General features: G+C 40.3%; 1 protein-coding gene across 2 annotated transcripts; it reads right to left on the bottom strand.

Moving 5' to 3' along the window:
* Positions 1–7,711: 7,711 nt before the first annotated feature.
* lrrn3b (leucine rich repeat neuronal 3b) lies at positions 7,712–23,295 on the bottom strand. 2 transcript variants are annotated; one of them, XM_030720510.1, is made up of 3 exons: positions 22,938–23,295; positions 8,966–11,416; positions 8,841–8,861 (listed from the first exon to the last, which is right to left on the bottom strand). In XM_030720510.1, the coding sequence occupies exons 2-3, from the start codon at positions 10,998–11,000 to the stop codon at positions 8,854–8,856; spliced, it is 2,043 nt and encodes a 680-aa protein (XP_030576370.1). In that variant the 5' UTR covers positions 11,001–11,416; positions 22,938–23,295; the 3' UTR covers positions 8,841–8,853. The 2 variants fall into 2 exon arrangements, with proteins under 2 accessions (XP_030576369.1, XP_030576370.1); XM_030720509.1 differs by having other exon boundaries at positions 7,712–11,416.
* Positions 23,296–72,089: the final 48,794 nt, after the last annotated feature.

Consider the following 72,089-nt stretch of genomic DNA (forward strand, 5'->3'; position numbering starts at 1 on the left):
CATCATTACATCAAAGAATGAGGCCACCCGTTAGGATGAAAGACACACACGGAGCCATTTTATTTAGGCCATATGCACATACAGCATAAAATGTATCTGGAGCTTGGCAAAGGCCTGTGGCGCGGTGGTTAAATCAATTTTAGATTACAGCGAAATTAAAGATATATAAAAAAATATAAGTAATACAAGTGTAATTACACCGTGAGAGTAAAGTGTTTTCCCCTTATGGGTTACCTGAAATGTAAGCAATTTATTAAACTTTTTAAAGCCTGATTTGGTTGATTCATTTATTATTTTCAGAGATTAAGACAATGGTCCCATTCTAACCAGCTCAATTTGATTGTTGAGATTTTTCTGTTCTCTAAATATTGCTTGTAATTTCTCCAGCGTATGGAAAGTAACACCTCCTACAGTATGTTCAAGTTTATGTTCAAGTTAGGCAGATCAGAAGTCCTAGAGCCAATAGTGTAGGGTAGGGTCTGACAATGGGTCAAGGATTTTATTCTGATACCTAATGGCAGTCAGGGTGCTGTTACCTAGCCTGTAGAGGTCTGTGCCTCCCCAGACCATCACTAACCCACCACCAAAATGGTCATGCTGAACAGTGTTACAAGCAGCATAACGTTCTCCACGGCATCTCCAGACCCTTTTACATCTGTCACATGTGCTCAGGTTAAACCTGCTGTTATCTGTGAAAAGCACAAGGCGCCAGTAGTGCCAGTGGTATTTGACATAGGACACCAGTTCTGGTATTCAATACGAAGTACCAATCGGGCAGGGAGCACAGGACCCACTACGGGACGTTGGGCCCACCCCCATGAAGTCTGTTCCTAATTGTTTGGTCAGAGACATTCAATTCGATTCGATTTTTTTATATAGCACCAAATCACAACTAACAGTCACCTCAAGGCTCTTTATAATAATTACAGAGAAAACCCAACAGTCACAACAACCCCCTATGAGCAAACATTTGGCAACAGTGGGAAGAAAAATCTCCCTTTTAACAGGAAGAAACCTCTGGCAGAACCAGGCTCAGGGAGGGGCAGTCATCCACCACGACCGATTGGGGCTGAGGGGAGAGCGACAGCACAAAAGACATGACATTCACACCAGTGACCTGCTGGAGGTCATTTTGTAGTTCTGGCAGTGCTCATCCTGTTCCTCCTTGCACAAAGAAGCAGATAGTGGTCCTGCTGATGGGTTAAGGACCTTCTTTGGCCCTGTCCAGCTCTCCTAGAGTAATTGCCTGTCTCCTGGAATCTCTTCCGTGCTCTTGAGACTTTGCTGGAGACACAACAACCCTTCTGGCAATGGTATATGTTGATGTGCCATGCTGGAGGACTTGTGCAACCTCTGTGGGGTCCCAATATTGCCTCTTGCTACCAGTACTGACAGTGACTCTAGCCAAATGCAAAACTAGTGACAAAGCATTCAGAAACAATGAGGAGGGGAAAATGTGAGTGTCCTCCACCTGTAAAACCATTCCTGTTTTGTGGGTTGTCTCATTGTTGTCCCTCTAGTGCACCCGCTGCTACTTAACTGACCAGATAAATATTCCAGTCTTTTAACTGACTTGATGCTACACTCTGATTAAAAATTGTTCCTTTCTTTTCTTTTTTTTGTTTTTTTGGAGCAGTATATAATGACACCATCAGGCTGCACCACCCAGCCAAAGGCTAAAATTACCTGTTTTTTTTTTGCCCACATGCACCTACAGCACCTATCATTTTAATTTAAAAAAAAAAAAAAGCATCTCACTTATATCCACAAAATCTGATTTACACATGATATATAATAATGTCATCATATTGTCTAGCAACCACCTTGCAATGCATTTTTTTTCTTTTTGCATTTATGCTCCCACATGAGCAAAAGCATCACATCATTTTAATTTTAAGGCTAATAACACAAACAGGCCAAATAACACTATAGCATGGGCATGTATTAGTGACTGATGAGCTACCCTGTCTGCATTTCAAAATAAGAGTTGACACTGAAAACAATCATTAATCCATGTAATATTAAACCTCGGTCTGCACCAAGAAGCCATGTCTGAGGCCATTAAAGCTGAATGCAGCCCAAGCACAGCAGATTTAATATGCTTTTTTTAAAATCTCGACTTCATTTCGCTCTGTCTCCCTCTTATTTTTGTATTTGTTGCTGCCAGCCTGTGCTGACACCTCACAAGTCAACAGAAGCGCAACATCACAAAGCCAGCAATCTAAAAACAAAACTGTGCTTTTATGCCATTACTGTGTCTATGCATCACTGATGCTTGCATTTTTTTTTTTTTTTTTTGCTTTTTTTTTACCTGTTAAGCTTTCTATCACTCTTGTATTGTTTTCCCTAGATTTTCAGAAGGCTTCATGACGCTGTCTGCGTCCAAGAAGCTGGTGGTGTTTGCAGTATTTGAAATTAATGTTCATGTTGTTTTGGACCATTATACTTGCTGTATTTGCGAACTGACCAGACAAGTTAGTCAAAACTCTTTTCATTTAAACAAATAGTCTGATCTGCTCTTGACCTCCCTGGTCCTCCTACCTGACCCCTGACCATGCTCACAATTCATAATTATGTATAAAAAAAACAGTACTGTATTTATTGAGTACATTAGTAGTTGATTGAGTAGTCAGTAGTATGTATACTGCAGGACTCAAGAATTACTTCCTGCACACGTAAAAAATACGCATTCACATTCACAAAAGATTTGTTTCCCTTATCTAACATTATGCTACACATTCCTTCTTATCCATGAACAGCTATTATAAACTGCTCTTTAAGGGAAAGACCGCTGCAGACACTACCAAAAGGAGAGATGTGAAACTTTATGGTGCATTTAGCACTTATTACTCATTTTAACAGGCTGAATTGTGATAGGGTTTGGTGACTGGATGTGAGCGCAGCTGCTGTTGCTCCGCCTGGCTGTGATGACTGAGGCTGTAGCTGAATGTATGGTTATTGTTCCAAATTTGGCTGTTGCTGCACTTCAATTTATGCTGTGTCCAGCACTTTTCTGTTTGAACCCGCAGCGCTTCATTGACAGATGTGTTGCCAGCAGATCGCAGGAGCTCGGAAATACAGTAGCATCAACGCAACACCAACGCTGACACAGCCATGTTTGTAATAACCAAAGCTCAGCTGTGGCTTTATTCACAGAAACGTCCTTTTTTCTTTCATTTCTTTTATTCTTTTAAGTGGATTTTTTTTTCTTTTTTTAAAAAGAACAGCTATATGATGTACAACCAATGAGGTTAAAGTTTCATAATTCCCTATTATTTTCATCCTCCTCTCAAATGCTTCTCTGGTTAAATGCAAAATTGTGACATTCAACTCACATGTTTTATCAGTGTGGTAGGTGCATATTAGCAAAGAATAAACTGGTATTTATGCTTTATTCTGGTATTCATTATCTAAGCTAACAAACTCTGCTGCAGACCTTTCTACAGATGGAAGCGTTACATAAACAGGCTTGCAGTAGAAACACTGCTTTTTTCACAAGGTCTATAACTGTAGGTGGCTTTTCTGCCATTTCACAACTTTATCCTAATGTTGCATAATGATTAATGTGGTCTAACCTGAATATTGATATGTCTGCAGTGCTAATGTAGTGGGGGTGGTGGTGCATCTGTGCCATGAGGCTGACCGCGCTTGTTTAAAACCAATAGAAAAAAAAAAAAAGTAGTGGTCCTGCATGTCCTGACATGTTTGCTTGTTAGGTACTGTGTGCCCCCACCCCCACCCCCCCAAATCCCAATACATCATTAATATGAGCAAATGCATGCAAGTAACTCATTAGTTCCTGTATCGATCCAACAGACACAGGTTGTGTGTCCACTTCATAGAGGAAGCGGTGAGACAAAGAGAGGCAGCAATCAATCAGCAGCCCAGGAAACTAATCAACTGTTTGAAAATGGGTCTTCCAATTAGTGAGAAAGCTCTCTGTGGAGTTGTGTCATTCCGACTGACTGGTTTTTAACAGTGTCCCCAGAAAGAGTTATGGTTGCATATTTATCAATATGACAGGTCACTCGGGCTAAGAAACCTCCCTGACTTCCTCTTTATATGTTCTAGCTGTGAGTCAGCAAACACCTAAAATGGAAATAACAAATAGCTGCTGTGCTTTCTTTTGTTGGACACTTTGCATCTATGTTACTTAGTTGCCACATAAGTAGATATGTGTGGAAGAAAGTGGGGGAAAAAGCATATCATTCTGGGAGTGATGGACGGTTATGGAAGCGTCGACAAGAAGAGGCCAGGCAGAGCTGAAATGCACTCCCACAAATGGCTTGTGACTGCTCGCCCTTCGACAAGTCGTGCCAAATCTGCTTTGACACCGTGTGCCTACTTTTCAGGAAATACACAGCGGTGCATGATCAGAAGGGTGATGTGCTGAACAAATCCTGGCTCACTGAAGATACACGTGTAAACACATCAAAAATACTGTGAGACATTAAACATTTTACTGTTTTTTTGTCCTTTCATTTAATTTTTAATTAACAAAGCCCCCCATCAGAAGCACTTTACCTAACTTCAAAGGCAAATCCCTCTTTCTTCAGACTTGCAAGCAATCAGTGCTTTGTTATTGCAATCCATAGGTCATCTGGTTGTTTCTCCAATGGCTGCCTATAAAGGCTTCTTAAAAGCAAGCGATGGCATTAAATATAGTGTTAGCAGCAGGACTGTAAATGCATGTTGACATTTCACTTTTCATTGGAATGCGGTTGCCTGTAGCTACACCGGCTGACCTATGTGGAAGTTTGTAACTTTAATAAGCTGATAATTCAAACATATAAAAATGCCTGTAGCAGTGTGAACGTTGTTTGCTTTCTGCAGCCTTTGCAGCGTTATAGTCTTTTTTTTAAATCTTATCTCAGATAAGGAGGGACTACATATTTAATTGTAGCTTTCAGTGGAGAAAAAATAACATTTATCCAGGCTATTGTATGAATACAATTGTTATAAATGTAACATATTTGAAGAACTATAGAATAAAAAGTGTTTGAATAGCACCTTCCTACATGCTCTAGGAGTCATTTTGGTATTGTTTCTATATGAACGCTTTTATAGTAGCAGGTCTGGATCAACAGGCTAACACTATCAAATTTAAGCAGGCTTATTTAATCTAATAGCATAAAAGGAAAATTACCTTCTAGCCACTAACTTGATGATTACCTGGTGTTAAAAATAGAATAAATAAATATACTGTTGAACTTGCACCTCCCACTGGTGGTTTGCACCATCAAATCTCAGACCTCTTGACAATGATCCTTACAAAATTAAAATGAATATGTAACCAGTAGGAACACCCATCCATAAGCCTTCACAGAGAATGCTTTAATATCTGCCACGGTGCAGATGGCTTTCTTTGAATAGAACAAGGTGGGTTTTAATATTTGAAATATTTGAAGATTCAGCGAGAAACATAATTTTTCCTTCCTCACTGCGGATTAAACGGTGACAGCTCACTGGTTCTTTTCATGTGGGATTTAAGTTAAATCCACAGTTTTTTTTCTAATATAGCTTGCTTTGAATGTACAAATTCAGACCAAAAAAAAAAAAAAAAAGCTATCTCCCAAACTGTCAGCGGCTAGCGGAGAAGGATAAAACAAAGAGATTGTGGAAATGCATGAAATTGGGACCGACAGCAGGAGAGATGAGTTTCCTGGTAACATTCAGTGTATTCACTCAACTACAACAAATGTAATCACATCAGGAGGTGTTTAAAAAAAAGTGCAATAAGGCTAATATCTATGCACCACTTTAATCTCAAAGAACATGTTTGATGTTTGCTTGATGAACTCCTTTAGTATCGCTGTCGAGACTGAACTGCCACACTTCGGGTCTGAATGATTGGTTGATTTAGACCTTAACTGTGCCTGCAATTGTTTTTGTTTTCTTCTGGAGTCCCTCTGTGCCTACAAGTGACCTTGAATTGTTTTCCTTTTTCTATGTAAGATCATAAGCATGTGGCATGAGGTCTGCCAGGCTTCATTTGTGCATCTGTGTTTGCAAAGAGGCAGACCCGGTCTGACCTGAGCAATACCTGAGGAGCACGGCATGTCATATTTTAACTCCCTTTGTCTTTGACAGATGGCTCAGCTCTAAAAGCCTCTGTCCATGGTGCTGAAGGCTGGCCTGATGTATGAGTGTTAGGCCCTGTTTGATAAATCCACCATGTCACTCTGGCTCTGACAGCCATTCATCATGCTTGGCTTTCTCATGTGAAATGTTCTATGTGCTGGATAATTCAGTAAGACAAATAAAATGTGAAGCTTCGACTCGGCTGTGTGCCACTCTGCATGACTTTTCAGTACTGTACTTTATCTCTGTGTCGTAGGGACGTTGTGTCCCTGTCTAAGCACGAGCAGCAGCAGCTGTAGCTGTAACACAGTGACTATATTCAGACCAGCTGAAGGACGAACGTGTTCTTAATGAGGCGACTAATGAGTTCTGCTCTTTTGTTGCTTTTTTTTTCTCTTCTTTTTCTTCCCAGGGTCAGGACGACCATTCAACCATTCAGCTGAAGTCCCTTGACTCATCCCCTGTGGTCTGACTCAAAAGAGTTTTTTTTTCTTCTGAACCATTTTCTCATTATCAATTCTTCATTTTACATTCTTGCAGTTGAAATGTCATATAAAAGTCAAGACAAATTTGACTGTACATTATGACTAGACGATGACACGTGTATTTATTAAAGAGGAGCTACTATGCTTTTTTATTATTGTCTGTCATATATCTGCTGTTACAATGATGGATGCTTCTTTTACACATGGCCAAAGTTTCAAAAAAGAGTTAGTGTCTGTGGAAGTGATTAGAGCCTGATTAATATAGGATTTTAAGATATATACTAATACCAACATTTGGTGATTTAAAAATTCAATATATCAGCCAATATTTTTTTCTCAGACACATGAAACATAAACAGATTTCCCTAACATTTGCTATGTGTAGTTATGTATGAGTCCTCACTAAGATAATATGCTATTTAAAAATAAACTTTTATTTTATTGTCCAACAAATTGTTGCTTGTTCATTTACACACAGATCAGCTGCTTGTTGTGCCCTGTGCCAATCCAAACACATGTTGCCAACAGGAAAGTTGTGGCGTGCCCTGTGGTGGGAAACTATGCAAAATCAACACTTGTAACATGGTTGATCTGTGCTTCTCCAGTGTCTTTATTTTTTTAATGTTCATTTATGGGCCAATTACAAATGCCGATACCAATAGATCAGCAAATACAGTAGCTAATATCGGCTGATAATATCAGTAAGCTCATAAATCAGTCGGGTTCTAAAAGTAATACCCGTGAGCCAAAAGCTCAGCCATCAGGTTGCTTTTAGACCCTCAGTTTCATATAATATTCTCTGCTTTTGCCTCTGTATGATCTCACTGACAGCGGATATCCTTGATATGGTCGCCGCACCTGTCTGTGTTCAAACCTTCTTTCTACAAGAGGCAGGAAAGTTGACTTAAAGGGAGGGGAAGGGGGATATAAGGTCTTGTTTCAGGCAGTGGATTAACTAAAGGGCTGCTCTAAGGCCCGGTATAAAATAAGGATTAATTTGGTACTGTGATTCAAGCAAAGCTATTCGTAGATCCCCAAATCAAAAGGAGCTGGAAGAACAGGTCCCCTTTACTGTTGTTATGAGAATAAAACGAGAGAAAGTAGGCAATTGTTTGTAAAAGAAACAATGACATTTATTTTTTTTTTCTTAGCGCTTTTCTTAATTAGTCTGTTGTGCCCATTGATCACATATAATACAGGTAATATAAAAATGGCTTTTTAACTTGACACCCAAAGCAACAACAAAATGTTTTCTTAAAATATGTATGCTAAAAATACTGAGAAAGTATTTCCACTAAAAGTACTGGAGAATAGCTTGTGACTCTGCAATGATGACATGACTGTGTTTTGCTGTGGCTGATGAATTTCTTCAGTTTCTTCTCCGTTCACCTCATGTACAGTAGTTCTTGTTGTAGGCACTTACCAGGGCATTAACAAACCACTTCTCGAGGAGACAAAACATCACTCAATTTAGTTTTAAGTAACTTGTTATATTTGTTTGAGTCCAGTGTTTTTGCCAGTCACCATTGCAATGAGAACTACAAAGCATAAACAGCCATTTGGCAAATATCCTCTCGAGATACCCATTTTGTCGCTGAATTTCATTAAGCTTAATGTGAAGTTGTAATCAAAAGTAGTCTGCTCCTTGCCTTCATTTAAAACCCATTTAAACTGTTCACATACAGAGGATTTGTCATTACATCAACATAATAGAATATATAACAATATTTCCATGAAAAATCAAGAATCCGTTTTTAAATAGAAAAAGGGGGGTATATTTCATCAAAAGGCTTACATCATAGTCACTGTAATTTGTCTACTCTAATAAATCTCCCTTCCCATAATAGACAGGTGTTATTACTGTATCTCTAACTCGTCTATGGATGTTTGACAAAGCACAGACGGTATTGCTTGGGACCACACGGACAGTTCCACAACTCTGAACACATTTAACAGTCAATTACAAGAGAGCTGACCTTCAACACGTCCACTTCCTTTTCTCTGCCTTCATTTTTGTATGAATGGTACTGTAATCGAATTTTTTGCAGTAAATACCCCTTCCTGTTGATGTTAGCTTGGTTTGATGTAACGGTTACAAAGCCACCACTTCAACTAGGGTTGAAACTGGGATAGAACGTAGTCTCTTAAACTGTTCCATCCCCTTCCAGTAATAGTTCTGCCAGTGTATCTGAGCTGGGGACCGGCAATGGGTATGCCGTTGAAAACAGTATATCATCATCCACCCCTGCCCTGTGGCCTTGTCCATTCGCTGTAGGTGTGTGGTGCTCTACAAAGCTGTGGTTTTTAAAAGGCATTGTCAGATACATTTATGACTGTGGCTTTCACTTCCACTCCACTTGGCAGTCCCTTACCCGTAAACCACAGCTTTGTAAAGAAAGATGAGTGCATACCGGGAGTGTCCACTGGTATCAGCAAAGCTTTAGAGTCCCATTTCCTTATATCCCCATAAAGGTGGTGGTTCCTCAGAGACACATAAATAAACAGGCAGGCCACTGAAATCACAGCCAGGAGCACACCAAAGACAGTGATTACTGCTGCATCCCATTTTTCTGTGTCCTTGGCTGCCAGCTCTAATCCCTTAGTGGTGACAGTGACACATTTGGTGTCATGGTTGTAGTGGATGTTGCGGATATCCACACAGACTTTGTAGTGAGTAGCGGGACTAAGATGGGTAAGGTTGTAAACCTGGACATCTGAGGGAACTCTGGTGGTAAACACTGTGGTGGGATGGCTAGCATCTGCAACAGTGTACCACTTAATGCTGGGAGCCAAGGTGCCAGGGCCAGCCTTCCAAGAAACCAGAATGGAGTTTGTTTCCACTGATTTGATTTCAACATTCAGAGAACCATTTACAGGTTGGGGAAAATAACCATTTACCTCTACTGAGACAGATTTAAGATCAGCACCGACCAAATTATGGGCAACACAGGTGTAAACGCCTGCTTCATTTTCTGTTATGTCGTAGATGTCAAAAGTACCCTCTGGGTGCATGTAGAACTTGTCAGACACGGTGTTTGGCAAGACCCTGGTGCCAGATGGGGTGATCCAGTAGATGTCCGGCTCAGGTTCAGCAAAAGCCCGACAATGAAGTGACAATGAGCAACCGTTCTGTGCTTTAATGTGCCCCGGCATGCTTTCGGGAGATATTAGTGGCAGGCAAATCTCCATCATCTCCCTGAAGTGCACCTGGCGGACATGCTGGCCTTCATACTCCGGAGGCTCTACGCAGTACAGTGAATCGGGCTCCATGAAGCGAATGTTGGTCTTGTTCATGTTCATCCAGCGGACTACGCAGTCACAGCGGATGGGGTTGCTGTGCATACTAACTTCCCTCAGATTTGGAAGAGATTCGACAGTAATCCTGTGGAGGGCACTGAGAGCATTGCCATTTAGCATAAGGGTTTCCAGCCGTGGTAGCTTGTAGAAAGCATTAGGATGGATATAGGAGAGTTTAGGATTGTTGGTGGCTTCGATTTTGGTCAGCTCAGGGAGGTTATTGAGGGCAAAGCTGTCAATGGAAACTAGCTCTGGCATACTGTTAATCCCTAGTTCTTTCAAATGGAGCATATCCACAAAGTCCCCTCTTTGTATCCTCGTAATGGGATTTTTATTTAGATCCAAAAACTTAAGATTTTTCACATTTCTCAGAGCAGAGTGAGGCACCTCGGGGAAAATATTATCATAGAAAGAGACGCTCTCCAAGTTATCAAGACCAGCCAGTGCATCATCAGGAAGCTGAGACAGGTTCATTCTGGTAAGAACAAGACTGCGGAGGTTAGTGAGAGGTTTGAAGTTCATGTCATCAATAGTAAGAACTGGATTTTCACCAATCATTAGGATCTCCAGATTTGGCAAAGGTTCAAACCACTCTCTTTTAATGACCCTCAGCTTGTTAGAATTGAGATGGAGTCGCACAAGGTTGCTTAGACCCCGGAAAGCCAGTGGAGAAATAGAAGCGATGAGATTGTGATTCATGTAGAGCTCCTGAAGGTTAGCCACCTCTGACAGGCATTGTTCAGTTAGCTCCCGTATCCAGTTCTCTTCCAAGTGAAGGGAGAGCAGCTGAGTAAGATTCCCAAGATGGATGTTGCTGATTGAGGATAAGTTGTTTTGCGATAAATCAATCTCTGTGATATTGGGCATGTAATCCAAGGGCCTGTCAATCCTCTCAACGTTGTTTGTTTGTAGTAACAGTACTTGTGTGCCCACTGGTAATTTTTCTGGCAGGCTAAAGAGTCCCAAGTCGTTGCAGTCAACAGTCTGCGCCTCCATGTACATAGAAGTAGGGGAAAACCAGGGTCTAATCTCACACACACAAAGCTTTGGGCAATCAGGCCTCAGCTCAGTGGCTACAACAAAAGAGGCCATGGCCAAGCCAACAAAGAGACGATCCACAAATGACAAGTCCTTCATATTGGACCGATTCCCTCCAGTCAGAAATTGGTCCTTGTAGATTAACTGGTCTGAGCTGTTAACTTCACAAATAGTGACTCATTTGCTGCAGCTGCTGTGGCAACTGACTCATTGGCCCTGTCACCACTGCCACAGGGCTCCCTAGGGCTTTATTGTCTTCCTGTGTAGATGCTCTTGAATGTAATGACCAATCACTCAATGCTGGTGTCAGGGTTTGGGGCCAAGGGTGCAGTCAGATGGGCCAAAAAAGGTGGGAGGTGGAAAAAAGAAAAAAGCACAGACCAATAATACACCTCAAAAGACTTATATTAAGAACTTTTATAGGTATCCATAAAAATTCCTCTTTCTTTAAAGTTGAATGTCTTCACTGATTGTCTTTACTAGCTTCCAGAATCCACAGCCCAGTCCATTCCTACCTGCGTAAAACAAACAAGACAGAGAGAAATGTGTGAGTATTACAAGATAATGGGCATGGTCAGAGAATGTCATAAGAAAAGGATTTGGACATATTGACATTTGTTATAGGCACACTGATGCATGTTGACATTTATACATGCTCCCTTCAAGACATAGAACAATGGATTTATATCTGCTTGACCTTCTAAACTTCATTCTAAGGATGTACCACTACAATATAGCATTAAATCCTGATGCTAGCAGTATGAGTCTATTATTGGTTAAAGAGAAGGCTTCATTAAGATTCTTAAATGGCAGACATCCTAGGGCTTAAGCATTACCCTTTAGGGCAAGCTGCTCAAAGACACTGGAATATGTCAGTCACTATAGCAACAAGTAAATGGGCAGCCAGTAATACACACCACAGTGAAACGGTTAGGCTATAAATGCAAACTAAACAGCTGACCTAGATGCAGTTTGCACCTGTTTGTTAGAAGCTGCAGCAAGCGACTGCCACGAAAATTAAAATGCATTAATGTGCTGATGTAATTAATCTTTGTGCAATCAGCACATCTGTATGCTAATAGGATTTAGCATTTTTGGAAAACAGGTCATGCAGTTTACCAGTGGACACACATTACTAACAGGTGCCTGAAGGAAAGAAAATATGTGATTATTATGGTATGGTATTGCATTTGGATACATGCATACTGTATTAAAAAATAGTCAAATATCACACGCTGAATGTTTTTTTCTTTTACATTCAAAGACTTCACAATTATGATCACAAATATTTTGGTCAGTCCTGGGTGTCGCAATTAATTAGCGGTTTTACTTAAGGTTGGGGGGGGGGGGGGGGTAATTGAACTTAAAATAATTTTCATTGAAGTTTCATTGTCATTGAGCTGAATGTATAAGTGCATAAATAAATAAGGGTTAAAATAAAGGAAATGGGTGCACCAAAAGATAAAACACCTTTTTTAAACCTGGTGCAGCACAATAATTGTTTTCATTTTTTAAGTATCCCGTCCGAATAATAATCTGAAGCCAATAATGTAAATGAAATTAAAATTCAATTAACTGCCCAGTCCAATTAGCTATGTCTGAATTGTCTCCCTTTGTTCACTGTTTCATTACACACAAAACAGTTTAAGGTCATTTCCTCTCATGGGTGCAGCAGTAACTTTAACATGTACTGCAGTACTGTTAAAAGAAAGTGGTGCACATGCCTCTGACATTTCCATTTTATTTTGGGAATTTTTGAGGGCGGTAAATTATCGATTAATTTCTACACTTTAATAACATGGGAATGGCTGAAACATATTGCACTGATTTGAGCAAAAGCTCAAGGCTATTATGCATATTTTATTTGATTTATAGGTCAACAGGTTTGCGCTCGGTTTGGTTTTTAAGTGTTAAAAATGCATATATTTGTGCCGCTGAATATTGCTAAAGAGTAATATGGTATTTATTGATGTGCCTACTGTGATATTCTGGGAAATCTATGCACATTTCAAAGGGTAAACGCTCAAATAAAAGACACAACATAAGGTACAAGGCAAACAGTTACATCTGTGATCATATTTTGTCTTTGTTTACTATATCAGTTTGTTCAGTTCTCTATTGTAACAAATATTTGTTGCATTGTCCTTACATATCTTAGGAGGAAAAGATCTTGCATGATTATTTCCATAAATAAGCACCATGCATATATAACTATAACTTGGATGAATCCTCTTTTGTGTGAGTCAGACCTCTTTTTTTATGTACTGTCTCTTGTACCATCATATGATTAGTGTCTCCATCACATCCTGATGTGGCAGAAACTCCGCAGTCGAAGTGTACCATGTAATTTGTCATATGTGACTGCCTCTTGCTGAACAGATGGGTTTGATGGTGCTTGTGATATTTCGGAGGGCCTACGAGATCAGGTGCCACGTCACTGGAAAAGTCAGAAGAGACAGCGGATGAAATAGAAAGAATCAAGAGGAGAAGTGTGACGGCGGCTGGAAAGTGAGAACAAGGGAAGAGAAATGATTTCATTTCATCACCCTCGCTGTTTCCACCTCTGTGGCAATGGGGGAGACGGGGGATAAATAAATAAATAAGAATTTCTGAAGAAAGTAGAAATGCTGCAGTTTGCCCACTGTGGAGCTAGGCCAAGGGTTCATTCCTCAACCTGCGTGCCAGCACTGGCTAGAGTGCGGTTTGGTTGGGGCAGGCAGACATGGAGGCTGTGAAAGAGAAAGAAAGAGAGAGAAGGTGGTGGTGGTGGTGGTGGTGGTGGTGGTATGGGGGAGGGGAGGGGTATTATTTTTCAAAAGCACCTGGCACTTTAATAAGCTGCTACACCCAGAGAATTCTGATAAACAGGGCTTAGCCTCTCTCCCTCAGCACTGGCTCTCCATTGTGGGTTATGCAGTTGATCCGTATCCTGGAAGCACAGGACAGACTTTGTAATTCAGCCTACAGCATTTAGGTCTCACCTCTGCTCGCTCTGGCTTTTTCCTCCTTAGTAATCACAATTACCAGCAGTGTAATGTGGTCAGGTTAACTGTTATGGCTTAGCTTTATTGTGCATTCACTGCAGGTGGTTTCAAGGCGTGTACTGTTATTTGTTTTACCAGCTAGCTACGTCAGAGGGGACATTCTTGGACTAATTAATGCTTCAATCAATATTTTCTGTTAAGGGATTGGTGTGCTGTAAGACACAGTGCTGCCCTATTTTCACAACACACTTTCTCTCCATTAGATCCTGGCGAGGATGGATGTGAGGATGACATCATGGACACTAAGGAGGTTTGGAAATAGGGACAGATTGAGAGAGGGATTTCATTTGGTTTGGCGACTGGTAATGCTTGCTTTTTCCATGAAAATCAAGGACTGGATTAGGAAGGCTTTACAGGACAATGTGCAAGATGATGTGGCCAGCAATCACAACATATTTCCCTGCCGATTAATGAGGATGAAATTCTATTAATGATAATCCAACATGTGGTTCATAAAAAAATGCAGATCTTAGATATGGTCATGGCCAATAACGTGTGTCTCGCAGAAAACGGACAGACAGAAGATATCCAACATCACAACAGTAAAACTGAAACGCTTTCAATGACAGATCCTCCATTTGAAATGCTCTTTGAAGAATATCTGAATAGTTCCAAGAGAATACGAGCAGTATTTTTGTTCGAAAAGCCCACCACTAAGAGTTTCAATACACTTACGTTTGGAATATTGTCCCATACTTGCATTATTTTAAGTGCACTATCCTAATCATCTACAGGCAGTTGATCACATAAATTGGTATCATATGACTGCATAATGTGGGCCCCGCTGAACAGGCTGTCTATATTCTAGAGACCTTGCATCATAACTACCACTTATACAAAACTATTAGTAAAAATCTAGTCAAGTTACCGAACCACGTCCCCACACACACACTGCTACTATACAGAGCTAATTCCCACAGTCCACTGCTCAGTTGCTGGTAATTGAGGCAGAGTGTGAGTGGAGGGAGAGGGGAAAGAAGAGATCTGGAGCACAAAGTGACTTGCCAGAGGAGAAACAAGTCTTAGTTTGTTTTGTGGTGTTGTGGTATTAACCTCTGGTGACCCTTACAGTGCTGTCATTGCAGGAAATGTTCATCTTAGCTTTGTCCAGTCAAAATGCAGTCAAAGACTAGGAGAAACCAGGTCTTCATAACAAAAAAAAAACATTATGTAACTCCTGGACATAGAGAAATGTGCTTAATATTGCTTGGGGTAAATTGAATTCAAAGATGGATACTGGTAATCTGCGCACTGAAAAGCTTTACTAAATCCTGAGTAGTGCGATACAAAATCAACACCTTAGAACATAACACAGAAACCTTGTAATGGGATCTCCTGCAACCTGATGTCTACCTACGCTAACACATAAAGCCTAAGCTTTGACATTTGTTGAGGGGGCCTTTTATAGGTCGAGCTAAGGTGTTCACTCACGGAGCACAAGTTCCAAGGTGTCAGAGGAGAAGGGGAGTGGTGGGGGAGCAGCTCCATTACAGTGTGAGGCTGGCAGTCTGGCCCATGGGCTTTCCAGTTTCAGCAAAACAAGCTCCTTGTACCTGCCTCGTTTCAAGACTGTCTTAGCTGGGTGAAATACAGATCTATTTACTCTACTCCTCATCCTCTAAGTATAATCCACTAAAGACAATGCTGACACATTATAATTTTATAACAGTTAAATGAAAAATTTGATAGCACGTAGCTGCCTATTGACAGATTGAGCTCATGTCGTTAAACATTATCACCCAATTTGGGGTTTTGCTTTAATCCGCCTGAGAATTGCAGGTCCAATATTCACTCTTTGTTTAGCTCTTTTGCTTTAAAGCACAAAACTCCAGAGAAGGCTATCTGGCATCTCAGAAACGGAATCGTCCAATATATTCAGCAGGCAGATGCAAACTTGACTGTCTGCTGTTTGATGCTGGGCTGATAACATACTGCAGGAAACAGCTGCCTGCTGCAGCTGAAAAATATGCTATGAACTGAAAGATGCTATACGGCCCTGTGGAGCTGAAGACAGCTGCAGAGTCAGGTGGTTTGTGGGTTTGTCATCGCACGAGATTCTCTTGAAATTTTGCACAGTCCTTCCATCGACACTTTTTAGTACTCAAAAGCTTAAATATATCCTCACATAACTGAATGCAAATTTTAACTGAATTTCCAGAAAACCAGCACAATCTGGCATGAATGACCAGAAATAAAAAATGGTAAAACACAATAACACAATCACACAAATGCAAGTCTATAAAAATTGGTTTTAAGAATCCATTCAAAGGAAGTCAGTGAATCAGCCTCATCTCCTCAGGCAGGTTGTCCCCAAACATGCTTCACGCTTCAAGTATATCACAATTTATTGTGATAGAGATACATATAATTTATCAATGCTTTCCACATCATTTTGCAATGTGCAGTTTTTCACCTCAGCTTCTCTTCTGCGCAAATTGGACAAGTGCACAGGCGCAGGTCAGGTGCTTAAAATGCTTTTTTTTTTTATAGCAGCGCTATTGCATCATCATTTAGAGTAAGGAGCTTCTATAGTTATTGACATATTCCAATAAACACGCTGTTCAGAAATGACAGTGTCATTGCATCACCTCTATGAACTGGTGTGGCTTTAGTCCTTGTTAGTCACACATTTCACTCTTAATTAGAATGACATTTGACACAACTGAAAGCCTTGGAATCTCTCCTCATTAAAATGCTGCACTTTTATGCTGATATGTTGTTGTCCTGGCCATAGAATTAAAAAAATATATATGAATCTGTTTCTGCAGTATCCAGTTTATTTTATACTGGTTAGAGATCATTTCCTGTTATCTGCAAATGGCACTGGACAAACTGGGACAAGGCTTGGTTTAAGAGGTTCACGCGCTGTCAAGGTGAAAAGCTTTTTCATTCACATCTTGGCAACACTTCGCTTACTTTCCCACCGGGCCACCTACATTATCCTAACACTGTGGCTGCTCCGGATAGTAATGGCACAAATACAGTTTGATTAGAGACCAGTGAGATATGACCACTTGAAATTAATGAGTATGCACAGGAGGGGCAAAAAGCGGTGGTCCAAGTGGCTCTGCGGTGCTAATTCAGGAAAGCCTGACTCAAGTCGCCGGGCAGCCAAACGGCCGGGCAGAACTGTTTGTTTTATTCTGTTTATTGAAATGAGTTATAAATCCTCTCGCTCGCTTCACAGGGCTTGGATGGGATTTAGCGAAGCGGGGAAGTAGAGGTGATTGCTTTGTTGCAGGTTGGGTGCTCATCGGCGCCCCGTCTAGAGACAAGTTGACCTAAGAAAACATAAAATCATTTATTATACAAAACACAAGTTCTGTGTGCAACAGCAGGAATAGCGGAGAAAATCTGCGAGATTGAGACGTAGGTTTTTGTGGGGAGCATATTGGACCTTGGGGAGATGATTATGAGGCCTGCACGGTTTAAGTGGTAACAAGGCAGTATTGCATCTGCTGAGAGGTAGACATTAAACTTACTGTGGTAAAACTGGGTGGAAGACATAAAGGTCAGACGTAAGTGGAAAGTAGGGCGCAGTCGAATTGCCTCCTCTTTCAGGAGAATAGCCTGTGTATTGTAGAAATGGTTCACTGGGAATTTTGATCCACTGGTAATAAGCCTTGCAAGGCTTTCTTCACCCGTCACCCTCTCCCCGCTCGGGCTCTTTTCTTTCTCTGTTCACTCTGTCACTCCCTTTTTCTCATGATAATACAACCCAAATATCTCTTTTTATAAACCTAGTCTTTTTCATCCTTCTTTCTCACATTTTTCTCACCCTTATGGAGAACTTTCCTCCTTATGTTCCCTGTTAGCATCATCATCTGCCCAGGCACTGGGCTATAGAGAATAACAACATTTCATCATGTCTCCCTGTATGTTCCTGCATATTTCCATGCCTGTCCTCTATAGTGTTTATTAGTGCTGGCCTAATTGCCTTCCCAAGACTTTTCACCCCTGCCATGCTATGTCTTCTGCATACATGTCTTACCATATGGCGCCTATTTCCTAATTATGAACTGCCACGGCTGAGTCAGTGGTAACACTTTATAATAAAGGTCAGGTGATAGTTAATTAATCTTTAGTTAATGGGCTGAAAAACAAAATCATGACTGTTAATGTTTACTAATTGATTATTTTTTTGGTTTGTAAAGCATCTTTGAGCATTTTGTGGCTGTTTTAGTGTAAAACAGATCTTTGAAAAAAAAATGGTTTTAAAATGATAATAACTATGCAATGTTCCTACAAACCTTATGTGAATGTTTAAACTGATGTCTGTGATACTTGTTCTAAGGATACAGGAGGGGCAGTGGTTGCATAAATCAAAAGACTATCAACACAGAAACGCAGTTCATTTCCTGCTGTGTATCCAAACTACTGGGTTTGGTTTAGGAAAAGATCTCAGTTTGGAATAAAATACGACAAGATGGGAATGAGACCCGTCTCGGGACTGCTGCGTGTAATGTATCGTGGAGCTACCACTAAAAGCACACATCTCTGACATGCCAGCAACTGAACGGCAGCATCTGACACCAGGGGAACGATAAGTGATATAAATGATGATGAATGATGGGAATGATAAGCTTGAATTATAAATTATTGTGCATGGAGTCACGTGTACTTCTATACAGAATTCATGCATTTCTTTTATTGCAGAACTTAATGATGTAAATAATAATTTAGAATGATTATTAAACATATTCATCTTGATTGTAAGATTATTTAATTAACTGAAATTTTATCATTTGCTGACAGCAGTATTTCTCAAGTGTTACCTACACTAGTAAAAATATTATCCATGTGTTAAGATAGCCATTTGCAGTTTTATGTACATAACTAATATCACTGCGGCCACTTTGCATTAATGGAAAGCTATAGATGATCAATCCACCGCTGCTCTACTGTGTAAACAAAACTTTTTTAGATGTGTTTCTTCTCAGAGATGCAGCACTTGGACCTATGGTGAATATATAGTACAGGCATGATGCAGTCAGGCCAAGTGTGATATACATTATAGGTAAGGCTAGGAAGGCTTTACTCTCCCTCCTTCTGCCCTTCACCTCATTGATTTACTATTATACTTTCTCCAAGGTAAGGGAGAGTCCATTAAAGAGAACCTTCTATGCGTGTATGCATAATGAAACCTCTTGTACTTATGCGTGTGTACGTGTGTGCATCCATGTGGGAGCAGATGGAAACCTTTCCCCTTACATCTGCACTTGTATGGCCATGAATCAGAAGCAAGACGACTCTTAATGTAAAATCAATGTTCCAAATTAACCACAAGACCCCTATTTCTTTTTTTTTTTTTTTTCAGCTCTTTTTCTGGACAAGACATGCCCTTGGGCTGAGTGAGGAAGAACACACACACACACACACACACACGCTGGGCTAGTGAATGCTATAACGCACCCACCTGCCTCACGCACACACACAGCAGACAGGAACACATGCAAAATGCACAAAAAGATCTGTGCATTTGCCGACGCGTAACGTAGCAGACTGTGTGCTTGCATAGAGCATCGAAAAACCCAAACATGCACCCGCTCATTCGCATAATGCATGCATAACGCGCCACACAGTGAAAAAGCACAGCTAGGTCCCCTTTTCTAATTCGCATAGTGCTGCATCTATTAAAATTAAGCCAAGGTATCCAGCTTAAGGCTGCCGCTGATAAGGTCAAAGGCGTAGCGAACATTCCAACACTCATTTCTCCCCAAACATAATCGCACTCACTCTTGACAAAAATCTGCATAATGTTCCATGTATAGCTGCTAGCTAGAATGAAAGAGGAAGGTGTGAGGAGGGTTGGGGGGAACAGGCAGGGGAAATGGAGCCAGCGGCATATCCCTCAAAGTCAGAGCCAAATTGAATCTGCAGGTGCAAATGTGGCATGCGCGCTGCCTTTAAGATGCGCACCTATCTATATTTATATGAATAATATATGGCTGGTCAAGGGGCCACAAGCCTGCAGGGAATAGGTTCTCACAGAAGACGGAATCAATCATTATATGCCGCTGAAATGCATTTATGGCTGGCTTGGACCTCTTTATTATGATTTCATGGGGTTTGATATGGGCTTTCTCTTTTCTGTTTTCATTCTCAACTACTCTTCCTTAGCTCAAAGATGAAAGACAGGATTCTTTCAAAATTCACTGTGACTTCGAGTCGATTCAGAGGCTCAACGGCTCCCTGTCTGGCTGATACGAAGAGATATTCTCTGTATACGTGCACATTCTGGCACATATGTTCATGCATCGTGCGTGCTTGTGTTTCTGTGCATCAGTCCAGGCTGCTTATCAATACAGGAAATCTGGGTTTGTCCTCGTGATGCAGCATCAATACCATTTCCGTGCACTGAGGGCCTATATGTATCAGTCTGAAAGCAGACCAGATGGACCGCACAGCAGTGGCTCTTCAGATGTCCTCCTTCGTCTCTGCTTGCGTTTTAAACTGCAATATGGGCATATGTCTCTAACACGCACTGCTCTGATGTGAATCTGCAAAAGAGCAGTTTAATTAGCAGTTAGCAGCTTTGATTTTATTGTGAGCATGAGCCTTAGATTTTCACAGGCCTGACATTTTGCTGTTATACATGGTCTGGTTTTAGTGCACCTTTTGGTAAAGCTGGGCTGCTCCGGCACTCCTAAATCCTTAAATCCACTCCTTCTAGAAATGTGCCCAAGCTAAGTAGCAAAAATCCAAATGCAAAAGTAAATGTCAGTGGATACAAAGGAAGTGTCACATCCCATTCTGACCTTTGATTCGGACTGAAAACGGCAAAATGTCATGGATGTTTCCATCATAGCGTGTTTTGATCCACAGCTCCTTTTCTTTGTTTCTTTCAAGTCCACCCACTAGCTCGAAAACAAACATGCACACCATTCTCTTCCCCACTGTTCTTTTTGCCCTCTGCCTCTGCTTATTTCATTTTAATAGGTGCCTGTGTTTGTTTGGGAATGGGGATGCTACCAGAGAGCCTATGCTTGGCTGCACGGGCTGATCCCCTGCAGCCGTCTTGTGAATATGTTTACATGCATTTCACCGAGGAGCCCCCGATAGATTCTTCGGCATCTTGTTATCGCCATCAAAGTAAAATAAAGATTAATTGGATTTTGATGCTTCTTATTCTTCAGGCTTCCTGAACTCCATTTCAAACCAATAGTAGCATTTGGCACCCACACATATTCTCACCTCGCTGGAACCTGCTGCCCTCTGACTATAGAGAAATTAATATGGAACACCCACACTGTGCTGCCTATCATGCTCTCAAAGCCTCCACAAGGCCACTGCAGGCACAATACCTTTCCCACCCCGCCTCTGCTTCTCACACAGATCAATAGGCAATTCGCAAAAGCGACACACACTTTAAACGTATGACTTGTTGTGGACATGTAGTATTGATTTGTTTTGAACAAATGTGCCTAAATTAATGAATAAACCTAATACTGCTTTGTTTTATTACTTTTGTCACTACTGGGGAAGAAACTGCAAATTGGCTGCCATGTTAGGAGTGCATACTTGACTTTGAGCTTCAGAAAGTTAGGGACTCTATTTTGCATCCCATCAAATCGCAGCTGCCACTGTTTCATGTCACTTGATAAATGCATTGCAGGGATTGCACGTGAAACACTGACGGTTGAAGACTATAATGTAAGCTTTGCAGGTAGCCACATAATTCCAGTATGTAGGCTGAGGTTTTCTCAGCGTGCAATGGTGTCGGATGTGAGGGCACAGTGGTTCTCATGTGCCATTTCATTGTGTGTTTCACATGGAGCAGCTGCTTTGGGTGAGTCATTTGTGCTGTGGAGGACAAAATCTATTGTATCCATCACTGGGAACAAGCAAGAGGAATCACACACACGTGTGCACACACAGAACACGTCTGAACGGAAGATTACAGCAATCAGATTGGATAGCCCCCTTTGGTGAACATCCACATTTGTTATTATCGGCCATTATCTGTTTATCTGAATTATTCACGAGTAATACATCTGCTGAGTGGCATACATTTTGAACAGAGAAGCGAGGCTGTGAGGGGTAAAATTTGAGGGGGGAGAGAGAGAGAGAGAGACGCCCCAATGCAGTTAAGGGATTAGTGAATGCCACCCTCTCTTTCTCCAGCCAGATCCCTGGATGTGTGGGTGTACAGGCACAAGCAGGTGAAGGGATGATGATGATGATGATGGTGGTGGTGGTTTTGGTGATGGTGAATGCGCAAGAAGATGCCTTTCAGCAGATGTGTTAATTACAAAGTAAAGCCCTGGATGCAATGTGTGACACGGCCTCGAAGGAACTAATCAGCACTTTGAGGACTGTGTGTTTGAAAAATAAACCCAGCAGATGTGTACTTTCGTGGCGTGTGTGGGTATCGACTTCTGTGTTTGCAACAGGATGGTTTAAAGGAGAGAGTGACGAGGAGAGAATTGGGGGGGGGGGGGGGGGGGGGGGGGGGGCATTCTGTGGATTTCTTAGAGACGTGTCTGGTGTGTGTGCTCACTAAGCAGCACCCGAGGACATGAAGCTGCCAGCCAATCATTCCCCATACACACACGCTCGCCCGCGCATACATGGGCATTTCAAGTCTTTAATTGGCTTGCCTTCTTATTCCAAACAGACAAAATCCGGTCCGGTTCAGGCGCATCCTGCATAGTTGCGCAAAAGCGCGTCTCCACATCCAGTGAGGGTTCGAACACAGTCACAAGGTTCGTTATCCTGTAGCATTTGTCCCTAATTTCTGCAATCGCGCACGAGTGATTGGCATTTAGGAAACGACCTGATAATCTAATTTTGCTCTATGCGTGCGATAAACACACGAATCTCTGATATATATATATATATATATATATATATATATATATATATATATATTTTTTTTTTTTTTTTTTTTTTTTTTTTTTTTTTTTTAACTTGTGAGAGTTGCGCAGACGCAATCGTGCGATATGGACAAAATGACAAATACAAATTAGAGCAGCAAACAGAGTAAACTTACCAGGTTTCATCACCATCGGATACAAAGCAGTTTGTGTCTATATTCCCATCAAGTGCGCCGCTCCAATGACGGGAGAGAGCCCCAGCGCGCAACATAAAGCCAGTCAACAATGTGTGGTCTTCTTGTTTTCACGCAGTTGATGAGAAATCAGTTCTAGGCTCTCTTCCTCGGGTTTCTGCATGAGGGGAAAAGCAAAACGGCAAAGTCCAAAAGCAGGGTGGCGAAAGAATGAAGATAGATTCGTGTGATCCTTGTGCCCTTCCCTTCCTTCCCTTCGTCTTCACAGCGGCTGTTATGAACGCATCTCTCTCCTCGATCAAGTGTCAGGCGGACCACATAGATGCGCCGCCGTCTCCTCGGCAGTCATTAATATTAGAACAACCCCCCCCCCGACTCTCCAGAGAACAGCCAATAGCGTTAGAGAAGCAGGCGAGGTGCGCGCAGCATCCCTGCTCTGGTTGGCTGAGAGAAGCCGTCAGTCATATCCCAGAAGCCTGTTCTCATCTGTGTCTTTTTCTGGTAGAGGTGAAGCACGCTGCAAAAAATATCCAAATTAACAAGTCACGCAGGCCAGTGATGAGTACCGAGATGTTGTTTAAAATAACAAAGGCATATATAACTGGGTATGAGATTAAACGTTTACAGTGTGGAAAGGAGGCGATTTAAAAAAATAAATAAGGCCACTTATTTTTCATTCAAGATAGTTTGTTGTCTTTGCAAAGACCTTTCAAGCCAGAAACAATATCTGAGGTAAGTGCGGTAAACCGAGGTGAACTATCTTTTTGCACTACAATCATAATAATCCTCCAATGAGAACTCAACTTTAACGGACACTGTTAGTAACTATTAGTAAACACCACTAAAGGTCCTGGCATGGTGCAGCCTTGGTAGCTCATAGGTGTCAACATGTTATAGCTGTGTGAAAAAAAAATCTGTGGAACAGCTGCTGTTGAACAGGAACGCAGGACCATGTTTACATCTTAAATCTTAAGGAATGTTTGATTAAATTGGTAATATTCAGAAACATAAATGTGCAACCCAATCAGAAAGGATTCAGCAGTATAAAACAAAATAACTGCAGTGAGAAACTTGTCACTGAATTGCAGTACAGTTGATCTATAGAGTACCAAGAACAGAAATTACTCCAGTCTTTGTACTTCAAACACAGAATGTATATATGTTGGCTCCATTTCTTTTCAGACTTACTAAACTATAAAAGGTAGCTTTCAAAGAAATTCATTAACTGATAACTGCTAACAGACATTTTTGGGCCCTTTTAATGTAAGATTTATACATGTGAGTTATTTTGTGTGGTAACAAAAAAAAAATGAAAGACAGTAATTCACACTGATCACCCAAATGTACTATCTTTGGCAGGCAAACTAATTCTGTCACTCTATGAGCACTGATAGTATATGTTTTCAGTTATATAAAAGAAAAATCATCCATTCATTTTCTTCTGCTTATCCAATTAAAGGTCACAGGGAGGCTGGAGCCTATCCCACCTGCCACAGGGTGAAAGGCGGGGTGCATGTATATATAGGTCTAAGATAACCATCAAACCAAAGTAAAATGAAAATGCACACATTGTTTCTCCCTCACTGAAGAATGTAGAATCCAGAAATATTCCTATGAATTTCAACATATTGTTGATGTGTTCTTGCATTAAGCCCAGCCAAACTGTGAAGCCTGTCGTCGCTACAACTCACCGAATTTCACTGGCATTCCGCAACTGATCATCACAGGCTGGTCTCTATTTGTGTGCGCACCTTTAAAGTCACATATTACAGTGAAACAAAAAAAAAAAGAGTCCCAGGTATCTAAACCCCAGTGGGGTTGTCCCCTGGAGGTGTTCGTTAGCTCATTATTGTTCATGTGCATACTCACATGTGCCAAGTTGTGAAATAAGGCCTGGGTCATTACAATGACTGGTTTTGGCTGAAACCACTGTAAGACTTTGCCCCATTTTATCAAGTGGCCTATTGAAGTCACCTGAAAAAACGGTGTGAGTAGAGGTTGAGACACCTGGGAAGGGAGCTCAGGACTGCATTGTAAATGGGGGACAGTTGGTGTTGTAATCTACCTTTTCTGTTCAGTGGACACAGTGGACTTGGATGGCTTCTTTATCTCCTCTTTCAAATCTGTTGTGGTCTACATACACAGGAATTCACATTATTTACTTACATTCAGAGTCCAGCCAGAACCTCATAGATTTGAAACAGAAATTACCCCACAAATAGTGACATATTTGCTGCAGGGCAGCAATTTAACTGCAAAATGGCAATTGGCAATCGTACTTTTATACAGGAGTAGCGCAGGCTGACTCAATGTGTTGATTGTAATGTGTTGGACAATGTGCCTAAATTAATGTGTTTACAAATTAGATGACAATTATTTGCAAATCTTCGGCAATCTGCCTGAGACTGATTGCAGTCAGTCTGCATCAGACTGCAATTGTTGTTGGCTCCCACCGGGCAACTTGTGCAGTTGCCGTGTGATGGTTGGAGGTTAAAGATGCAACACCTTCAACCTCTGGATGATCAGCTACCCCAACAACTTGCAATCAGTCTCCAACAGCAAAAAAAAAAAAAAAAAAAAAAAAATCAATGCAATCACTGGGCAACCACTAATTTTTCCCAGTTGCAAGGAGGTTGCTGTTCTATTTTTACTCTAGTGTGACTGAGCCTTTAAACAGTCTCTTTCTTTTTTTTTCTTTTTTTTTTTTGCTGCAGTGGTTGGAGTTCAGTTCATTGTAAACCATTTCAGCCCCAGCCTGCAGCTGCCGCTTTATGTGTGCAAGTACATTTGAGTTGGACATTTTTTGCAGTGCAGCCGAATGAAGAAGAAAGTGCAGGCAGGGAAGAAAATGGATATCTGTACCTATTAGCTCCAGAGCTCCCCGACTCACATCCCAGGAGGATTTCTAACACAATGTTCTACAAACTGATGTTCCTGGAGGTCAGGCAGGGTTATCCACAGTCTCTGAGAAAGAGACACACTTCATCTGTCAGCAGAAAGGGTTCTGATCCAAATACTGTACTACTGGAGACTCTTTTCTCAACAGCTGTCTGATTTCACTGGCCCTAGAACCTAATATATACAACTGTGCTGCACCTTATGGCATTCTTTTATCTGCTGTGGTGTCAATTACATTTCTGTAAAGCCTCAGGGAATTTGCGTGGAGGAAGTTTTGCTGGGTCAATATCCCCTTTTAAATATTCAGAAGAAAAAATTAAATATTCAAATTTAATACAAATTGCACAAAACAATTTATAATGAAAGTTTACTTACAAATGCATGACCTTTATGAATAAATATTATGCCATGGGACTATTTAGATGGTTTTTATTTTAACTGAATGAAAAACATTCCATCATGCCCAGGGTGCTGCATACTCAAACTTGAGTAATTATGCAATTTTTTTTTTATTTCATATTTCCTCCTTTTAGTGCTACTTCAGCGTTTTTAATGATACTAGTTGAGAATTCTGCACATTAAAAACTTGAAAACTACCTCCACCTGTGATAATGGTACAAATGCCCTTTTAACAGACTTTAGCATGTATAATGATAAGAAGAAAAAAAAAACACCAGCAGGCTGCTTTTAATTTGGAACAAGTAACAATGGTGAGCCTCGAGAGAAGCTACAGTTTGTATGTTATTATTTTCCTCATGTTCACTGATGGGATCAGACATTGTTTTGTTAACATATTGATATCTAGTTTTATGAAGCATAAAGGTGTTAGTGAAGTGAAGTCAAGATTCCTGAATTTCTTATTCAAAATGTGGTCTGATCTTCATCTAAGTCAAAATTATCAACAAAAACTGTCTAAATAAACAAATAAGACACATACAGTCATGCTTATGAATTATTTCCTCACAGTGCAGGTTGAAAAATGTAACCTCTGAATTCTCCAAAAATTACCAAAAGAGTCAGGCGTGCAGAGTGTGATTTGTGTTTTGCCCCTCATAAATAAAAATAAAAGCATACAAAGTCTGGTAACTGGCAAAGTAACTGTTAGTGCCTTGATCACAAGTTTGACTTTAGAGGAAATGCTGCAGAGATTCGCAATGCAGGAAATGGCTACAAAAGCATTTCTCAAGGCCTGGATCTTCATCAATCCACAACAAGGCAAACCATCTACAAATTGAAAGAAATTTAGGACTGTTGCTGCTCTCGTCAGGAGTGGACATCCTACAGATCCAAAACATGCAATCCTGAAAGATGTGAAAAATAGCCCAAGGGTAACAGCAAAACGCCTGCAGATGTCTAACAACTTGTAAAATCCTTCTTCAATGCAAAAGCTGTCCCATATAACAAAAACACTGAATAAGTATTGTGTTAACAGAAGGAAAATAAAGCATTGCAGCACCACTCAGGTTTGCAGAGAACACCTGGATTTTCTATGTTGAGGTGAGAAAACAGGGAAGAAAAAAATTCTAAAAATGCACAACATTATGGTTTGAGAAAAGCAAAAAGTACTGCCTCAAAACCAAATTCTGAAGCATGGTGGAGGGAGCGTCATGTTTGGGAGTGCGCTGGGTCCAGACGTTGCAGATGTTGAAGAAGTGATAAATTGAAAATTGCATCAAGACATTTTACTGGAATGTCAGACTGGCAGTCCATGAACTGAAGCAAAACTAGACAGTGACTTAAAGCAAACAAGCACATCAATAATGGAATGATTGGGAGAAAAAAAAAAACAAAAAGCATGTTTTGGAATGGCCAAGTCAAAATCCTGACCTAAACCCAGCTCAGATACTATGGAAGAACATACTGTTCAACTGACACGACAGAAATTTCAACAAGAGAGCTCATTAGGAGGAACTGAATATGATTTATTGATAAGAAATACAATTAGCTGTTTGGCGATTAGACTCCGATGACCCACTGAAGCAGAACAGAATCCCAGTGAAGAAAGGAATTAGGGCAGGATCCCCCAGAGTCTAGACGCTGGCAGTGGTGGATACCAAGATGGAAGCTTGGAAGGAGCTCTAAGAGACTTGGGTGGCGGAGAAGGGGAGGAGGTGGGTTGCGCGAATTAGTCTGAAAGGGAGAATGACAGCAGGGCGGAGGCTGATTGGCTCAAAAAAGGCAGGCAGGAAGATGATTGGACTAGAAATGAGGAAGTCAGCACTGAGTTTGACAGCATGGGAAAGTGGAAGTGATGTAAAACAAAGAAGCAGCCAAACACCTGGGAAAGTAGGCAGATGAGTGGTTATAGATCCGCATTACTGAACTTATGCCTAAGATTCATATTGATGAAATTAGTTTTCTTGTGTTGTTATTCACAAATCTCCCTTCATGCAGCTTGCACTTATAGTGATTATTCAGTGTTACATCAAGATGTAAAAACACAACTGCATGAGTGTTCTTAGTTTGTCAGATTGGGTTTGTCTGTAATTATGTTTTAAAGACGGATCAGACCACTTTTCTTGGCTAATAATAAGTGTCCACATTTAATAACTGCTCACTCTGCCAAGACAGAATGAAACGTTTATTATTTTCAATAATTTATATTAGAGATAAAAAAAAAAAAAAAATCACACACACACAGTGACAAAATTAGACAGTTATCCATTTTGTTCTTCAAGCCTTCTTCTGGGTTTCAGCACATTTAATTGCAAATAAGCTGAAACTACATTAAAATGCAAGGTCTCGGCTTTAATTTGAGAAGGCTTATACCAATATTTAAAGAACTGTGTGTGAGATAGAGCCCTCTTAACACAGAGTACCCAGATTACAAGGGTTCAAAAGTAATTGAACACTGGCTACTAAATGTTACTTGGGCAGCTGTGTGCCATTTCCACTTTAAAAAAATGAAAAAATAAAAATGTGCACATCCTACTGTTCAGTAGGATGAGTGATGTATCAAAAAAGTCTAGCAGATAGGAGAACACACATCCATACACCAAACAACTCCTATAGGGATCTTATTGGATGTGTAGAGTTTTTGAGCACAAGCCTCAAAACCTCTAACAAACAGTAAACAACCATTAACATGTAGTGCAATGGTTTGTGCCCAAGGCATACCCAAGGGCAAACCAAAAATTTAAGGCATGTGTGTATTCATATCTGTGTGAAACAGCCTCTTTATCATCTGACGGGTCATCAGTTCTTTTAGATTGATTTTTTTTTTTTTTTTTTAGACATGACATGTTTGATTTGACTTTGTATGACACCTGCATTTTCTTCTTTTCAATAATCTCCACAAATACCTCGCTTCCATAACCTTATTTGACACTTTCACACAGTCCAACAAACAGCCCTGCTCCCTTCAGCTGAGATGCAGTGCTCTTTTGAAGTAGGCCTAGATTCTCTCAGAAGGGATGTTTGATTTTCTAGTGCCTTCTTAGCTTGCTTGCCATCATGTTAGCATTAGCCAACATCTCCTGACAGATGGCGCACTCACGCTGAGGGCTGTGGACATCCCCAGTCTAGCTGAAGCCATAAGACGGGGAGCTTTCCCAATACTTTCTGCTGACAGTTTTTCCTCTTTTGCTTGGGTGGTGGGTCACGTTGCTGATTAGTTGTTGTTTACACCACATGAAAAAGTGATCCACCCTTTATAAATTTTGTTATCCTCCTCGCTATCAATCAGGGCTTTTGATGTATCACACTGTAATAATTTCCACCATCTGGCAACTATGAAAACAGACTTGGGTTCTTTTTGACAGAACAGGTTTTTTTTTTCTTTTTTTTTTTTCTTTTTAATTTAGCATATGTGCCTCTGTACTGGTAAATGAGTGCCTTTAACATTCTGATACAGTGAATTAAAAATGAAGTAACTACTTTGTGAATTTGCATCACAATAATGTCTGATTAACAGAAAATCCCAAGGCATGCCTGTACTCGCCTCATAGCACAGCCTGATATAGCGTATATGTTCAGTATGTACAGTAAAAGTCTTGAGTGACCCCTCACAGTTTGACAGGCATAAAATATTATTTTTGCACCAGCAAGGTGATTCTCAAAGAGCTATTAGCTGGAAACCTGGCATATCTCAGCATGATGTGCAATGTGTCCTTAAAAAAAATCGGATGGAAACCAAACAAGTGGAGGACAAAGAAGAAGTGGCAGACCTAGAAAAATCTATCTACAGCAGATGAACATTTTCTGAAAGTCATCTGGTCCTTCAGTAGATCCATCTGCTGTTCACTGAAGCCTCATCAGACATCGTCTCAGTGGAAGGGCGGCTGTCAAGAAGCCATTCTTAAGGAAGTGAAACAGAGAGGAAAGACTGAGGTATGCCACATTACACAAGAACTGGACTGAAAATCAATGGCAACAGGTCTTATGGAGTGATGAAAATTTTACATTTTTGACCCCCATCGTTGTCAGTATGCAAGGAGGAGGTCAGGAGAGTGGTACAACAGTGAGCATCTACAGCCATCAGTAAAACATGGTGGGGGCTCTGTCATGGTTTGGTGCTGCATTTCAGCCAGTGGTGTTGGGGATCTTGTCAAAATTGATGGAATTATAATGCAGAAAAGTACCATCAGATTTTGATCCACCATTCAACACCATCTGGAAACAGCTTCATTTTTCAGTATTACAATGACCCCAAACCAACTGCCAACACAGTAAAAGCATACCTAGATAGAAAAACACAGTGAAACACTATCAGTCATGGATTGGCCTCCCCAGAGCCTGGACCTCAATGCTATTGAAGCAGTGTGGGATCATCTTAACAGAGAACAGAACAAAAGGCAGGCAACATCCAAAGAAGAGCTTTGGATGTCCTTAAAGAAGTCTGGAGAAATATTCCTGAAGACTCCTTAAAGAAATAACAAGAAAGCTGTCTCAGAGAGTTCAGACTGTGCTGAAGAATAAAGGTGGTCACACCAAATATTGACCTTCAAGCTAAAAACTTTGTTTTTGCTGCTTTTGCCTTATATACTGTATTTTCATTTGTGGTTATTTAAGATGACAACTGTATTTTTGCAACACCTTAGTTGCACTCAAAACATTACACATATAAAATCTTTACATGCTGGATGGCACTTAACCTCCTGCAGCTAAATATGGATAAGACAGAAGTGATCGTTATTGGCCCTGATGCATCTAGCATGCTCACTGTGACACACCTGAGCTTCGTATCTATAAAGTTGGGCCACTATTGTAAAAACCTCTTTGTTGTCACTTTTGACAGCCGAGGTGTTTTTGACAGCCGCCTCAGCTTAAATGAGCGTGTCTGTTCATCTGTCCATTCTTGCTTTATGCAGCTTAGGAGACTCAGTGCGGTCAGCTCAATCTAGAGATGGTTGCACATGCTAGCTCCACTATTTTTCACTATTGCAGTTCATTATACATGTTTGACCCAACAATGTTTACACAAAATGCAGCTGGTCCAAAATTCAGCAGCTAGACTAACTTACTTAAAAAAAAGAGACAGAGAGAACACTTCCCTCCTATTTTAGCTTCCCTTCATTAGTTACCTATTCATTTTATAATTGATTTTAAGATTTTATTGTTGACTTTTAAGGCGCACTCTGGGCTCGCACCAAAGTATATTTCACATCATCTGTCATCGTGAGACTCCGGTCGTAACCTGAGGTCCTCAGCCAAGGCTCTGCTGGCCGTTTCACAATCTCGGCCGAGGACCAAGGGTGATCTGGCTTTTTCTGTCTGGGCACCCACTCTTTGGAGCAATCTCTCTGAGGAGATCCGACTGGCTCACTATCATCTTTTAAATCTCTCTTAAAGGCATATTTTTATAGGCAGGCTTTTTCTGTGTCTATATTCTCCTTCATAATTGTTTCATCATTTTCTCCTAGTGATCATTTTTAATTTATTTACATTTTTTATAGCCCTGCGACAGGCTGGTGACCTGTTCGGGGTGTACCCTGCCTCTGGCCCTATGACAGCTGGGATAGGCTCCAGCCCCCCCGCGACCCTGAACAGGATGAGCGGAAGTGGATGGATGGATGGACATTCTTTATATTTGCTTTTACCTTTTTCTAAATTTTTATGATTTATTTTTTGTCTCCTTGTGCTGACAGTATTCCTATACCTTATATTGTTTCACTTTTATCTCTTCTTGAAAGTTTTATTTGTCCCATGAAGCACTTTGTAACTTTGATTTGAAAAGTGCCGTATAAATAAATGTATTACTAAGTTATTATTATTACTTATTTGTGTGCAGATCAATTTGTACTCAAATCATTTCCACATGCAAAGAAAGAGCTCACACATGGCTAAACATCTACTGTGAGGTGCTGAAAGGTTTAGTTCAAGTCTGTGGTTAATATCAGGAATCAAGAGGCGAATGTGTAATTGATGAAGATAATAATCTAACAGGTACATCAATGATAGCTGATTTGCCAGTATCAAAAGTTGATTTTATTCTAAAAGAAGTTGAAGCACACAGGAAAACAGGAAAATGATGAGCTGGGAGACTGACAAGCCTTGTTGAGGAGTGAAAGATAATTTGCATGAATGAAGGGATCCGGCCCTTTATGTCTGCACCGTCAGGAATGCATTCCAGGATGTAAGCATGTTTTGCTGTCAACAATCAAGAGAAGCTTTTATAAGCAAAACCTGCAAGAAGTTCTATGAACTGTGGAGATAAAAATCAAGTTCAAAAAATAGTTCAGCAAAAAAATGGAAAGAAGAAAAAAAGGAACAGCTCATCACCCAAAGCACCATCTCGTCTGCCAAACACAGTAGTGCTTTTGTTATGGCTCAGGTATGTGTGGCTGCCAGTGGAACTGGGACACTGGTATTTATTAATAATTTTATTGCAGAAGCAACAGAATGAATGAAGAACTGTACAGACAGGAGCTTTTTTTATTTTTTTTTATTTATTTTTACTCAGATGCAATCAAAACAGAGAGATGGTATATCCTCCAAGATTTCATGATAATTAAATGAAGAAATTACTGATAGATCAAGCCTTTTGCAGAGTACTGCAGTTATTGTTTTTTGTTGTATTAATTTAATATTAAAAACTTTTAATAAAATGTAATCTTTTTGAATAGTCTAAGATTTACTATTAGTTGTCAATGATGACCGGTGGAGGAATTTTTGGAACCATTATTTTAGCAAAAGTAGTAATAAAATACTATGAAAACACCTCACTACATATAAAACTGCATTACTGGAAAGTTCAACATAGAGTTAAAATAATAAAAGTATCTATTTTGCAAAAAACATTTCCCATCAAACTTTGTACATTTAGTTAAAATGTAGATGTTAATCTGACCTGCACCTCTTCAACTTACCTGCTTCGTTAAACTGGACATAGCAGGAGTTTCCCTCACCATCATTAAATTTTTCATTGCTAACATGCTAAATGAGTCATTAAAAGTTTCATTTATCACACACGTTGGTCGTGGTGGTTACTGAGTGCTCGTTTACTTGCTAATCAGAATCTTTATTGCCATTATGCATTCAGTCCCAGTCCCATTCAGTGCAATGAAAGCAATCTAACTATCTTAAACTTTTAGTCAGTGTATAAACATTTTAAAAATAGACTTTCTAATAATAAATACAGCATACAAAAGTATACATATATAAATAAATATACGTGTGTATATATATATATGCGTGTGAGGCTTGCTTGAGTTATTGACTGCACAAATTGGATATTGCACAGTTTAGTGAAGAGGGGCATACCCTTCAGTGTTCATTTATTGTTTGTTATTTATTATTGCAACATCCCTGGGATATGTACTATTTTTCAGCTTGTTTTAGCTTTTATTGTCCAGTACCACTTTCCAGAGATTAGCAGTTGGAACAGGTGATGTGCTGGGTGGGATGTGTCCTTCAGCATGCTGCAGGCTTTACTGTGGCAGCAGGGCTTGCACAGGTTCTCTAAGGAGAGGACAGCACAGCCGATGATGTTCTGTGCTGTCCTGATGACCCTCCGGAGTGCTGGCTTTTCCTGAGCAGTGCAGCTGGCAAACCACAGGGAGATGCAGTACAGCAGTACACTTTCAACAGAGCATCTGTAGAAGGACACCAGCAGCTCCTTGGCTAAGGTGTTGGGTTTCAGGACCCTCAGGAAGTGGAGCTGCTGCAGTGCCTTCTTGATCAGCACAGAGGTGTCGGCTTTCCAGGTTAGATCATCGTCCAGGTGCAGGGCCAGAAATTAGAGTCTGAGACCCTCTCCACTCAGTCCCTGTTGATGTATATGATCTTAAGATCAGATCTGCTTCTCCCGCTGAACTCTAGCTGTTCATGTTGCATCGCTTTAAATATTCTTTTGTCTTTAGTGAACTTGAAATATGGATTCTAACTCTAACAAAGCCACTGCTATGTACTCTAAAAAAAAAAAACTGGAAAAAGTCACATAAATTGAAAACAATCCTATGAATGTATCTATATTTAGATGCAAACTAATCACTGAGAGAAAATAAAAGCAACAGAATTTCTCACTTAGATTTGTACTGACTGCCTCTCTTTGTCACTCACAGACCTGGAAAAAATAAAAAGCAGCTGGTTTCCAAAATAGCTAAAATCATGGGTATATGGAGGCATGACATGTGAAAGGCACATCCTGTGAACAGTAATGTGTTAATAAAAGGGGTATAATGTGGAATATCAAAAACCTTGGTTACTTTTTAATATAACTGTGGATTTGTCATTTATTGTCTTTAATGACAAAATGCAGCTGCAGTAAAAAAAACTGCAAATAACTGAAAATTTCTAAAACATACAATTGTTCCTAAACAAATTGAGCATACCCTCTAAATCAAACTATACTTTCTTGGTTGTGCATGATGAAAAGGGCCCACATGGTACTACACCTTGAGCTGATTCTGCATTTTTTGGCTTCTATTACCACCTTATGCTGGACCTTTCTTCTATAAGCTGACCGAGGTGACTTCACACCTCATGAAACCAGTCAAGAGTGCACTCAGCATATCATAAACCCCCATCCAAAAGTGTTTGGCAGCGTCAAGGAGGAGCCAGGAATTTTCATAGGCAAGAAACAGAATATCACGCCCCTGTGAAAAATGCACATCAAATTTAATACTGTAAAACATTATTTTGAGAAGGAGAGCAGCTTCCTGCAAAAAAAATAAAAAAAACAAAAAAACAAAAAAGCCTGAGGTGTTTACAATGTGAGTAATGCTCTGGCTCATTCTTGTTTATTGCAGAGTTTGGGGAACATTCCGAAGGCGTTTTGCGGTGACATTTTGTGATGTGTTCCACAGAGGAAGAAAAGGCTGCAGAGGGCAGTAGAATTTATTGACTGAATTTCACAGTTATAAATGGGTCTTTTACAAGTGACATAAAGAAAATGATCTGTTCTCTGCTGAGGCGGTAGAGATCTGTAAACTTGTTCTGTGTACTGCCAATAGTTGTGGCAGCAGTCACTTGTACTGGACGAAGTTTTATTGAATAGACTTTACTTTTGATACAAGTAAATATTGCGCATGTAACCAAAAATGAAGGTGGAGTGTTGAAAACACCTGAAAAAGTTCTTGCACAGAAAACCTAAGCAGTTACTTACGATCTGTCTCCAAGCAAAATGTTAAATCTCCTTAGGCACGGTTTGAACAACCTATATTTGCATAACTGTATATTGTAGAGTTGTGCTTACTATCATTGTTTTATATGTTTTGCAAAAACCTTGAATTTCATTCACAAATGAAGACACTCTATGGGGAGCCATCCAGAAGAATAATCGTCTCTGGAGAAAAGCCTCATACAAAGAGTTCGCTGTCTTTGCTGCAAACAATCATATCCCTCACAAAACCACCCCAAGGCATTAATGTCTTTGCAGTTTGAAAAATACAGTTTAGTTGTATGCTGCTAAAAGTGAATTGTATAGAACAGAAGCAATTTCTTCTAAAGTTCAGTTTTAAAATGTTACTTTTCTACAGACTTTGAAAGCGTTTTAAACAGCTCGAGAGCCTAAAGTGGCTTTGTATTTCAGTGAGACTTTGATGTTGAGGTCAGACTGCATGATATTTTTGTATGCAATAATAGGCAATTCAGATTAGGTGATTATATAGAATTATGAAATAATACCTTTTTGTCCCCATGTGGTACCACCTGGTGGAAGGATCTATGTTCCTGACTAATGAAGGAGCTATGTAGTTAGGGTCAGTTTACTCCAAATAAGGTCTTGCAAGGCAAATTAGTCCTGGGTGAGAGGCCAGACTGAGAGCAATTCAATTCGATTCGATTCAATTCAATTCAATTCAATTCAATTCAATTCAATTCAATTCAATTCAATTCAATTCAATTCAATTCAATTCAATTCAATTCAATTCATATAGCGGTAAAGCACAGCAACAGTCACCTCAAGGTGTTCTACATTGTAAGGTAAGGAAAACACAATAATTATAGAGAAAACCCCAACAATCAAAAAACCCCTTATAAGCAAGTACTTGGCAACACTGTGAAGAAAAAACTCTCTTTTAACAGGAATAAGCCTCCTCCGGAACCAAGCTCATGGAGGGGCAGTCATCTGCCGCGACTACTTGGGGGTGAGGGGAGAGAGACAGAACAAAAGACATGCTGTGGAAGACAGCCAGAGATTAGTAATAACTGATGATTAAATGCAGAGTGGCAGATAAACACACAGAGAGTGAAAAGCGGTGAGTGAAGAAGAAACACTCAGTGCATCATGGGGAGCCCCCAGCAGCCTAGGCATATTGCAGCATAAGTAAGGGAAGGTTCAAGTTCACCTGATCCAGCCCTAACTATGAGCTTGATCAAAAAGGAAAGTTTTAAGCCTAATCTTAAAAAAGGGTGTCTGTCTCCAGAATCCAAACTGGGAGCTGGTTCCACAGCAGAGGGGTCTGAAAGCTGAAGGCTCTGCCTCCCATTCTACTTTTAAATACACTAGGAACCACAAACAGCCAGCAGTCTGAAAGCAAAGTGCTCTATTTGGGTGATATGGTATTATGAGGTCTTTGAGATAAGATGAGGTCAAATTATTCAAGACCTTGTTTGTGGGGAGAACAATTTTAACTCTATAACACCAAATCTGTCATCTGTGACGCAAGGTATTTCAAATGCCATGCTGTTTGTGGACTTCCAGCAACAATTTCTGTAATAACCCTATGTTGGGTGTGAAGCGCAATTTCTTAGCTTTCAGAAACCTTTTGAATTTTTCCAATAGGACAAACAATCGTGTAATTACAGTAATGCAAAATGCATTTGATGAATCGTCACAGCTGTGATACGTTCAGTTTTAACCATCTGTTCACGGCAGGTAATGGCAGGTAACAGATGTATAGGCTGCGATCACCTGGTGTTATAGGGCAAACGTCCCAGGACCATGACACAGAGTACAATGACTTCAGTTTTATCTGAATTTAAAAGCAGGAAATTAGAGGTTGTTTATTTGTGGAGAAATTCATGAAGTCATTACTAGTTCAGGTTAAAGGAATACTCAGCTCAACAGAGCTCTGACTCTTTGTCAGCCTGGCTACAGTACTGAAAGGAAACCTGGGATTGTTCTTATTTTCTTCAGTCAGTGTTGAATAGTAAGATATCCTAGTTTTACAAAGGGATTTTTTTATAGAGCAACAAATGCTTTTTCTAGGCAAAATGAAGATCTTCTAAATTAGTGAGATTCCATTTTCTCTCCAGCTTACCAGTTATCTACTTCAAGGTGCACCAGGAAGCCATGCTCTTGTGATTTGAAGCTTTCTTTTTCAAAGGAGGCACAGTATCCAGAGTTGTACATAGTGAGGATGTAGCACTATTTTTTTTTTTTTTTTTTTTTTTTTTTTTTTTTTTTAAGCCTGTCATGTCTGGTAGATCTTGCAAGCAGAACTGTGATCTGAATGCGTTGTTGTGCCAAACATATTTGCTATTTCAAGATGAGCTCTATAGGTTCTCAATAGGCTCTTCTTGTTGTTGTTTTAACCCTTTATTTTATTTATCTGAGTTATTTTTCCACATACTATGTAACAGCCAGAGCTGACAGGCTGAAGAAGAGGAAAATAAAGAGAAGAAAAAGGGAGAGAGAAAGGGAGCAAAAAAAAAAAAAAAAAAAAAAAAAAAAGGGGAAAGAGCACAAGTCTATTAATCAGATACTTCATCATTTTAACATATAAAAAAATACTATCAATACTTGCAAAAATAAATTTGTGTGTGAAAAACAAAACTAACAAAGCATGTTACGCACACCAACAATTTTGTTGAGTTGTGATTGAGTGGGCGTTTGTGTCTGTGTCATGTTTGTGTCTGTGTCATGGAACGTACTTACCAATGAGGGCAAAACGCTGCAGCTCCACCCATCAGAAGCCAGAGGCAGGTACGGAAAGCCCCCGGAACCCCAGGCCACCAGCAGCCCACCAAGAGCCAGGAAGACCCCCGGCCACTCAGTCCAAAGACAACCGCACACCTACCCCAGCAGACGGGAGAGGGTGGTCTCAGACGGAGCCCCCCCAGTCGAGGAGCGAGGGCTCCAGGGAACCCAAGGCGATGAGAAGCCAGCCCCCCCCCAGCGGCCAGCCCCCTGCACTGGCCGGCGGCAGGGCTCCCGGGCCCACGGCACCCAAGGACCGCCCGACCCTCCACAGAGCCCCCCCCCACGCCGAAGAAGCCAACGCAGCCCCGCACCGCACCCCCAAGGGGGGCACAGTATCCAGAGTTGTACATAGTGAGGATGTAGCACTATTAATGAGATAACTGACCTCTGACCTCTAGAGTAGAGTACATGTTGGTACATGTCACTGATGAAAGCAGTGGAGGAATTATGTCCTTAAATTCAGTTACAGCACTTTTAGAAAGACATCTACTGATCTATAATCTACTGATCGACATCTACAGATTTAAATGTTACTAAGAAATGATCAGACAAAAGAGGGTCCTGACTGCTGTTTGTGCTCACAAGCTGAATAACAGTTCAGAGTACCAAGCTTTCTTCGAGTGCTTGACAGTCTGGGGACTCCATTGTCCTGGTGGAGGACTTCCTGCTGAGGGACTTCAATGCTCACTTGGGCAATGATGGTGAGACCTGGAGGGGCATGACTGGGAGGAATGGCCTGCCTTATCTGCCTTAAGTTCTGTTCTGTTATTAAACTTCTGTGTTAATCACAGTTTATCCATAATGATTATTATTATAAGGGTGTTCATAAGTACATTTAGCACCAGGACACCCTAGGATGCATGATGATGATCAATTTTGTGATCCTTTCATCAAATCAGGAGCTGTATGTATTAGATACTTGTTCACCTTTTTAAGAAGGGATACTGAAGGGTGCGCTCTAGCATCAGAGGGATCACATTCCTCAGCCTCCCCAGGAAGATGTTTGCCGATGCACTGAAGATGAAAGTCCGTTCATTAGTTGAACTTCGGATCCAGCAGAAACAATGCACTCTGGTCATCAAATAATGAACCGACTCTTTATCCTCTTAAGGATATTTGAGGATGAATGGGCATTTCCCCAACCAATCTACATGTGTTTTGCAGAACTGGAGAAGGCATTGAACCCCATCCCATGGGTTGTCCTGTGGAGAGTGCTATCTGGGGTATTTGGCCTGTTTTTATGGGCGATTTGGTCCCCACACAACCACAGTGAGAGCTTGGTTCACCTCACCAGAGAGTCAGACTCACTCCAGGTGAGAGTTGGACTCTGGCAGGACTGAGTTGCTGATTGTCTTGATAACTTTTATGGACAATTTGTGGGTAGAGCAAGTGGCTGAGGGTTTCTGGTTTGATGGCTTCGGGATCATGCTGATCTGCTTTTTGTGGGTGATGTGGGTCTTGGCTTCATGAGACAGTGATCTCCAGCTCACACTGGTGGAGTTTGCAGCTAAGTATGAAGTGGCAGGAATGAAAATTAGCACCTCCAAGTCTGGGGGGTATGGTTTTTCAGCTGGAAAAGGGTGTAGTGCCAAACAGGGAGAACATCCAAACTCCACACAGGAAGACATGCCCAGGTTTAAACCCACTGGCAGGCATGGAACTTCATAAAAAGTAGATAACGGATATCAACAAAATTTATGTTGAACCTAGAAGTACTCCTGTTTATGAGGATTTAGTTTCTGACATCATCTCTTTTGTCTAACTAGTGTGGCTGAATATGCACTCTACCCTTCTTCATTTACAACAACCCAAAATCCTGTTTAACAGAGATTATTTTTTCATAAGAACTACCTGCCAGATACTCACTGTTGTATAAGAGCAAATAACAAAGATATAGACTGAGCCACTTTTCTCTATGGTGTTATTACAATCAGCTGTGGGAAAGAGGAAAACTGAAATCTGATGTCAAATATAGCAACACAGACTTGTAACTTAACTTAAAATTTATCAGTATTTTCCAGTGGTAAAGTGCCTGTTGGGGTCACATAAGTCATATTCTCTTCATGCCACTTTTAGCTCTGATTCCAAGTATATTTAGACACCAACTATAATAGCGATGACATCAAACAATAGCCCCCATGGGTGCTTCTTCAAATAATAGTTAAGTCTCACAAAGCAGGTTTGTGCTCACTGTGTCTGTCTGTGACAGGTCAGGCTTTCTGTGCTTTGGTTAAAGGCCAGAAAAAAATGACAGGCCAGGACATAAGCAGCCTCCAAACCTCAAATTATGCTCTTTATTTGCTTTGCGTGTGATGAAAATAAAGAAGAAAAGTAATATCTATGAGTTTATGATTTTTCCTTCTTTCTGTTTCATGCTGTCTGATTAAATTAAACCCAGTGCCCTTTAAAAATAGGGAAAAGGAGGGAAAATTATTTGTCTTTCTGAAGAATATACTTACATGGCAGATGAAATAAAACTATCCCCCCACATGATGACACTGAATGAGTTCTAAAACTGAATGCTATTCTTGATATTATGCACAATATCATTTTTTTTGTTTTAATGTATAATAATGAATTATATATATATATATATATATATATATATATATATATATATATATATATATATATATATATATATATATATATATATATATATATATATATATATAATGAATATATCTACAACGCAAATAGTACATTCCACAATAGATTGTACAGGCAATAAATAAATAAATCACATAAAAGTTTAGCCACTAAAATTAAAGGAATAATGCTTTCAAAGCTAAGGAAATGAATTGTTTATCAAACAATTTCATACAATGTACAGTGAAGACTTCAAAACTAAGTCAGATCGATATTTTTGGTATGAGCACATTTATCTTAAAAATTCTCCAGTGCTCCTTCTTTAAGGTATTTGGCAGGAAGGTTATTTGGGGTCACTTTCATGCTGCAGAATGAATTTGGGACCAGTAAGATTACACTGTGTATGTAATGCATGATGGTACACAAGCTGTTGCACAGTACTGTGTGTACTGTATGCATTATGGTCATAGTGAATTCAAGTAGTCATATGTATTGATGAACCTGACCTGGAATTAGTAGTATGTAATATATTGAATGAGTACCTCAGTATGTGATGGCCCATTTCACATTAAAAGACTATCTGACTGTTGTGTGGCTGGCCAATTTATGTTATAATGATGACAGACGAAGAAAGAGTGACAAGGAGCAAAAGAATGAGTGAGAGAGTGAGAGATGTGCCATGTTAGCTGTACAGACCTTGTTCTTCTAAAGCAGTCAAAATGCTTCAGTTGCACCCACACATCTCTCTGAACCTCCTACAGAAGCGCACAGAAACAAACACACTTCAGAGCCCTAAAGCACCATTACCCAGCATGGTCAAAAAAAAAAGCCTAGAGTGTACTTCAAGAGACAATCAATATGCAGGAGATTTTGAAATTGAAGTGAAATGGCTTCAAAAACACTTTTGTGGGGGTCTGTTTGTCTGCTAATTGAGTGTTTGCTAAGCCCCGCCTGCTGTTGCTGTGTCTGTTGAGATTTTCATTCTCGTTGCTCAGTGGTTCAAGCTTCATTCAGGATGTTCTGCAGGCTGCTTCAAATGTGGGACCACAGATAGTGTGTATTAGAATCAGGGTTTGAATGGGCTTAAATAAAAGTAATTATACAGCTCTTGTAGATATTTAAAGTATTTTTCAGTGGATTAGATCAAATTCTGATAATGCTGATTAAACTTGAGTCGTTGCTTTACAATGGCTCTTTTTTAGTAATTATGTGTGAGGATAAATCTTTTTTTTTTTTTTTTGCCAGTGTCCATCATGTGATTATTATTAATTAAAGGTGTAATAATGCAATGTGGCTACTATGCCAAATTGCCACACAGTACACTGCTGCTACTGAGGGACTTGAAGGTGTGTCTACGTACTGTAAGAGACATACGTACGGTTGCAGCTGAAGACTGAAATTAGGCATAACCTTATTTGGCAGGCTAGCTTCTATACTTTATTTTTATTCTCTCAGCATTTCAAGACAAAAGGCCTCATGAGGCCTTTAGCATGAGGACTAGCTTAAGTTTGACTATGGCTCAGAGGGATCGAGGTTCTAGCTAGCGGTTGATTGCGCTACCAGGTGCAGCACCGAGCGGCATCGTTTGGTATAGAGGGGGACCCCCACCCAGTCTAGAACCCAGGGGATATAGCTTTCTTAAACTGAATAATGCAAAGGGTGTAGCTTCTAGCATTTTTTAAAAATGTAATCTAATAACTAATGTACCATTAGTAACATTAATACTAACTCAAAACCTTGAGAGTTTCACTGAGGTACTACCTTAGTTTGAATTTACATCCACAGCTACTTTTTTTTAAAAACTTTTTAAGAAATCAGTCAGAAGGGCTTCTGTGCTTGTTTGCTTTTAAGAATTTAAGTCGAAGTGGTTGGTGGCATCATACCTAACAAGTAGATAGGCAACTTATAATTGCAAAGCTTTGATTAGACAGTACTGTAGTTGTTTGGGGGAGTGGAAAACAGCAATCAGTTTAAGTTTTGCAGTCATGTGACCGCATGATTTTAACTTGGTTGACATTTTGGACATGTGAATAAGGCTCCAGTCACACAGGCCCAGAGACCAGTTGGTAACCATCTGGCAACCACCAATTACAAGGAAAAAATGCGGAAAAAACTGATGGGAACTGTGGGCTTGTTTGGGATTCACAGCTGAAATCCATGTCTTCTTCTATCCAAATCAGCAGGAAAGTGATTAAAAATAAAAAAGAATGATTCTCTTGCATCAGTCATCCTTAATGAATGCCCAGAAAAACATTTCTCGAGCAATGTACGCATGGCATCACGCAAGCAATCTGAATATCTGCTCTCTGTGTAAAATGTTGAGCAGAAAAAAAATTCAGCAGTTTTATTACCGAGACTGAATAGCCGTACAGTAACAGATATAATGATAGTGTCCCTGCTAACCATTCAACTCAGCCATAAGTTCATTTCTCTCAGTCTCTCTGATAACCCTCAGTGGCCGTGTAGTTGCCCTCGTCAAAAAGATCACACCTCACAAGTAACAGCGTAATGCCCTACCATAATCTGCATGCAGTAAAAGGAGAGCTAACATTTGTATTCCTCATCATCCCTACCATGCTGCACTTACTCCTAAGCCCTGTCTACAACACAGCAAAGTTTACTGCATAAAAGCTAAGTTTTTGTCTTTTCACCGTGAGAGAGCTGAGGCACAAGAAAACTGCCCGAGGATGTTTCATATCCCCATACCCCTGACTGCACACTCTCTGCTCCCTGCCACCTTCTTCATCTTGTTTTCTTAATCAGTCATCTTTTCGCTTTATCTTCCTGTATCTCTCCCCTTTCCCCCACTTTGTCTCTCTGAGAATTACCTCTCTCATCTCCTTCAGCAGTCTCCTTCTATCTTCACCTCCAATTCTTTTACCTTTTGTCAACTTCCTGCTTTTCCTCTCCTTAACTATTCATATGTCCCTTTTGGTTTTTTTCCTCATTCGTACCCATCTTTGCAAGTGCATAAGCTTTTTTCTGTGTTTTCTGGGCACCTCCTCTCCCTGTCAGCCCGGCAACATCCAGAGGAAAAGGCAGCACTGTCACTATGGACAGCCTCCAAGGAAGAGCAAGTGAAAGTTACAGAGATGAGAAGAGGAGGGGAAGAGGAGGGGTAGGAAAAACATGACACGGAGGAGGTGTACAGATGACAAGTCCCTTCACTGGGGAGTTTTGTGAAGTGAGGGAACTGCAGAGAGGGGGAAAGAGAGACGGGAAGGAGGGGAAAGGGACACCAGCAGGCATGCAGGATGTTTTTTGAGGAGAAACAGCTCAGGGATGGAACTCATTCACTTCTCAGGTTTGCTGCTCTGTAAGCACGCCCTGAATAAGCTAGCTGACTGCACAGCGCAGTGGGCAGATGTTGCTCACATCCAGCTCGATAGCTGAATGCATAATTTGCTCGTTGTTTACATAAACTAAATCTTACCCGTCAGTTGAAGGGCATGCAGCTTCATGCTACATGAGTTTATCAAGTCAAAGAGAGACAAGTGCGGCTTCTGCAGAGACCTGTGCTTTTGCTTCGCAACTCATGGTTTGTTCTTGAATGAGTTTGTGTGCTGTAGCCTGTAAGACTAATGTTTTGAACACTGCTATTTCTTGACTTTACCCAAATATCAATTCATAGTGGTCTGTTCCTAGTTAATCATTAATATAGTAATTTAATGTCTATATATACTGTAAGCTCACTCTAATCTTAACACAATTTTAATTACTTTGCATGGATTTACCAGAAAGTGCACAACCATCTCTAAGGTTTACAGAGAATGGTCTGAAAAAGAGAAGATATCCAGGCAGCAGCAATTCTCTGGGCAAAGATGTCTTGTTGATGTCAGGGGTCAGAGGAGAATAGCCAGACTGAGCTGATGGGAAAGCAGCAGTAACTCAAATAACCACTTATTGCAACCAAGTACGCATAAAACTATCTCTGAACACACAGCAGCAGCAGCAGATCACACCGGGTGCCACTCCTGTCAGCTAAGAAGAAGAAGCTGAAGCAACAGTTTACATGGGCTCACCAAAACTGGACAATAGAAGATTGGAAAAATATTGTTTGGTTTCATGAATCTTGATTTCTGCTGTGACATTTGGATAGGAGGGTCAGAATTTGGCATAAACAGCACGAAAGCATGGATCCATCCTGGTTTTGGTTCAAACTGTTGTGGATATTTTTTTGGCAGACTATGTGCGCTTAGTACCATTTGAGCTTCATTTGAAAACCAGTCTACCTGAGTATTGTTTCTGACTATGTTTCTGACATCCCTTTATGACCACAGCGTACCCATCTTCTAATGGCTGCTTCCAGCAGGAAAACACACCATGTCACAAAATACAGATAATCTCAAACTGGTTTTTTGAGCATGACAATGAGTTCACTGCACTCAAAATGCCTCCACGGGTACTATCCAATAGAGCCCATCTGGGATGTGGTGGAACAGGAGATTCACATCATGAACATGCAGTCGACAAATCTGCAGCAACTGTGTGATGCTATCATGGACCAAAATCTCTGAGGGATGTTTCCAGCACTTTGCTGAATCTGTGCCACAAACAATTAAAGCATTTTTGAAGACAAAAGGGGTCCAACCCAGTACTACCAAGGTGTGACTAATAACAGCGTGTGTACCATATTTATTGTACTTTCCACTGTTCATGATAAAACATTCCAAAAGGTTGGTATATAGGTTCCACATTTTCTTCTCCCTCTTTCTGTCTCTTCCTCCCAAAACAGTCAGTTCACTATTATAAAAATGAGGGCAACCTACAAAGATTATTGGTACCAGAAGCTTTCTGGTTACTGTTTGTTGTCCTTTTGTAAACTAAGTGCTATTGATCACGTTTGTGTCATTTTTCATTCCATGTGGGTAAAAGGTACATGTTAAAACCAACCAGTAAACCACCAGCAGCTTAAAATATCTTATGGCATTTTAGAATTTTAATAAAAAGTATTTGGATTCATGCACAATGAAGCCCTGAAAAATGAGTCACTGCTCACAGGGGCTAAGTCAGCAGACTAGCCTATGGGTCTACAGAGTGTTGCTTAAAAAACAATTTACATATAGTCAACAGTACTGACACTTAATTTCTGTAGTTGCAAGAGGATTTTTTTTTTTTTTTTACAAACCATTCATTGAAAGGCTATATCAGATCCTGGAGCCTCAGGAGAGATCAAAACACACCTGAGCCACTGCACACAGCTGTTGATGTAGACAAAGCACCATGTTTATAAAAATGCATCAGTATCTCTTCTAAAAATAGCGTTTTTGTTGCTAATATGGATTCTTTCTGGCATTTAATCTGGGTGTGTCAAAGTATAATATAGTTTTGCTCTAAAACCAGACATTAAGGTCAAAAATCTCAGCATATCTGCAGTAAAGTGTGTGTGTGTGTGTGTGTGTGTGTGTGTGTGTGTGTGTGTGTGTGTGTGTGTGTGTGTGTGTGTGTGTGTGTGTGTGTGTGTGTGTGTGTGTGTGTGTGTGTGTGTGTGTGTGTAAGCAGTATCTTTTGCAGACGTTATGCTAATCTACATTGTAGGATAAAATAAAGTTTACGTGACATCTGCTGCTTTGCAAAAGTGCTCAAGCTGTAGTAGGTAGAACAAAGGGTGGAGAAATAACTGTGGATTTAAAGGCAGGTATAACTGGCAGCTCCTGCTGTGTCTACCTACTGTGGTTGTTGCAAAAGCAAGTTTGTTAAGGAGAAGAGGTTTTTCCTTCCATTTTCCACTCTCTGGCTCACCTCTGCACAAATTCTCACTCGCGCAACATGAATAGTAGAGGACATTTTGGCCAAAGCGTTTCTGTGATTTCCTTTGCTCTAAACAGATGATCCACGTCCTGTTTTGTGGCGTTCTGTGTGCAAAATCAGGCGACAACTGCCCTCTCAGTGTGAGTCTTCAATGGCCCCCTGAAATGCTTCTTGTTTCTCTGTTGCCTCATTATAATCCTTTGTATGTCCTCTGTGAATGGTTGATGATGATTATGCAAATGTGCCAACAGAGAGCAGCATAGGTAATTATCACAGCAGAGAATGAGGTTTTTTTGAAATTCTCTAACTGCTGAAGAAAAAAAACCCACAAGGTTCCAGTGTGTTTGAGAGTGTATATTTATCAGTTTGGGCAAGCAAAGGGTTTTGTAATGGTCGATTGTGTTGCTTACCAAGCCTTTAGAGTGTTTTAAAAGCTTTATGCATTGAGTGTTTGTTTTTTTTTTTAATCTTTCACAGAACTTCTCCTTTTGTGTTGGAAGCTGAAATGTGAATTTGCTGATTTTTTTTTTTTTTTCTATTCCGTTGCCAAGAGATTTATACCCAGCTGTTGTATCTCTTGAATACGTTTGAGCTCGTTTCATGGTCTGCCCATCACTTATCTAGTAACAGATTGAGTCAGATTTTCATTAACTGTACGCAACCTTAATTGCTGCCTGGTGTGCTCAACATGGAAGCAGACCATCAGCATTCACTCAGGCACTAATGAGGGCAGCTAGGAGGTGCAGGAGCCCCTGGTGAACAGGTGTGGTCTTGGAAGCAGACCTCAGTATGGCTCTCTGAGGTGCGAAATGTCTCATTATGAATTGAGGAGTATACACTGATAAACTGAGAGAGGTGCAGGGATCGGAGTATATTGAGAATTAAAAGTCTTGGGTTAAGAAGAGAATGCATAAGGCACAGACGATCACAGAGGCCAACAGCTTCAGTACACTCACTGAGTGGCTTCCATGACTTGGGTGAAGGGAGGCAGACTGCCGGGGGTCAATTAACCTCAAGAGCAGCCTGAGCTGGGCTCTAAGGAACACTGTTTTTTATAGATACTGACAGAGCACAAACTGCAAAGGTGCTTGCATAAAACAGGTCATGGGGCAATGAGGCGTAGGAGGCAATCCAACTAAAACTGCTCCTTTCCTTGGCCTGGTATGTCACTTCCTCTCAGGAATTATTTTTTCCAAGGGGCCAGGTGTTTTGACAATTTCTGAACGAAGTTAGTGTTGGTCCAGTTTTGGCTTTTGGGGAACAAAGGCATGTCACTGCCAAGCGATTCAAACAATAGGCTAAAACTAGAATCCCTGGGACGGTGTTGTAAGTCTCCACAGTCACTGAGGACAGAGAAACAACATAAATCATCACCCCAAAAATGTTGCCTTACCATTTAAAAAAATAATAAAAGTACACTTGTCAGTGAAGTCAGCAAATTTCCCACTGTTCTTATAGTTGCTTGGCCTGCTGCCAGATAAACTAACTGAGCAGAACAGCCAAGGCTATGATGTGTGTATCTGCGAGGATATGACATACTCCATTCTCTTCTCTCGCATTCCTAATGTGATTAAGCCAGAGCAGTTAATGTAATAATCTTGCAACAATGTATGGTATAACGCTCCAATCAATGCCAATAAAACTGCAAACCTTTCTCTTATTGACCATGCCAAAAAACACACAAGTCATCAAGTCTGCCTTTGCACCTTTTCACCTCCCTCCATTTATCATTCCAGTGCAACAAAAAACTGATACAATTTTTTATAAAGTAAAATAAAGGTCAGATACACCCTTATTCCCATAGCATAGTTTCAGTTCCTTTCATATAAAGACATGCAGTATGTTTGTTTTCCACCTGTCCTGTCTGGCAGCTTTAGCAAGCAAAATTATGGTCTGAATGAAGGGGGGACACCCCACAACCCCCAAGGGAGTGGGTTAACAGCCATGCCAAAACATCAGGCCACAAGCCCCTGAACCAACAGGTACCCACATCCCAGTGGGGGCAGCAACAACCAGTGGGGAGCAGTCCCACAGGGGCCAAGGCACAGCAAGCCCCAAACCCAGGCCCAACCACACACACACACACACACACACACACACACACACACACACACACACACACACACACACACACACACACAGATAAATGCAGAAACCTGTTTGTCTCTTCCTTCTTTCCCATCACTCTGTGTGAAGATGTCAAAAGTCAGCAAGAATGCATCAGAAGGAGCTGGCAGCACTGCATATAGAGACCTGTGTGAAAGTAGCAGGTCTAAGGGCCATTAAAACGCATAATTACAAGGCTGTCTCAGCCACAGTTCTCATGGGAGGAAATAATGAGGGAGGAGAGGGAGGAGAGGGAGGATGAGGAGTTAAATTAAAGAAGCTGAAGAGCCAGACCATTTGGTGTTCTTTTAACCTGACTTAAATGGGCTTGAAGTAGTAGAGAATGGTAACACTTTATAATAACTATCACTAATAAATGCCAAATTGATCGTTAAAACTTTAGTCCTGTGGCACACTATTCGCAGCAACAGTGAGTTCTCACTGGTCTCAGTGTGAGGCAACTAGACAGTATTACTTAAAAAATATATATATATAAGTATGTAAGTAAAGTAACTTTCAATTTACCTTCTGTCAATGATGGTTATTATAAAGAGTCACCGATGTATCTCCTATTTAACTTCTCTAACATTCAAACTTACATTGATTTACTGCAATCAACCATTCACCAAGAAACTTGTGTGGTCATAACTGTTTGGTGGCGAACTTTTTCTTCACTTTTCTGAGCTCACATGTCTCTGACTGTGCCTGCCCAAAACACCTCAGTGATTTATTGAAGCATGTGCAAACACACATGGAAACAGAGTATATACTTTACCGTATATACTATAGTAAGGTATAAGGTAAACAGTATAGAGTCTGTACAATTCTAATGAGCATGAAAGTCAATATTCGGTATGACCAGCTTTATTCTTGAATATAGCCTGAACTATCTTAGGAAAGCTTTAATTTCTTTAAGTAGTCTTCAGGAATAGTTCGCCAGACTTCTTGAAGAATGTTCCAAAGCTGTTCTCTGGTTCTTGGCTGTCAATAATGCCTCAATAATGTTGAGGTCCAGGCTCTTGGGAGGCCAGGCTCTTCTCTGTGCTTGGTAACTTAGTTTATATTAGGAAAAGTTTAGGTTATAGGACATCATGCACAACATTTTAGAAAAGCTTTTCCAACGTGTAGGCATGCCCTTGAGCAGGCAAATACAGGACTATAACTTGTATGCCAGGCATAAACTGTGCAGTTTTGGGCTATCCAAGTTGAACAAAGACCAGTGTGAAAGAATTGTGGTGATGGAGGTAAATGTGCAAAGGGATTCTAACAAAGAAGAAAATCTCACAGAGTTGTGGTAACACAAGCCTTGTTTGTATGATGTGTCCTTCAGCTGTTATCACTGAGGACGCAGCATGAAAAGAAACTGCAGATGGATTGCAGCCATGTATTGTACCCTACAAATCAGCATGTCTGTATCACTGTACAGGCCACATACATCAAATCTGATGTCATACTCAAGTTTATCATTTCCATGTGATGCAGTGTGGATTGTACTAAACTTATAAGATTTATGAAATCTCACAGTCTGCAGGCACTTTTTGTGCACACAGTCTCAGTCCTACTTCCTTAATCAGGACCAAATTATACAAGTAATGTGTTGCCATTGTTATCTTCATATTTTGGCCTTTGTGGCACCTTTCTGTGGCGGATAGTTCCAGATATGTAGTTAAAGGTGATGATTTAACATGCACACGTTGGCGTTTTTATTGCATACCTTGTTAACAGCCTTACATTTTTGGCTTTGATCTGCTGTTCTGGCTCAACATATTGTTTGTAGAACTCCATTGTTGTCCTGCCCAGTTTCAGTGATTGTGCGCATTACTGTCCAGTACCAGAGGCGGTGAGTAGCTTCCCAACATAAAAATGTATAATTTTAGTATGCTGTATGGAGAGCCCAGTTAATGCCTGTTTTCTCTTTTGTAGATTCACCTGCAAGTGTGTTTGCCACTGCTGCCTTGCTCTTTATTGTTTTGTTTGGCCTTCTGGCTTGTTTGCTCATCTTCTCATTATTTTGCCTTACAGTTTAACCAACTGGCTTGTTTATTTGTAATTCTTTTGTTCTGTTTATCTCTTTTATTCAGTGAGACAGAGGTCCATACTGTTGGGAGCTTGAACATCATTGGTGCGGTCTCCACACTTTTTTTTGTGTATGCATTTAAACTCACTGAGATTGCAGCATTCTGCATTCTGATTGATTGTACTTAATCACACTCCTTTGTTTCATTTAGAACTGTTAAGAATGGATACTAATGACCCCTGTGGGCTATGACTAGGTAGAGGTCACTTGCAGCCTTGATATACTTTCCACATTCATGAGTCCCCTGGAGCCCACCAAAGTCAGAGTGATGTAAATTTCATCATCAGATGGTAAGTCCATGGGTCTGTGTGACCTCATGTGAGACTTTCACTTATAGTGCACCAACTAATTATGCATCCCAGGCAGCAGATTTACAAAGAAGTATATCACAAAGGCCACGGTGTTTCCACTTGCCCACGTCTGCAACAGAGTGTAATCAAGGCCCATTAACCATGTCTATGGGAGTGATTACAGTTGGTAATGGCAATTCATTGGATGCATGGTTCTATGGGTGGCAATACTGGTCTGTCAGTGCACTTTGTCCAGACTGGAATATGTTATTCTGTGGAATGTCAGGACAGTTTATAAAAACCTTTAATGACTTTGAAAATCCTTAGAAGTTTTTCTCTAGTTCTACAGTAAAGTTGACATTTGTGGCTTTATGTGAAATGTCTGAGAAAATATTGTATAGAGCACCATGGTGTCTGGTGCAGATATTGATGCTCCCCTTGGGATGAATTGCTACAACTTTCTCTTTTCAGTTGGTCCCATCATCACATCATAGGGTCACATTTTTTTATTCATCCAATCAAATTCATAAAAAAAAAAAAAAAAATATATATATATATATATATATATATATATATATATATATATATATATATATATATATATATATATATATATATATATATATATATATATATATATATATATATATATATATATATATATATATATATCTGTTTAATATCACTTAAAAACCAGCATAAGGGCTGGCTTATTGGGGGGGGGACTTAAGCCCCAACTGTTTTCACCATCATCCTGAATGTTTTTTAGCAGTTATATTAAACTCAGATTGTCGGTAGCAATGTTCTTTGAAATGTCACAAAAAAGCATTGACACAACAGAAAACAGAGCCCCTCCTACCCACCTGTACATAATATTTTTCCTCATCTTTCTGTCTTTTAGTGGAGCACTGCAGTGAAATTGGATGGGATATTTTTGCTCTGTTTGCCAAAAAAAAAAAACAATTCTAAGAAACTTTAGAGCTTGCTGGCTTAGAGTTGTTGCATCGACTTGTACTCTCAGTTGTGTAAGAAGCTCTATTTACTGTCAGTCACAGAAAGTCAACGGACCCCTGACGTAAAGGCTGAGTTGAATCTAGTGAGGTTTTTCCAGGACACAAATGATGAGCCTCCTGCAAGCAGCAGCTTGATGCTGACACTGTGGTTATGGCCACCAGGAGGTCCCATCTTACCAAAGGGAAGTTCAGGTGAAGCACATAATGGCACCTGAGTGGAATGAGAGGACCTGGCATTCATATCTGTGCTCCACAGGAGAGCAGAGCAGCAAAGGTGGATTTGCCACCAGCAGCCCTTGTGGCAGCAGCTCCTTTGAAGAGGTTGTTCATTTGATGCGCAATATCACTTCATGTCTGGAGGAACACTCTGTCGCACTGTATCACAAGAGTCACACAAAGGGGAGGTGGAGGAACAAGCATGACCGATTTGAGTGTGAAGAAAAGCGGACAGCATGCCACAAATGGGGTACCTACCGAGCTCACTCACGTGAGCTGGCGTTGTGTTGTTGGAGGACGATGTCGCTTCCCAGTCAAAGCGGCTGCTCGCAGGCATTCAGCGAGGTCTGTTCCATTTACCGCACCGCTGGAGGAATCAGTGGGACAAATAGTTAATGAGGAATAACTAGAAGTAATGGTGGTCTGCTTCAGTGAGCACACATGGGCCAATGCCTGAGTGTAACATCCCATTTACGCTTATTATGTTGCATTAAGCTAATCATGTTATCAATTAGCAGCTTTGTACTTTTATCATATTTACAGTGTGTTTTGCAGAATTTGATTACATTGCTTTTTAGAGTTACAGCCACATTGTGTTAAATAACATTTCTAAATGTATATAATTTATTTATCTTATTATAACTCAATTTCCTCCTCCAAGCAATGGGAAATGGGAAACAAACAGTGTTGATTGGCACCAAAACAAAAAAGTATTCTAGCATCATTCATTAGAGAAGAATGCATCATTCCTTGGTTTTTTTTATATATTTTTTAATCAATTTATGTTCCATTTAGCTGATGCATTCAGCTCATAAAAACAGTAGTCCTGATTTCATCCACATAATGATATGTAATTACTGTTTTGTTATTTTGAGGCAATGCATTATAGAGAAAAACCTCTAAAAGTATGTTTCAATCGTCCATACAATAAAATGCATAAATATGTAATAATAAAAAAATAAAAAAAAAGAATGCATGCACAGTAAAAACATCAGCAGTCCGGCTGGCTTCGGTGCTAATTAATGGGGCCAAAACATTTTTCTTTCACTTAATAAGCTTTTATTTTTCTCTGGCTGACAATGGGGAAACAGGGAGATGGTGGCAGAAACAGCGGCTGCCTAAATATGGGCCTTTCATGTGGCTAAACTCTACAAATGGACCTCATTGTCTTGAGGAATTCTATTTTCCGCCATTCTGTGGGCATGCTGTGTCCTTCTCTGGGGCTCCGAGTGCAGCGAGCAGGGCCCTTATCAACAGCACTCAGGGTGCGGGATTGAGGAATTGAGTTCTGCCTCAAATAAAACCACGAGAAAGAACGGCAGGGAGCGAACAGGAGGGAAAAGAAAACGAGAGCAAGAGAGTGGGGGTGTCTCCGGATAACTCTCCAGATGCTTCCACTCTCCCACATAGATGCAAGCCACACACACTCATACATCCATGTACACCTGTTCAAGCACACACAAGTGCTTAGTGTTCATATAGTGCGTGCGTACGCATGCATACAGTGCTCATGGACGTACAAAAGTGCACACACACTGGATAAAAATTGCCAGTAAACCCATCGATGGTGAGCCCAGTGGGGAAGCTTTTATACGCTCTAATTTCCAATGTTATCTTCTAGTGCTCGGAGCCGATGCCCAAATAGAGCTGTTTCTATCTGCTAGATAAACTCTGTTCTTTTTGTATGTGTGTGTGTGATCCGTTTTTTTTTTCCCCCTGTGTGCATTTATATCTGGATGTGTAATGCATGCCTGCTATTACAGCGTCTATATTCACAAGATTCAGTTACTCACTGCTTGTCCTTGAAAAAGAAGAAAACATATCAAAACTTGTTTTTTTTAACCAATTACCAGTTAAAGTTAATTACAGTGAATGTTGAAATCAGAGCTTCTGATAAGAAACACCAAAAGCAGAGGAGGTAGAATTGATTTAGCAAACGATGAAGGCTAATTATGAAACACATTGGTCTTCATCAAAATAATAAAAGCTGGAGTACAGAGCTGTTTTAAAAGGATAAAGGAAACTTTTTTTTCTGATTGAGGTAGATTCAGGTATCAGATATTTAGCTGTTTAAATGAGAAAGTCCTGATATGTTTTCAATGTAAACTAATGATTTGGAGTAAGTAAAGCAACCTTTGTCCTGTAATACCATCATTTTTTTTAACCATTAAATCTAATAGTTTGATATGAAAAATATTAGTTAAAGTAAGACATTATTAGACTGGATCACTTTCATTGTAAATATCTTCAAATTCCATTTTAATTTTGTGGCCAGTATAACCCTTTTTACATAAAGTACATCATGAATAAACAGTAGGAAAATTTGCCATCATGACCGCCTGACCCATCCACTGAACACACAAATTTGTTTGTGTTATTTTATGTTGCGCTGCAAAAATAGGACAAACTGATGGATGCAGTGTTTGACTATGTTTTGGGTTCTTTCAGGGGACACACTTTATATGTTTGTTATCGTAGTTACAGTAACAGCCACAGCAGCAGAGCTGGTATTATAATTGCCTTGTGAGAGCGAGTTTGTTGGTGTAGCGTAAACTATCGCAGGTTTCACAACTGTGCAGGGTACAGTAAAAAAAAACGAAGAGCTTTTCATCGTATAAAAAGGAAGCTGTTTCAACCCTGTTGAAATATCTGCATTTATGCATTAAAGTTTATATATTTACATTAACAGTGTAATGACAGGAAGTTAATTAGAGTAAAGAGTTAGCAACCTTATGTCATTTGATTAAAAAAAAAAAGTAAAAATAAGCAGAATAACCAGCATGTAGTCTTGGTAATTTACTTTGTATTGATTTGTGGTTCACATTTCCTTTAAGGGGAAGAGTGGACCCAAACCATTTCCAGAAAAAAGCCCCTCGACAGCAACTGCATCCCCTCACTTCAGACATCAAGGGTTCAGGATTTTTCTTTCTTTCTCTTTTTTTAACTTTGTCACCCGTCAGTATTACTGAGGGCCACTTTCCCTTGAAGTTGCCACAATTCTAAATCAGTTTGCTCTGCATGAAGTTTCTGGAAATGCTGGTCCAAGTTGTTTTCACACAATAACAGCATTTTGAAAGGAAGTGTTGGTGTAGAGGTGGGGCTTTTGAAGTGCTATATGAACAGCAACAGCTGTGCCAGCCGTAGCAGCGAGTCATATCATAGCTTTTAGCTGGGCGGCGCGAGCAGATCACTGACATTTTAAGTGCGCCGCCGTGATTAGAGCATGTTGGGAAAACAATGTTTGCCACACAATTAGACTCTGTTTATGGTGGTGGTGGCTGGGGTGGCGTGAAGGGCGTGTGTGTCTGCCTCCCATGTTCCTCTTCCACAGCAACATGTTGACTCCTTTCCCCCTCCTCATTAGCTAGATTTTCCTGCTGCACTGATTGAAGTCTCTAAATAGTTATGACAATTTAATTTTAATTTGGTTTTGCTAATATGCGTCAGTACTTTTTTCGAGTTTGTTTTGCAGAGATGTTTATGATGCTGACTACTTGCAAACTAGAGACACAAACAATCCTCCCCCTGCAAAAGGTGCAAGACGGTGTACATAAATACTTTTAACAGTAAAGAAACTACTCATCCCATAATGCCTGAGAAATGCCAACCTTTTTTTTTTTTTTGCTTATTTGTCTGACTTATTGTTTAAGATCATCAAACAAATTTTTGTATAAAAATAAACCGAGTAAATTCAAAATACAGTATTTAAATGAACTTACCTGGCCCTGTGTGAAAAGTAATTGCCCCTTAAACCTAATAACTGGTTGTGCCACTCTTGGCAGCAAAAACTGCAATCAAGCATTTGTGATAACTGGCAGTGAGTGTTTCACATCATTGTGGAGGAATTTTGACCCACTCTTCTTTGCAGAATTCTTTTAATTCAGTCACACTGGAGGTTTTTTTTGCATGAACTGCCTGTTTAAGTTCATTCCAATGCATCTCAATCAGATTTAAGTCCAGACCACTCTAAAGCCTTCTTTTTTTTTTTTTTTTGAGCCATTCATAGTTGGACTTGCTGGTATGCTTCAAATCATTGTCCTGCTGCATAACCCAAGTGAGCCTGAGCTTCAGGGCACAAACTGATGGGCAGACATTCACCTTCAGGATTTTCTGGTACGGAGCAGAATTCATGGTTCCATCAATTATAGCAAGTCTTGCAGGTCCTGAAGCAGCAAAGCAGCCCCAGACCATCACACTACCCCCACCATGTTTGACTGCTGGTTTGATGTTCTTTTTATGAAATGATGTGTTAGTTTTATGCAGGTGTAATGGGACTCAAACCTTCCAGAAAGTTCAGCTTTAGTCTCATCAGTCTACAGAATATTTTCCCAAAGGTCTTGGAGATCATCAAAATGTTTTTTTTGCAAATGTGAGACGAGTCTTTGTGTTCTTTTTTGGTCAGCAGTGGTTTTTACCTTGGAACTCTCCCATGGATGCCATTTTTCCCAGGCTCTCTTTTTATTGTTGAATCATGAACTCTGACCTTAACTGAAATAAGTGAGGCCTGCAGTTCTTTCAATGTTGTTCTGGGTTCTTTTGTGAGCTCCCCGATGAGTCATCAATGCACTCTTGGAGTAATTTTGCCACTCCTGGGAAGGTTCACCACTGTTCCAGGTTTTCTTCATTTGTGAATAATGGCTCTCACTGTGGTTCACTGGAATTCCAGCACCTTAGAAATGGCTCTGTAACCCTTTCCAGACTGATAAATGTCAGTGTCTTTGTTTCTCAGCTGTTCAGCACGATGTTTTGCTTGTGAGATCTTTTAGCCAACTTCACTTTGACAGACAGGCTCTGTTTAAGTGATTTCTTGATTCAACACGTCTGACAGTAATCAGGCCTGCATGTCGTTAGTGAAACTGAACTCAGCTTTAAAAATAAATGTGGTCAATCACAGTTAATTCATGATTTAACAAGGAGGGCAATTTTTTTTTTTTACATAAGTTGGGATAGCTTTGTTCTCGTAATAAATAAAATCATTGTTTAAAAACTGCATATTTTAATCTACTGTGGGTTTTTTTTGTCTAATATTAAAATTTGGTTGATGATCTGAAACACGTAAGGTGACAAATATGGAAAGAAATACTTTTTTATGGCACTGTATATACCTGAGTGACCCACTGAAGTAAAATCTATGTGAGAGAAACACTAATAAGCGTTATTATGAGAGGAAATTTCAGATTCAAGTTGGCAGCCCGAACAAATTCACAGGCTACACAACACATTTTACATTGTATTTGAAGTTTCATTACCTCCGCCAAGGAGGTTATGTTCTCAGTCGCATTGGTTTGTTTGTCTGTTTGTCTGTCTGTTTGTCAGCAGGATTACTCCAAAAGTTATGAACGGATTTCGATGAAATTTTGTGGATTAGTGGAGTGGAAGTGACAAGAGGAAGAAGTGATTAAATTTTGGCGGGGATCCGGATCACGATCGGGATCCAGGAATTTTTTTAAGGATTCTTCACTATTGCGGGACAGGGGGTTATTGTTGTCTGGGAAAGAGGAAAGATTATTTCACAGTATTTAGATACACGTGTTACAGCGTCAGTGACCCTATGGCCTTGGCGGAGGTTTGTGCTTCTAGTTCAGTTGTATGTGTTTAAATAAAATGCAAATCAAAAATGAAATGCTAATTCGGTTAACTGCTGTTCGTGTTTACGCATCAGACAAAGACTGCACCTTTTGTGTACTTGAGAAAGCAGTGTTGACTTTCATTTTCTCATGCTGCCAACTTAACCAAAGCCTTTATTGCTGTAGACAAGCCATGAATACAGTGCTTATTTTTTTCTTTGCTTTTTTCTTCAGGTAAAAGTCATGCATGCCATTAACCAATTAACCAGTGAGTGAGGAAGAAAGAAAGAAAGAATGAAAAAGAAAGACTGTCAATGATGAGGACAGGAGCAGGCGCACACCCTCAAACAGAAACACGCTCACTGCGATCAATCTGATGTGAAGTAGTACAATTTACAACAGGGCAGGCACTGAGTCACCTTGCTAGTGAGTGTCATTCTTCAGGACACGGCAACTAGGCCCAGTGGTGTTCTTAAACCACCACAGGGCATCAAGCCAGTGTGTAAGGTGTCAAGGCTAAGTTACACATTGAGGTGTGACATTACCACCAGTTGTTGGAACAATAAACAAACGCTGTCAGGCGCTCTATGGGAGCTTTTGCCCACTGAGCTCAGGTTATCTGAAATGTCTTTCCGGGGCTGCCGATGTTAAGTGGTGCCTGGTGTGGCTAAAACTTCCACACTGTGCAGCAGTGACTATGGGCAATATTTAGCAAGAACAATACAAATACTACAATTTTTTTTTCTTTAGTTTAAAACCCTTTAACATTCCGGGGGTTTTGTGTCAAAAACGCCTAAGAATTTACTCAAATTTTTAAGTTAAAGCTGTTCCTAAACCCTTGGGACTATGTGAAAAAGCTTGGGCATTTTGGAAAGGTAACATTCTATATTTTTTAATACAAAAGTAAGATTTCCTCTAAGTGTAACTATCAGAAAGTTATTCTCTTTTGAACAGACAAATTTGAAGATTTTTTTTCTCGCCTAGATTAAAAAACAAAAAAAACAAGAGATTAGACAGTTGAATTTGGTACTTATGGACTAAAACACATCATGATTGCAAAGAATAACGTCTTCGCTATTCCCATTTCAAATTTGAAAGCAATAGCTGTAAAATTGAGCATTTTACAGCATATTCCATAAGGTATGGGTTGTGCGTTTTTCAGAGTGACATTTTTGGAGACACTTGGACAACCCTGAAATATGCAATAACTTCTGAATGCTTCATCCTACAGACATCAATGAGGGCTCTAATGAAAGCTTACACTTAGAGGAATTAGAATATAGAGCCAAAGCCACTCTCCCTGTTTTAGAAATTCATATTTTATCATAAAAAGCAATAAAGAGTACACTAAACGTGTGCATTATAAACAGTAGTCCAAACCAGTGCTATAGTCAACAAACATTTTAATAAACACACAAATATTACTATATATACTATATACATACTATATTTAAAATAAAAATATTAAATAAAACTATTTACATACTCATGGCACATTATTATTTTACATGTTCTTTTCTCTGTGTCAGTCATCACGGTTTACAAAGGCATGGTACACACTTGACTGGAGTTTTTTCATGGCACTATAGCCTTTTATAATCTTTTCTTTGTGTTTTGGCAATGTTTTGAACAAAAAAAACAGCAATAGCACACATAAAACATCTTTTATACATGAGTGCACAGAAATCCTGAAACCACAAATCTGTCATTCGAAGGATGCTCTGTTTTACAGAAAGAACATAGACCCCTCAAACTATACATCCACGTGTTCAGAATTTCATTGGCTAAGCGTCTGTAGCGTTATTTTTATTCTGTGAGCTGATAGGTTGGATCTGTTGTCATGAGAATGTGGGCAGGAGCTTGTGCTAGTCTGTGACACTCATTGGCTATTCCTTGCTACAGACAGCCGTCACAGTGTCCCAGTTGGTCAAGTTAGGTGTCAATCAAAGCCTAAGACCCGGAACTTCCGATTTGGAGCAAAATGGAGGCTCTATCGGCAGCTACACAGCTAACAGGAGGCAACAAACAGTGTTTACGTTTTTTCAAGAAAAGTTTAGGCTCTGTTTTTGGTGCCCTTGTGGATACGACTCGTGTTTTTGACCTCATGGATGTATTGGATTATATTCACTGGACTGTTACGGACAGAATGATGCCAAATTTGTGGAGAATTATGAAGATTTGGAGTCCAGACGAGCGGTCGAAGGTAGGAAAGTCAAATTACTAGTTTCGGCTATCAGCTTACAATGCCCTGCGCTGTATATGCTGTGATTTTTGTACATGGCAATGGCATACATGGTTAGAAAGAGGAGAACCGTGGCTTTCTTTTAATGTTTCGTATGTGTGTTTTGACAACATAGGGACGGAGAAATTTGACTGTATATTTAAGAATTCTGCGCGACGGCCCTTGATCGGGCCGCGGAACGTTAAATTAAGAAAAAAGTGTTTCACCTAATGTGTAATTAATTTCATTTAGTCTGTTTACTCAATTAAAGGACAGTTGGCCTACAAGTGGGCTTGTTTCAGACAGTGGACTAGCTGAGGGGCTTCACCAAGGCCAAGCACAAATAAGGATTATTTTAACTGAATTTAGTCTATTAGCTGGAAACAAGCAAATAGGTCACTTTAACTGACTGTAACACCTGCAAGATCACGATAAAGTCATTTTTCTACTTCCCCCGCCCCACATTTTTGTTAACGGTTAAATCAAATCAGTTTACAACTATGTTGCAGCACGGGATGCTTGCTTTCAATCTTTTACGCGTGCATGTAAAACAACAACCGCTAGCTGCGCAGTAGCTCAGGGCAAATGTGCATCCCTGTCCTTCCCACTGGGTAGCAACACATGCATATAGACTCATAATGATTTTTAGCTACAGGGCACCAAGCTTCACATGCACCACTGGTACTTGTTCCAGAACAAATGATGTTGCTCATTTAGTAAATGTGAAAGGCATCATATTAATACAACATGTGCTACAAGGAGCTTGAAATATAACATTAAGGTGTGTGTGTGTGTGTCATCACACAGCTGAGACAGACCAGCCTGCTGATCATGAGTCCTCTGAGATAATACAGGCTGGAAAATAAAATCATTGTTTGAGTCTTTTATAAATAGAAGAAGCTCAACAGCTTTTAAAACAATTATTTATTAATGGTTTTTTATATCATTACAATGACCATCTATGCATCATTAACTGAAATAATAGAATAAATCATTTATTCAGATGTCACTTTTAGAATAATCACACACTCATCAAAGCAGGCAGAAATAAAATCACCATACATCTACAGCATCATCTGCTGCTTCCAGCCTCTCAGATCTGCTGTTCATATCTAATAATATTTTATACGTGAACTGATTCAGTGATGATGAAAATAATTCTTAGTCTCAGCCTGATCTGTTGTATCCAGACCACAGACTGTATATGAAAGATGGAGGTAGCCTTAAACCTGCGGGGCGTGGGAGAGGCTCCTGTGGTCTGATTCTCTCTGAGAGAATGGGCATCCTGCTCAGCTGGATCACGGTGATGGATGACACGTGGACGGTGTTCAGACGCTACAGCCATTTCTGGGAAATGCACAGGAAGCTGAAATTAAAATATGCAGATGTAAGATGTCAACTTGTACAAATTTTAAGGTCAAAGTAGCATAAACGTGTTTCTGTTTTTAATATTCTGAGTCAGAAAGATGGATAAAGACACCCAGAAAGTTATTATTTATGCAGGAGAGTTCACATTTTGGGCTGTGGCTCCTGCTCTCAAACAAATCTCACTCTAAGTCAGTGGTTCTCAAATCCAGGCCTCATGGCCCAGTGTCCTGCAGGTTTTAGATGTGTCTCTGATCCAACACACCTGAATCAAATGGCTGAATTACCTTCTCAGTATGCAGTCAAGTTCTCCAGAGTCCTGCTAATGACTTCTATATTTGACTCAGGTGTGTTGTGGTGTATGGGCAATTATTTTGAGGCTTCTAAATTAACTGTAATTTGGACTCTGAGATATAAAAACTGCTCAAAAAGAATCACCAGGAAAAAAATTGACTTTATGAATCTGTTTTTAAACTCCAGTCCTTCAACCACACATCAACCTCTGAGGCTGGAAAATGAAAAACCTGCAGTTCCTCTGCAGTCCAGCAGAGGCGCCACAGTGAGTCAGTCCACAACTTTCCAGCAGAAATAAACATGTTTACAGCTGATACAGAAACTGCTTTGGTCTCTGTAGATAATTTCCCCTTCATAACAGCTGTTTATAACTCACCTGTTTAAACAAAGTTTGCATTATTGGGGGCGTGGCATATTTGACTGACAGGTGGATGGCGACACAGGTGGCTGTAGCTGCTAGCTGTGTCTGCTAGGCTTCACATCAGCTAACTGGAATTCCTGAGCTAGACCATGTTTGTTTATCTGTCCAATAATATGGCTGCTGTGCGCTTCATTGGACTTACAGACCGTGTTGTGCGAAATTCTGTTTCCCCGTGAAAATCTGTTCCCCCTGTGTCGGGAGCACGAACTGCAGGCAGAGAGGCGGATCAGACTGTCTTCACGGTGCTTCTGATCGATTTCTCATTAAAATGACACTGTAAAATGTATTTGTTCCCATGTCATGGAGGGGGAACACAATATTTTGGATGGCTGAAATATTTGGTTCCCCCCATGTAACTTTGGCAAATAAAGAGCAAATGTTTTCATATTCACAGAAGTTGTTGTTCTTGATGAGAGGAATAAACACTGTAAACTCTCTGGCTGCGCTCTCCCGACACAGGGGGAACAGATTCTCACGGGGGAACAGAGTTTCGCACAACACCGGACCTCCAATGTACCTCTGATGACCCCACCCCCCGACTGATGGACCCCATGAATACACTGAGAGACCACCAGTAGCAGTTCTGACCCGATCCTTGGACATGTCCTTCGTGGACAGATCATCCACCACCGAAGAAGCCTTCACATTCTTGTCCTTCTTCTTGCTTTTATAATGCATCAGATAAAGTTAGTAAACTTCTCAGAGATGGTCATTCATGTTGTGCACGTATAACAGCCCGGCCTGCAAAAGTGTTGCAGCGGTTTGCAAGATTTGTAAGATTGCATTATACCTGCCACATGTTTTCAGATTTTAACAGAATAACTCATCCAAAAGTAGCAAACGTTTAGCGCCATATAAGGCTTGCATGTGCAAAAGCACTGATGTACTGATGAGAACCCTTTTGTGTGTGCATGTGTGTGTTTTGAAAATGCACATGTAGGTGAACTTGAGCAAAGCCAGCACCTGAGAGGCACACATGTAACTGACGTCCAGCTGCTTTCTTCTCTGCCTTGCTCTGCAGGCAAGTCTCACCTTTTTTTTTCCCTTTTTTTTTTTTTTTTTCCCTCTGGCCATTTCGCCAGCAAAATGTCTGTCATTAAAACCGGCCGACAACGACGGTCGTAATCCAGCCCCATTAAGATTTCGATTCCCCTTGTCCTCTGAGGACAAGATGTAATAGCTCAAAAACATCTATTTAGGCAGATGGGAGTGGATTTATTAAAGGGGCGTATTTCATGAATATAACCTCATCTTATCATCAGCAAAACACTTCTGATTAAAGGTCTTAATAAGTGAGTGTCTTTGAGAAGGGTGTATGCCCTGCAGCTGACCTAGACCTATTGATAAACTACAAAAGTTGAGTGTCGAAATGTGCTCATTTCATCCACTGTTAACAAATCTTAATTAAAAACTGGTGGGAAAAGGGGCACGTACCTGCAGTTTCACATCAAAATACACAGCGAGGGAGTTTAGTGGACCTTTGAGGATAGAAAAAATCGTGAAAGCATAAATTTCTGCTATGATCAATGCAGGCTTTGTGGCCACAGCTTATAATACTCACAGGACAAAGATACATGTCTGCAGTGCAGCTTCAGGGGGGTTATGAAAAAGCGCAGGCCAGTCCTAAATGCATTTTGATTTATTTGTCTAGGCGCACAATATTTCCCCTACATTAAGTGCTGGCTTGGAGGCTAACCTTTACTTCTGAGTGGAAGCCCTTTTTGGTAGAAGGGGGAATTATTTCAGGGTCAGATGTTGTGCACATGAAAGCCCTGGTAATGCCCGCAGTTGTTTTGTTTACTGCAGTTGAGTGTTCTCAGATTTTTGAAGCTTAAGTGCAAGAAAAATAGACCCTTGCACCCAACATGAATATGTGGTTATTTTTAACAGAACACTGATTTTCTCATTACAACAAAACAATGTTCTCTTTTTAAACTATAGCTTCAAAAAATATACATTGCGGGTTACTGCGATAACAAAGTCTCCCATTAAACCCGCAAGCAGCCCCTGTTGTTCGGTCACACAAGGTTCATTTCTTGATAGCAGAGCTTTAATTCATTTGTCTTGTACAGGGCACCTCCTTGACCTTGTGGATGGAGATTAATGAAGAGCTTTAGTGGCGATGAAGGCTATCAGGCACCATGCTCCCCTCGTCTAATAGAGCAGGAGTTTTACATAGCCAATTATGTCGTTTGCATTCCGCTTGTAAGCACAGTTGTGTCGGAGGGTGCCCAGTCAGCTGTGCTATATTCGCTGTATTAAAATATCAGTGTCATTTGGACAGAGAGTGCTAGGACTAATAATTATTTCTGTTGTTGTTCATATTTGACTTTGATTTCCATTTTTTTTTTTTATGGAAAAAAAATGGTGGGAATTAAACTATTTCATCAAACGTAAGACTGAAAAGACACTGACAGGAAGCCTCGTGTATTTCAGCAACTTTCAAAAACCTGGTTGTGTACAATTCTGCCGTTTAATAATACTATAAAACCAACCACCGCCTTCACAGTCTTTTTGATCACAGGGTACAGAGTGTACAAGTGCAATTCTGTGCCATTACTGCTCTTTACTGCAATTATTGTCAGCCAGGATGCTTTCGGTAGAGCACTCTGCTCGGCTGTTGTTGTCCGAAGTGTAATTTTTGATTCTCTAAGAACAGGGCTCGAAAGTTTGATCTAGGGGCCATTTAAGCCCACTATCTTGTCATCTGAAGGAGGTTAAAGGAAGATACAGATGATGGATACAGGAAAGGTGAGCGGGTGACAGAGAAATCTACTTTAATCAATAGGTGTGTAATTGGAAGCCGTCAGTTAAATGTTTTAGTATCGCTACATGTAATAGCGGCTCCATGTTTCCTACACAAGATAAGGCAACTTGGCTCAGGCTACAGGGGCCTGGAAGTATGTTCAGCGGGAGATTGTTTGATGTGTGAGAGCAGATCTTTCTTTAACCATTCAGAGCGGATGCATCTTTGATAGCGTGAGATGACAGTGCACTGTTCCCTCATCAGAAAATGTTTTCTCTTTTATTGATGGGAGATCTTTTCAACCATGCTCCCAGACAGCATGGCAAGAAATGAAGCATGTTAGTGTATCGGGCCAATTAAAAGCCCTTTGTACTCTGTTTCGTTCAGTACACCAACTTATTATTGCATCTTAAACTTTTTTTTATTTATTTATTTTACGTCTAGACCAGTGAATGCTAAAGCTGAGCATCATTGTCCTCACTTGCATCTCTGGGATTATGCGCTTAGTACCCTTAATGGATCCTTAAGTGTTTTGGGTTGCACTTTCTGGTGTCGTGAGAGAACTTAAGCTTCAGTGGCAAATACCCATAACCATTAACTATTCTATGGCTTTTTCAGTTTTGCTGTTCTGCAATTAGCCTAATGGATAACGTCTTCAGATTAGGAAGCAGGAGGGACATTTTCCATTAAGCTCCCCATAATATATTTACATTGTCTGGATGTGGTGGGCACCTCAAGGGGGGGGGGGACTGTATTTGAGTTGAGATTATATATTTAGTTCTGAGTAACAGTGCAAAAAGTAATGTCCTCCTGCAACTGAAGTGCTTTGTTCTGAAGATACAGGGACATTTTCAAGTCATATTAGACAAGGAACTAACTTTGAAAACTCTCAACAATAAAGCTAATATATACATATCCCATTTGTTTTTCGCTAAGATCACTTCATCTCTTTGTTTTAGGTATTAAAAATGGTGAATGATAAATGGCGTGGTACCTATAGACTGGTTTTCTACACAATTTGAGCACTCTCTAGTCTCATTCACGCACACATTCATACAAGTGTTTTTTTGTTGTTTTTTTTCTATGCCTAAGCACTCACACACTCACACTCAGATAATGCACTGGGGACAAATTGGCGTTCAGTATCTTTCCCAATGATACTTCAACATGCAGGTTGGAGCAGCCAGGGATTGGACCACTGACCTTCCAATTAGTCCCTGTTAGCAAATGATTTAATAACTGACCAACATATTGATTTATTCTGCCTTACAGAAACCTGGTTACAGCAAGGTGAATATGTTAGTTTTAAATGAATCAACATCCCCCACACAATAACTGTCAGAATCCTCAAATAACAAGCCGAGGAGGAGGAGCAGCAGCAGCAATCTTCCGCTCCAGCTTATTGATTAACCAAAGGGTTAGAGTTTTAATTCATTTGAAAGCCTGACTTTTAGCTTCATACATGTTATACACCTAATTGTGAAACTCAAAAAACTCTTTTATTTGTTGTTATTTATCATCCACCCGGCACTTACTCGGAGCTTCCATCTGTTTCTCAGACTTTTTATCTGATTTAGTGCTCAGTTAAGATAAAATAATAATAGTGGGTGATTTTAACATCCATATAGATGCTGAAAATGACAGCCTCGACAGTGCATTAAAGCTAATATTATACTCAATTGCTTCTCTCAACATGTAAACGAGCCCACCGAGCACTTTAATCACACTCTGGACTTAACAGTATTCCCTGAAAATCCACATTTGTCTGATCATTTCTTAATAACATTTAAATTGATTATAAGGAATTACATTGCACTGGAGAAACAATTTTCATTACAGTAGATGTCTTTCTGAATGTCTTGTAACCGCTGGTGGCACACAAGGCAGAGGACCCCAAAGCACTTAAACTTAAACTTCAGCTTTAATCGCTAGAGTCGAGGAACATAAACAAAGGTGGTCGGCAGCCAGCAGCACAATACTCTAAACTCACTCGAACTTGGCTTGAACTAGACATGAACATGAAGCATAAACATGAACCTGGACATAAGGGTGCACAGCAGGGGTAGCCAACGATGATGTGACAAGGGGCAAAGGCAAAAAACTAGTAACATAACCCATAACACAGCAAAAACTAGAAAATATAACAATAAAAGAATCTCCTAAAGGAAAACAAAACCCAAATTTGCAAAACCACAATAAATAACTTAACATGAATAGGAGCCGAAGCTCAAAACCGAAAGGTGACAGTAATTAAACCATTACTTAAAAAAAACACCACTTGATCCAGCTGTCTTAGCTAATTATAGGCCACTCTCCAGCCTTCCTTTTATGTCAAAAATTCAAATGTCAAAAATTCTTTAAAGAGTAGCTGTAAAACAGTTAACTGATCATCTGCAGAGGCATAGTTTATTTGAAGAGCTAGACCGAGCCATCAGCAAGTATTTACAGTAGCTATTTTTACAATATTTCAAGGGCTTCATTATTGTGTTTGTCTCACTGCTTAATTAAAAAAAAAGATAACAACAGCAAACAACATGAAACATGCACTTCTGGTACATTTACACAAATCAGACAATGCAGCACCTTCCAGCAGAGATGGGAAGGTTTAGCTGTACTTTAGAACATATCTGAAACCATGAAACAATTTCTCTGATTTACTGCTTCCATTTTCTTCTAGTTTGTTTGGCCACCTCTCTCTGTCTTGTTCTCTCACCTTTAAGATTTTCCCAAAAAAAAAAAAAAAACAATCTATAATGTGCAACTTGAGCCATCGACATGCATCTTGAGTGGGCTCCACAAACACCCGCACACTCTCGCACCACAGTTGGAAAATTGTGACCAGTGTGCCGACCCAGTGACTTCTTCTTTCTCCTCTTTTATAAATACACTGATGATTACACAACCAACATATTTATAAACAGTGCTTGAACATACAAGCAAGTGGAACTCTGTTCTAATGCTCTAAAACAGCAACATACATTATTAGCTCCTTATAATAATTAATTCCTGCAGCTCACACATATGTTTGCTTTAAGCAAGATGGTGGAAAATGCAACTGAAAGAGAGTGTTTATACACATTAAGTGTTGAAGACAGCGCATACACACTTGCAGAAGACATTCCACTTGGGTCGCTATGTGGCGCATGCTATAGGAATTTAGTTGTTTTGTTTTTTTGGTTTTTGTTTTTTTTTTGGGGGGGGGGGGGGGGTTCAGTGGTTCAGCCTCACAACTTCAGAGGGGGACAGATGTCAGTGAGCTCATCGGAAAGCTGGTCATTCCCTGCCAGTGCAAGCCACAAGCCAGCACCGGCTGCCTGTCTCCATCCCCACGGATCGGCCGGCGCTCCTGAGCAGGCTCTTAAGTGGGATCTGTGATGCTGCCATCAGCCTCTCTGCACTGACAACACACTCTGTGGTTGTGACGACTGCGGGCCCGGGCCCGTCCCCGAGCATCTGTTCTCTCCTCTCTGTTGCTGGATGATTTCGGCTTGTCACACCAGATCCATCGAGATGCATCCGTGTTCCTGCCTTTGTACCTGTCTACATATGTAACCGTCGCTGTCTTTTGCACCCCCCCCTGACTCTCTCACTCTCCCGCTGCCTGTATCTGTGAATCACTTCATTCCACGTCTGAGGATTCTTTTCATGTCATCACTTTGGTTTGCTTGTTTGAAGTGGTCAGTCAGACTTAAAAGTTGATTGCAACACACTGTTATCCCTTGAGCATATGCTCTCAGTGCTGCTCTTTTTCAAATAAACCATATTATTGATAACTTTAACAACTGCTTTGCCCATTTTAAGCACATCCAGTCTGTCGGTCATTGTGGTTTTTTTTGTTTCGGTTTTTTTGTTTTTGTCAGTACAGTATGCAAAATCTAGCTCATCCCCAAATCCTTCACCTGATGATGCAAGCAGGGGATGAGCAGCAGCAAGAAAGATTTAGTTCCATTCTGCAGCTTTCTAATTGTTATTTTCCCCAGATACAAGAGACTGCAAAAACTCTGAAAAGCTGAAATTATTCTTACTCAGGGTGTGACTGCACCAGTGAAAAACAGAGAAGTAGTCATTAAATAAAAACAGCCAAAATCGCCCTAATTGTAGGTTTACAGCCGATAATAAACAGATTTTGTAAAGTGAATTCCAAACCAGTCTCTTTTTCAACAAGTGTGAATCTGAGATATCCTGATCACATTAAAAGTGCCAAATTTTGCATTAATTATTTTTCAGTGTATATCAATATTGAGTTCTCTGCATTAATTGATGATTCTGGCATCTTGTTGTTATCTGTAATTGGTTATTCAACCCACTGCAACTTCACAGCAGCTAAAGCGCAAAAAAAAGGATGAAAAAAAGAGAGCTGTGCTTTCTGATCCAAAGTTCAGGTGTCCAATCAAACTTTGCAATCAAGAAGGTGGAGCGCATCACGGCAAAAGTTCACCCTTCTCAGCAGTGAAAATTTGTTGGCCACTCAGCATCCGAGAAGAAAAAAGAGCCAGGGTGGCAAGGGGCATGGGCTGAGCCACGCAGCCTCCAAATAAATGAGAAAAGGATGAATTCATTTGGGATTTCTAATTCTGCCAGGCTGTGATTAATCCCATCAGTAAACAAAGCAGAGGTCATCGTGTTTTGGAGAACTCCAATTAGAGAGTAATCAGTGCTAATCAGACAAGCTGCTCACCGGCATCTTGGTGATTTCGGCAGCAAAGGGCTCTCTTGTGAATAGTCTGCCCTCCACATCGAGTACGACCGACCCACGCTCTCTGATCCTGTGTTAAGGAAGTGGGTGGCAGATGAAAAAAAAAAAAAATAGGCTAATTAGCAGTGCCATTTCTTCGCAACTGTATGTGATGTGTGCTTGGGTGGGCTGGCAAAATGTGAGTGTTTTTCAGATACTGTGAGAGTACTACAAGCCAGCGTGTGCACGTGGTCGCTATCTCTAAGGACAGGTGTTCCTATCTTTGCCTGTAGTTTCTCGGTTGACTAGCTAAACTCTGAGAGTAAAAAATTATGGACAGATTTTTGCCTAGAGATCACAAGAAGGCACAATGCACAATGTAAATGAACAGTGACTCACTGTTTTCTCCCAGTGAATCATAAAACTTGCCTTTCCTTTTGATGCCAGGTTTCAAGGTTAAAGGCCCAGCAAAATGAGATTGTTTGCCAATTGAGGAGACACTTTGCATTTATAGCAAGAGAGTAAAGAGAGTATTTCTTGGCAGGGCAACCTCATGGTAAAAGCAAGATTTCAGGACAGCACTGCTCCCAGCCATGACATAGTCCAGCACGCATCACTTGTAAAACCATAAACTGTTGCCATCTTGTGAAGCTAACAAGATATGACATCTTAATTACTGAGCTTTAGAAGAGCTGCTGGTCTCACTTCACCATTTGACAGAGCCAGGTTAACTGTTGCTTCTTGTTCTTGTCTTTTTGCAAAGCTGAGCTAATTTGCGGCCCGTAGGAGTGAAGAATTTGTGTATTTCTCATGCATAAACATCCAACCCTGAAAAAAGAAGAAGCCTACGCGGAACTGTCAAAAATTGCAGCTCCTTAAATTTGAATGACTACTTGACGCTGGCTCCAAAAGTGAGTCAGTCCCTATCTACTTATTTAGCCCAGAGTTTTGTGTCTTTTGGTTTTTGAAGTTCTGTTTTTGTTAAATTTCTTCAGTTGAGTCTCATACTTTGCTTGTGGTTTACTTTCTTCATCTTTGTTTCTCTGTTTAGTTTGTGCTTCATGAAGTTTGCTGTGCAGTTAAAAACAAATAAATAAATAAAATGTAAAGTTTATTTGGTTTTCCAAAAAAAAAACTTATTCAGGAACACTGTACATGCATTCAAATTATTCTGTATTTAAACAGTTATAACCTGTTATTGTAATGTACATGACAAAGTCATAACAAAATAAAGCTATAATGCATTTTCGGGTCAACCTGAAAGAAAGGCTGATGTGAAATCTAAACATAAGATCGGTGGTCAAATGTGACACAATATTTGGATACAAACTGCGGAGCATAGTTTTAAAGGTAAAACCATTTTATAAATGTTTGACCTTATTTGACCTTGAAGATGAGGTTTAGAGGTCCAAAGTAATGTGATATTTAGAATCCCCATTTTGATTTGTAAATAACTGGACATGAATAACTTCAGCTTATTATATAATATTATACTACAGTATATTTCATGTGAATGAGCATGTGTGTGTGTCCAAACCACTGACTGTTAATGTATATACACAACACTATTCCCTTCCCAGGGAGTGAGCTGCCTTGCTGACGGTTTGTGCTCTCGCAGTGCTTCACAAATGCTCCAAAATCATAACCTCCTTGACAGCAGTAACAGAAAAAGCCCAGGATTTCTTTGCTCCCGGTTTAGAATTCTTCTCGTCCTATACCAGAGCTGATGTGGAGGTTTTGTCTGTGTGGCGACACCTATACTTCAGGAGAACACCACAGCGAGTACTTGCACCCTCAGCGCTGGTACAAATGGTACAAAGCTGTGCCGATGTCACTGTTTGGGCTCAACACGACCAACGGGGCGTGTTTAATGTCCTCATAACTCACTTTGAAGTTTGAGGCATGACCTCTCTGTTAACCAAGCTTGCTAGTGTTACTGTAGCTGATTACTTTGCACTCCATCTTCATATTCTAAAACTATGATCACTTCTGGTCCAAAACAAATGAAGATAGCAACAGTGAGAATGCTGTAAAAACATCAACATATGCCTTTAAAAGGCATGATTGGTTATTGGTAGTCCTCTTTCCCTCTCCTCTCCTCTCCCCCTCCACTCCCCCTCTCTCGTCTCTATCCCCTCTCTCTGGCAGCATGGCTGGTCCACAGGGAGCCCTAATCAAATAACTTGCAGGCCATTGCAGCTGCCATTTTAGCCATTTCTCTGGCATACACACAGATGCTGGGTGGGTTCCCTTTTGGCCTATCAGACCAAAAAAAACGGTGATGTAAGGCCTCTATTCAACACTATTTCCTGTCTCAGCTTTGGAGACATTTATAGGCCAAGGAGTGCATTGCAATAATGAGTTTGTGTTTATTGCTAACGTGTTGCCAGTAGAAGTGGCAGATTCTAAGTGATTTGCGAGTTTAATTCCTCCGCCTGGCCCTCTGATGGCCTATTGTCCCCCCCCACCCCCACCCCTACGTCCTAATATACATAAATGACATGGTAATGACTCGTACACTGATAATGGCTTCTGTGGGCAGTGATTTGTTATGTCCATTTGTACCTCAAGGTTATCTGTGAATCATACTTCTGACTGCGA

Source organism: Archocentrus centrarchus, chromosome 23, assembly GCF_007364275.1.
Source record: "Archocentrus centrarchus isolate MPI-CPG fArcCen1 chromosome 23, fArcCen1, whole genome shotgun sequence".
In the NCBI taxonomy this organism is placed as follows: Eukaryota; Metazoa; Chordata; class Actinopteri; order Cichliformes; family Cichlidae; genus Archocentrus; species Archocentrus centrarchus.

Excerpts from the sequence above, each read along its gene's own strand:
- lrrn3b (XM_030720509.1), bottom strand. The coding sequence starts at position 11,000 with ATGAAGGACTTGTCATTTGTGGATCGTCTCTTTGTTGGCTTGGCCATG.